Source organism: Vicia villosa, linkage group LG2 (assembly GCF_029867415.1).
Source record: "Vicia villosa cultivar HV-30 ecotype Madison, WI linkage group LG2, Vvil1.0, whole genome shotgun sequence".
NCBI lineage: Eukaryota > Viridiplantae > Streptophyta > Magnoliopsida > Fabales > Fabaceae > Vicia > Vicia villosa.
The window spans coordinates 130,757,324-130,828,575 of record NC_081181.1 but is presented as its reverse complement, the minus strand read 5'-3'; the positions used below and the strand labels follow the sequence as shown (position 1 = coordinate 130,828,575).

General features: G+C 33.4%; 7 protein-coding genes across 9 annotated transcripts in view; 5 read left to right on the top strand and 2 right to left on the bottom strand.

Annotated features, from left to right (window-relative positions):
- The window catches only part of LOC131652123 (probable protein phosphatase 2C 80), a 6,923-nt gene extending 2,668 nt beyond the window's left edge, over positions 1 to 4,255 (bottom strand). The window contains exons 1-5 of the mRNA XM_058921901.1: positions 3,901 to 4,255; positions 3,082 to 3,745; positions 2,330 to 2,654; positions 1,599 to 1,748; positions 1 to 1,511 (exon numbers count right to left, since the gene is read on the bottom strand). The exon at positions 1 to 1,511 is cut by the window's left edge and continues 2,668 nt beyond it. Of these exons, the coding sequence (XP_058777884.1) occupies positions 1,215 to 1,511; positions 1,599 to 1,748; positions 2,330 to 2,654; positions 3,082 to 3,647 (1,338 nt within the window). The 5' untranslated portion in view covers positions 3,648 to 3,745; positions 3,901 to 4,255 and the 3' untranslated portion in view covers positions 1 to 1,214. The remainder of the gene's footprint in view (positions 1,512 to 1,598; positions 1,749 to 2,329; positions 2,655 to 3,081; positions 3,746 to 3,900) is intronic.
- A 7,660-nt stretch (positions 4,256 to 11,915) lies between these two features.
- On the bottom strand, positions 11,916 to 18,453 carry LOC131652121 (uncharacterized). The gene is made up of 11 exons (XM_058921899.1): positions 18,288 to 18,453; positions 17,888 to 18,197; positions 17,736 to 17,804; positions 17,548 to 17,655; positions 16,878 to 16,946; positions 15,672 to 15,776; positions 15,350 to 15,397; positions 13,970 to 14,076; positions 13,814 to 13,882; positions 13,427 to 13,478; positions 11,916 to 12,559 (listed from the first exon to the last, which is right to left on the bottom strand). Exons 2-11 carry the CDS (start codon positions 18,164 to 18,166, stop codon positions 12,137 to 12,139), a joined length of 1,329 nt encoding a protein of 442 aa, XP_058777882.1. The 5' UTR covers positions 18,167 to 18,197; positions 18,288 to 18,453; the 3' UTR covers positions 11,916 to 12,136.
- Positions 18,454 to 25,066: 6,613 nt separating this feature from the next.
- Positions 25,067 to 37,650, top strand: LOC131652118 (uncharacterized). The gene is made up of 14 exons (XM_058921895.1): positions 25,067 to 25,219; positions 25,308 to 25,731; positions 25,815 to 25,883; positions 25,962 to 26,069; positions 27,624 to 27,692; positions 28,877 to 28,981; positions 29,263 to 29,310; positions 31,834 to 31,940; positions 32,028 to 32,096; positions 32,626 to 32,677; positions 33,274 to 33,902; positions 35,492 to 35,689; positions 35,763 to 35,883; positions 37,301 to 37,650. The coding sequence occupies exons 2-14, from the start codon at positions 25,336 to 25,338 to the stop codon at positions 37,370 to 37,372; spliced, it is 2,043 nt and encodes a 680-aa protein (XP_058777878.1). The 5' UTR covers positions 25,067 to 25,219; positions 25,308 to 25,335; the 3' UTR covers positions 37,373 to 37,650.
- A 1,284-nt stretch (positions 37,651 to 38,934) lies between these two features.
- Positions 38,935 to 41,340, top strand: LOC131652120 (serine carboxypeptidase-like 49). The gene has a single exon (XM_058921897.1). It carries the CDS (start codon positions 40,081 to 40,083, stop codon positions 41,020 to 41,022), a length of 942 nt encoding a protein of 313 aa, XP_058777880.1. The 5' UTR covers positions 38,935 to 40,080; the 3' UTR covers positions 41,023 to 41,340.
- A 7,235-nt stretch (positions 41,341 to 48,575) lies between these two features.
- Positions 48,576 to 50,206, top strand: LOC131652119 (pentatricopeptide repeat-containing protein At4g38150). The gene is made up of 2 exons (XM_058921896.1): positions 48,576 to 48,732; positions 48,941 to 50,206. The coding sequence occupies exon 2, from the start codon at positions 48,947 to 48,949 to the stop codon at positions 50,060 to 50,062; it is 1,116 nt and encodes a 371-aa protein (XP_058777879.1). The 5' UTR covers positions 48,576 to 48,732; positions 48,941 to 48,946; the 3' UTR covers positions 50,063 to 50,206.
- Positions 50,207 to 57,719: 7,513 nt separating this feature from the next.
- Positions 57,720 to 61,213, top strand: LOC131652114 (probable polyol transporter 3). Of its 3 annotated transcripts, none has more exons than XM_058921890.1 (3): positions 57,720 to 57,876; positions 59,285 to 59,647; positions 59,890 to 61,213. In XM_058921890.1, exons 1-3 carry the CDS (start codon positions 57,759 to 57,761, stop codon positions 60,918 to 60,920), a joined length of 1,512 nt encoding a protein of 503 aa, XP_058777873.1. In that variant the 5' UTR covers positions 57,720 to 57,758; the 3' UTR covers positions 60,921 to 61,213. The 3 variants fall into 3 exon arrangements, with proteins under 3 accessions (XP_058777873.1, XP_058777874.1, XP_058777875.1); XM_058921891.1 differs by having other exon boundaries at positions 57,721 to 57,876; positions 59,140 to 59,647; XM_058921892.1 differs by having other exon boundaries at positions 57,751 to 57,876; positions 59,143 to 59,647.
- A 6,571-nt stretch (positions 61,214 to 67,784) lies between these two features.
- On the top strand, positions 67,785 to 69,261 carry LOC131652115 (uncharacterized). The gene is made up of 3 exons (XM_058921893.1): positions 67,785 to 68,105; positions 68,242 to 68,583; positions 68,740 to 69,261. Exons 1-3 carry the CDS (start codon positions 67,791 to 67,793, stop codon positions 69,217 to 69,219), a joined length of 1,137 nt encoding a protein of 378 aa, XP_058777876.1. The 5' UTR covers positions 67,785 to 67,790; the 3' UTR covers positions 69,220 to 69,261.
- Positions 69,262 to 71,252: the final 1,991 nt, after the last annotated feature.

The following is a 71,252-nucleotide window of genomic DNA, read 5'->3' as shown; positions in this document are numbered from 1 at the left end:
AGTTGAAGGTCTATGTTTATTGGGCAGTATAAATATGTTTTTGTTACAATGTGCTACATAAATAATAGAAATACTGCACTCCATGTGATTATGGTAATTCACTTGAAAGAATAAACTTAAGAGGGTAGTAGTTATAAATTTTAATTTTTTATTCATTTTGACAGAAGGTAATTCTAATAATATCTAAAGTATAGGTAACTTCTATTTAAGTTGCTTCCTCGTGTTATCAAATTTAGTTTCCGGCTATGAAGGCCGGACACGAGCGACCCTATTAATGTAAAAAACATAGGACACGGATAACCCTATTAATGTGAAAAACATAGGACCCTATTAATGTAAAAAAACATAGGACCCTATTAATGTAAAAAACATAGGACATGGATAACCCTATTAATGTAAAAAACATAGGACACGGATACGATTATATATATTTTATATATTAATATAATCATGCAATATATGAGCACAATTTACGAAGAGTTTAAAACGAGAGACAAAACTTATATTTATTTAAACTTACTATTTTCAATCAACAAAAAAAGACATAAATCCACCAAAATAAAATGATACAGATCATATCATAGTCATTTCATATCGAAAAAACCAGTCTCTAAGTCGGACTCAGCCAAAGGCCTCTAAGTTGGACTCATCCAAAGACAAGTTAGCAATTTCAAGAAATCGACTATCGTCACATATTAGTTTCCTCTTGATGAGTTGGGTTTTTTTTTTAATCTTAATTTTTTTGAGTTAGGAGTGCCTTTTATTTGAAACAAGGTGTCGTATTCGTGTTCGTTGTAATTATTATTATTTTTTTCGTTGGACACTTCAAAAACGTATCAGTTACGTGTCGTATGAATATCCGTGTCCGACACGTGTCTGACACGGCAACACGTACGCGTGCCGTATGAGTATCCGTGTACGACACGTGTCGACGCTTCATAAGTTTCAGGTTACGTGAGAGGAGATACCAGACATCACATGTGACAAAATGAAACTGAATATTTATTTTCTTTCTTTAGAGGGTTGCTGTATAGTGCAAACAAGGAATCCGTAAATAATCTCTTTGTATAGGAAAAAATAACGTATTTAACTATTTATGAATGTCTTGGCAAAACTAATGTTTGAAATAAGTGAAAAAAACTTATTGCTACCGAGGTATAGCTCCACAGCAGCCATATAAACAAAATGAGGCAAAAATAAAATTGGCAAGAATATCACTCACTAGCTGAGCTGGATATGTAAGAAACAACAACTGTTATATCATCAAGTTTACCACCATAATATCGGTGTCCAGCCTCGAGAGCAGCAGTTGAAAACGGCGAGTGCCTTTTTTTGTCGAGTGCTCGTTCTTGAGCCAATGCTGCTATCTTTTGAGCAGTTGCTTGTGGTTCTAATCCAGCCCTAGTTGAACTTACAACCACACCAACAATATCATTGTTGTACAAGTTGTCAAATAAGCCATCTGTTCCAGCAACAATGATATCTCCTGAGGCAACAGGTATTGTAAAAACCTGCACACAAATTGATAAACTTGTTTTAAAGAAAAGAACAGAATGATCTTCAATTTCCATATCATGATTTTAATGAGTAAATTTTACCTCGCCAGAGCTGGGTAGATCGGATGTATTACCCCTATCCAATTGATATGGGAAGTTGAAGTCGTGTTGTTGAGCAGGAGACTTGAAAATGACGCTTCCACCTCTAATCACAATGAATCCACTGTCGCCCAAATTAATAGCATTTAGTGCCTGAGCGAAGAAACCAACAACAAAGAATGAAAATTAGTCAGACATGTTAATATTCCTTTGATGAAAGGGTAAAACACTAACCAGACGAATACTCAAGAGCTTTGAAACGGGTAAGATAATCTTTCTTCACTTACAGCAGTCTTGAAGATAACAGTTATGTAGCACAAATATTTCAGACTTAAGGCATGTCTAATATTCGACTACTATCAATATAAGACAACACATGTGGTGCGCTTCATTCGATCACTTTTATTTTGATAAACTACTATTGATGTTTATGTGCCAATATAAATATTGTGTCTCGTGTTTGTGCTTCTTAGGAGAGAAGGATCACCAAAACATGAAGATTGAAGAAAAATGCATATCATAAGTCATGGATTCAAGATTATGATTTTTATTAAACCAGGCATATTTAAAAATGTAGAAAATTTCTATGTTGATGAAGATGAGAAGAAAAAAATCCATCCAATGTTCAGTATGCAAGAAAAGTGCTATTAAGTCTATGTTTACCTTCACAATCAAACCGACAAATTTACAAAACTGTTTTGACCGTCAAAAGTATAGAATAAAAAATGTAATACCTCATCAGTAAGAGCAATGATGCAAGCAGTAGATGATCCCATGGACTTTGTATTTGAGTGAGCCTTCTCTAAAACCCTTACTGGATTAAAAGAACCTTTGGGCTCCTCTTGAACTGCTCTTACTGAATTGGATAAAAGTTCCTGGGCAAACAATCCTGCATTAACACCAACGTCTGCCCAGCCACCTACACCATCTGCAACACCAATTGCTTGTTCATCTGAGCAAATAAAATGAGCGTCCTCTCCCCCTGTAGCCGCTTTAGCTGGATGTGGTAGGTAACATGATCCTGATAACATCTTCAATGGTTTGCGATCAAGTGTTGTTCTGAAAGTAATGAGGATAAGTAAATGGAAACTAGGGATCTCACTGAAAAGCCGTGACTAGATGGAAAATAGAAATCATAGTTTTAAATTGTGGCTAGCAACCGCAATTGCAGCCGCGATATAAAGTTTTTGGAGTACCTACAGCCTCATCGCGACCGTAATTGAGGTTGCATTGCAGTAGTCCTCAATTTTCTGCAACATCAAACAATGCAACAAAACCATAACGGCATACTGAAATTTAAAACCTTGTCAAAAACAGTAAGACTCACTTTTGAATATTAATGCAGAATGATCAACCTCCATTTCAAACAGTATAAATTGCAAAACTTTTTACGGTAATGGAATCCATCTTGAAATTATCTTATCTAACAACAGTTCATGCAGAAGCAGAAATTAAAATATAAAGAGCAACAATAAAAATCACATACAAGCTAGACAAAGTAGAGGAATTTTCCAATTGTTCGTCAGGATGACTGTTATCAAATGAGAGATCATGCGCAGCCCCAGCTAAGCAGCAAGCAGAAGAAGAGCTTGATAAATTCTTCAACCACGGTCCATGAAGCAAACCCGAATTCTGAATCCTCCCACTAGAATCAAAACCGGAACGCCCGAAATTTAAAGGACCATACAAAAGTTGCTGTGTTCTTCTCAAACTCACACTAGCTCGCACAAACCCTTTACGAGGTCTTTCTTTAAACGATACACCAGCATGTTTTGTTGTCAAGTCTTGAACACCACCATAACTTGAAATCAAATCATCAACATAAACATCTCCCAACATAGCATTAGAAGATGAAGCCATTAATTTTCTACCAACTTTCTTACTATTCAAGCAACTAGTCGAATTCGATAAAAAAGAAGTTGCACACAACGACGAAAGAGGCAAAACAGGATTATTAAATCTTCCGATTGGTACTCTTTGTTTCCTTGTTATTGTTTCATGAATACCACAGTAAATTGTAGCTTTCAGCTTTGAGATATTACCACATAGCATCTTAATTATTGAACCAATAATCCTAATTCAAAAGTGAAAAAGCACATTCCTTTTTCACACCAATACTCGCTTCAAAACAATTAAACTACACCCAGATTCTGAAAAATTGAAAATTTAACAATTACAATTCAAAGTTAGCAACTATATATGAAAATAAACACAGAGAATAGGTTGTGAATAACAGGGAAATGAAATAGAGTAGAAGATAACGAGAGAGGAAGGAAAAGAAGAAAAATTGAATGAGAATTGATACCAATTGTGAAGGAGATGAATTGAGAGGTTTAGAGAGAGTTTGCGACTGCATCCACACAAACCCTAGAAAGTGGGGATTTGGGGATAGAGTTTTTGAGAGAGTTTCAATTAAAAATTATATATAAAATTCCTATTTGTCCGCGTTTGGTATTTTAAAATTTATATTTATTAGGATTTTGATTTGTCTTTTTATTTTTATATACTTATAAGATAAGATATTTTGGACCTTTTTTGTTTTAGAAACTATTGGGTTTATTCTCTGAGTGCTTTGGTTGTGTGCATCATTGTATGTGTGTAATGATAACTGTGGTGTCTTCTATTTTGGTAATTTTTGTTTTTTTCATTTTATATCAAAAGATATATCAAACAATGATGTAATTTTAATGTTTCTTTCCATAATAATGTTGTAGGTTATTTATACTCTTCATTTACTCTCTTTTTTTAATGGGAAAGAACTTTTCATTTACTCTTGAAACATTTTAATGTTTAAACGTATTTATTAAATTAAATTATTTTTCAAAAGACTCTTCAAATAAATATGAGGTAAGATTAAGTCTATTTATTAATTTTTTTAATATATCGGGCGACGAGCCTTCACATCTTTCGAGTTTCTCCGCTTCTTCAAGCAAATTATATTTGCCTTTGGTTAAGTATTCAATAATGGGTCATCAAATTTTTTCTACTTTCAATCATCATAATTCCATGGTGTTTCTGGAATTACTATTCTATTAAGATTCGACTTCTTGGTAGTGGCGAACTTCACAAACAGGTTAGAACAAACATTTTCCTGAGGATATGTTTACAATATTTTGCCAACAAAGGCTTGTTTGTCTGATAATCACCCTTCACTTGGTTAGTCACTAGTTGAGAATCACTTTTGGCCCTAAGTGAGTAACGCTTACCTCCCGAGCTAACTTCATATTTGTTATAAGTGCTTCGTATTTCGCTCGATTACTACTCATTTGGAAGTTGAAACATAAAGAATGTTCCAAGATTACTTCATTATGCCCTTCGAGGATGATGTCCGTTTCACTTTCTTTCATGTTAGAAGACCCGTCCATCGTTAAGAATTAAAGGCAAGGGGATTCTGCCTCAACCGGATAGCTAAACTCGACTAGGAAATCCACCAAGGCTTGGGACTTAATATTTCTTTTAGGTTATAAATATATGCCATACTCTGAAAGCTCCACCGACTATGAGACCATCCTTCCAGGTAGGTCAAACTTTTTGAGTGCTTATTTGACCGGATAATTTGTCTTGATGATGATCTGATGTCTCAAGAAATAAGGTCTTAGTTTCCTCGTTGTAATGACGACCGCCATAGATGATTGGTTTATCTTTTAGTAGCGTAACTCAACCTTTTAAAAACTTTGTTGAAGAGCAGATCGCCTTCTCTCCATCTAGCCCTCCTGAACATGGATTAAGCTTAGGAATTTTTTTTTAGTGACAGATAGATAGAGAACTAAAGGTACTTCTTCCTTGGGGCGGTGAAAATGGGATAAGATAATAGGAAATTCTTTAACTCTTAAAAAACCTTCTCACAATCTTTTGTCCATTGAAAGCCTTTTGATTTCTTTAACATGGTAAGAAAATGGATGGACTTGTCGCGCGTGTAGGATAGGAATCTAGACATTGTTGCAATCCTCTGAGTCAGTTGATGAACTTATTTCACCTAGGTCGGGCTTCTCATGTCAATGATTGCCTCACATTTATCCATTTTCGCTTTGATTCCCCACCTGGTCATCTTGAAGCCTAAAAACTTTCTTGTTTACACCCCAAATGAACACTCATTTAAGGTTAGGCGCATGTTGAATCTTATAATTGACATCAGTATCTCCTTAAGATCCACATAATGTCTCCCTTGATTTGGGGTTTTAATCATCATGTCATCATTGTACATCTCAAAGTTCCGACCCATCTGGTCAAAAAAAATCGTGTACACGAGCCTCTGGTATGTCACTTTGGCATTCTTTAATCGGAAAGGTATGACATCGTAAAAGTAGTTACTTCAGTTAGTCATGAAAGTTGTTTTTAGGGCATCATTGAGACTCATCTTAATATGGTTATAACTGGAGTAGCGTTATGAAATTTAATATTTTGAAAACTGACGGGTTGTTGATAAGTTGCTAAATGCTAGGTAGCAGGTAAAGATCTTCAGGGCATACTTTATTGAGACCTGTGAAATCTACACACATTTTCTACTTTCCCGGATTCTTCTTTACCATTACATTATTAGCTAGCCATGTTGGATATTTGATCTCATGGATGAATTTTGCGCTCCAGTAGCTTCTTTACCTATTCGAACACATCTGATCTCTTTTCTTCATTTTCCTTATGCTTTCTCCAGGCAACAGGTTTTACCTCTAACTTGATGGATAGCTGGTGAGAAATGACGCCTAGATCAATAATAAGCATGTATTGGGCGCCCAGGTAAAAAGGTGTATGTTTTCCCCCAATAGTTGTATACTCCTAACTTCTTCGTCCCTTGGAAGCGTCATTATGATCTAGGTAATATGGTATTCCTCAACTCCTATTTGAACAACCTTTAGTTCCTCAGTGGGAGTTAGATTATCTTCTAGAGGGTCTTCATGATGATCTAGGTCAGCATAGTAGATATTGTGTGCGTCTTAGACATGCTCTTTGTTAGTCTTCTTCTTCAACTTTGGATTGTCTCGGTAGCATTGTCTCGCTAATTCCTAGTTTCCCTTGATCACCCCAATTTGTCCGTTTCTCAACAAATACTTCATGGTCAGATACAATGTTGGCATGACCACCTCCGAAGCATCGAAAGTATGTATGTTTATGATGACTTTGTAGGGTGAATGAGGGCATTTGTCACCATGTATCGTACTTTTATATTGTCTTTGCACTTTCATCCATTCCAAAAGCGGTCATGTTGGTGACATAACCCACGACTTGAACCTTCTCGCCTGAGAATCTTACTAATAATCCTCTGAACGGTTGGTGGGGTTCGATATCCAGCTTCAATCCTCTGAGCGCTTCACAATAAAGGATATCCATCAAATAGTCGGTATCAATAAAAAATATTTTAACATTTCAATTGTGGATCTAAAGGTTAATCATCGTTGGGTCGTCTTCATGTGGAATTATATCCTAAGCATATATATGAGAGAAACTTACTGTCGGGACTAGGGCTCTTAATTCGATATGAGGAGCACTGGCAATGTGCATTACTTGTTGGACATACTTATTGTTGGACGAGCTAGATGCATCGCCGCCAGCGAATCTTCCTGTTATAGTATTTAGAGTATGGCACGGTGCGCTGTGTTCATATTCTTCTAGCACATTTCAGGCCCTCATGGTCAGAGAGGTTCTTCCCCGGAATTTGTTTAGTGTGATCATCTTCTTTCAGCGCCTCGGCCGCCCTCTTGCTTGTATTTGTGAAGGTGGCATCTCTCGATCAATTTCTCAATCTCCAACTTCAATAGGTCACAATCATCATTATGGTAACTCTGTACTTTATGATACTTGCACCATTTATTGGTCTACATTCCTGTCACATTGCCTTTGGGTAGGTTTGGCTTGGGTAGGATCTTTCTATGGTAGACTTCTTGCAAAATTATCCCACACTTTGTATTCAGCGGGGTGAAACACTCGTATGGCCTTCGATTGAGCTTTAACGCCACGTTTTACCGTGCTGACAGTTAATCTCGATGTTTTTTTTGCCCGTCAATGTCTGACTTTGACACTACCTTTTTCTTACCATCCCTCATCCTTTTTTCTCGATTATTTTCCACGCCTTTAATGTAGCACTCTTCTCGAGTCATGATCTCCTTCATCGTTGAAGCCGACTTCGGGGCTAGGAATTAATTGAAGTATTCAGCCTTGAGGCCATCCTGAAAAGGCCCCAAGAACATTTATTGATTAGGGTGGGTGACTTTGATGGTTTCTTCATTGAAACTGGCCAATGAGCGCGAAAGTGTGGGAAAGGCTGATAACTCTAAAAAATAAGAGAATTTACATTCTTTTTCTACATATTATTAATCTGAATTACCATCTTGTACTAAAATTGATACAAAACCTTGACACTCGCATGAAACTATTTGCGTGTAAAAATGGGCAATGGGATGCCTAAGAATCTATCCTGACAAAAAAATTATTTATAAATTCTGATTACAAGCATAATTATGGTTGAGAATAGGTCAGGTCAGACTTAAGTCTAGCCTAGGATAAAAAATTTAAGGTCTGAGTCTAGTATATGGTCTACTATATGTTTTTTTTTTGTCTAACATGATCTTTTTAAAAGTATGGCTTTACTTGAAAGTCTATTTAAAAGTTTGTTTTACATTAAGGCTTTAAACAATATATTTATCTATTTTTGAATAATAACACAATCTTTTATATACTATTTAGTCTATTTTCTAATAGATATGTATATATAAATCGATCTATAAGTTTTATGGATTTTTTAAATAGCCTAAATTTGACCTATTTAATTAAATAAACTTTTAAAAAAAATTTAAGCCTAATTTTTTTATTAGAAAATATATCAGACTATAAATTTATGTATAGATTTATGTAGGTGGATCTGACCTATTCTCATTTTTACATTTTGATCCTTGTATACTCTATGATGGACAAATAAACCAATAAAATGAAGGGTTAAATATACGATGCCCCCCTGCCACTAGGGCGAGTTTTGATTTTGCCCCCCTGAAATTTTTTTTTTGTAAACTGCCCCCTATAAAACACAGATTCTGTTTTCAGAAGCCCCTATCCTCTGTTTGGCTGACTGGACGTGGGGATCTGGCTGACTTGGCATTTGAAGTCCTTGTTTGGCTGACTGGACTTGCTTACTTCTTGTATAAGATGTTTAATAAGCAAAAATCAATTAAAATTTTTGCAACAACCAAGGATCGAACCCACCTACTATGATATTAATGAGCAACTACTCAACCAACTGAGCTATGCGTTTTCGTTCAAACTAAATATTTTTTATTTGCTTTTCTTATTAATTGTTTAACTGAATAAATACTGAACATATTAATTACTAAATTTTTTATAAACTATTAATATATATACTTTTATATAAAATATATTTATATAAAACTGTACATATAAAATGAAATTTTTTAAAAAAAAAACTGTACATATAAAATGATTTATATAATATATATTAGAATCATTATAAAAAACTGTACATATAAAAAAACTATACATATTAATTTATAATTTTGTTCTATAAAAATATATATATAAATGATTTATAACACAATTAATTTAACACAATTAATTTTTATATATAACGTTTTATATTAATATACTAACTTTTATATATAACGTTTTAATATACTAACTTTTATATGTTAAACGTTTTAATATATATACTTTTATATAAAATATATTTATATTAAAACTGTACATATAAAATGAATTTTTTTAAAAAAAAAAACTGTACATATAAAATGATTTATATAATATATATTAGAATCATTATAAAAAACTGTACATATAAAAAAACTATATATTATAAAACTGTACATAATTTAATATATACTAACAAAATAAATAAACTATACATATTAAAAAAACTGTACATATACTAACAAAATGTACATATAAAAAAACTGTACACAATTAATATATATTAGAATCATTATAAACATATTTATTAAATAATATAATATTAATTTTATTAAATAATACTATGAAATAATACATTAACGTTTTTTTCAAAAACATTAATATATAAAATACATTTTTTATAATATATAAAGTACATTAATATATTAATGTTTTATAATATATTAATATTTTTTATAATATATAAAGTACATTTTTAATTATATATTAACGTTTTTTTATAATATATTAATGTTTTTAATATGTATAATTATTGTTTAGTTTTTTTTAATTATTAATTATTGTTCAGTTTTTTAACTATTAATTATTGTTAGTTTATATTTATATATTATATAAAATATTAATTAGGGTTAGTTTATAAAAATGATAGGTAAAACGTAAGTAATATATATTAAATTGATTTTGAAACGAAAAAAGTCAATAAAACGAAATGGTTTAGCTGGCTGGAGATGTTGGTTGGTAACCTTCAACTACCAGGTTCGAATCCTGGCTTTGACATAATTTTTGAATGTTTTTTGCCTTTAAAACATAGTATATAAGTCCAGTCAGCCAAACAAGGGATTCAAATGCCCAGTCAGCCAAATCCCCCACGTCCAGTCAGCCAAACAAGGGATAGGGGCTTCTGAAAACAGAATCTGTGTTTTATAGGGGGCAGTTTACAAAAAAAAAACTTCAGGGGGGCAAAATCAAAATTCGCCCTAGTGGCAGGGGGGCATCGTATATTTAACCCTAAAATGAACAATTGCATGTTTTGCTTGTCTAAAAATACTTATAAGTAAATAACAAATGTTTCAATTAAAACTTCTCCATATCACATTGTCTAACAAATACCTCACGGGTCACCACAATATATATTTTATTTTAATTAACCATTGTCTTAATTTGAGAGACAAAATTCTTATTTTAAATATAAATTTTTTTCTTTCTCCATCTTACGTTTCCTTTTTTTTCTTCTTCTTTTTGTATGATTATTTAATACAATTAAATTTATATGATTATTTGTTCATTTTATCATTAAGTAAATTATTTTAAATTTTGCATTTGTATCTAAATACATTTTATATCGCATCAAATAATTTTTTATTTCTCACGGGACATTATCAACGCAATATCTATTTTATTTTAATCAACAATTACCTTTATTTTTATTTGAAAGAAAAAATTTATTTTCAAAAGTTAAAATTTCATTTTTTTTTCATCCCATATGTTTTTTTTATACGGTTATTTATACAATTAAATTTATATAATTATTATTAATTTATAATTAAATAACTTAATTTAAATTACATGTGTCTAAATATATTTTATATAATAGTATCAAATTTATTCATTAGGAACACGGCACATGGATATCTTAACAGTTATCATTAAATTGTATAAGCAGTAACTAACTGCTTCGTATCTACTATAGGAAGTAGGAAACTGATGTAGGAAATTAGAATAATAAATATATGCCTGATGAAAAAAGAGATGAAGATATTGGGTTATTTGGAGACTTGGTTTGGGAGAATTTTTCAAGCACCTAAGATTCTGACACTCCCGTAATTTTTAATAATATAAAAAATATTCTTCTTAAAATATAATTAAAAAAGAGCAAACAAAAATTTGATAGTGCAAATGAAAAATACGGTATGCATAAAAAAATTTTGATAGTATTCTAAAATTCAGATATGTTTGATAATTTTGAGATTTTTTGAAAATTTTAATAGTTCATTTTTTATTTAAAAAACGAAATTAAAACTATTGTATTTTTCAAAAAGATAGGTAAAAAGTTGTAGATTTTTTAAAAATCTAATAGTATATTTGAAAATTTTGATAAAATTCATAGATTTTTTGAAAAATTCAATAAAAATTCAGATTTTTTAAAAATTTTAGTAAAAATTCATCGATTTTTGAAAAATCTAATAGTGTATTTGAAAAATTCAGATAAAAATTCATAGATTTTTGAAAATTCTAATAGTGTTTTTAAAAATATGATAAAAACTCTTGAAATTTCTCAAAAATCCAATAAAAAATCATAGATCCCCAAAAATCCAACAAAAACTCACAAAATTCTCTAAACATCCGGTAATAATTCAGAATTTTCCAAAAATCCGGAGAATGCAACATTTTTATAAAACGTAAAAAATCACAAAGACTATTATCATAAAAGCACTACAATTGGGGGCTATCTAAGTTTAAATATGGGGTGGTAGAAAAATTCTTGGTTTGGTTAGGAGAGACTAGACTATCAAATTCATAAGGCACTCTAATTCTCTATATCCTTCTCTTTTTAATTTCGAAATTATGTGAGTAATTTTTGTTGTAAGTAACTGCTGAAAGTTTTATGAGTAATTTTTGTTGTAAGTAACTGCTGAAAGTTTTATTTGTAAGAGCAGAATTATATTCAGTAAATTGATCTATAACATGTCAGTTCTATAATAGAACATCCAGGTTCTACATTTAATTGAGTTTCAGTCTAGGACAGAAGCAGGTTTGAAATGGCTGAATTCTTTTGGTGGAAGAAAAAGCATTAAAAGAACTATATTAAATTTCTAGTTGCTCCATGTAAATACAAAACATATTGATAGATACAAAGATAACTATTGAAACATGAAAGTTGCAGCGCAATATGGATTAACCTACACAGTTTGTTAGCGCCTTCTGTTACCAACAATAGCAAATACCTCTTGTTCCAAAATCTTATAAACTTCTTCTTGTTGTTTAACAATATTTGGAAATTTTTTTATAAAGGACTCATCCGGAAGCTCTTTGAACTTCCAATACTTGTCTTTTAGATCAGAGTTTTCCAAAGCAAATTGCATCAGAAAGGGTCTCACACGTCCACCGAGGCTTCTCAAATCATCCGTCAAAACTTTCAAACTCTTGTGAAACATTAAGATGACATAATTCCGTGCCAGCAATTGTTTACCGTCCTCAGGATACAGCAATCTACCTTTTGGAACCCAGTATCCCTGCAGCAATTGTGCATGTTGCTGCAGAAAACTCAGCAGTTTGTCGTCAGAGTATTCAGGAGCAAAGTGCTTGATATCACTAAAACGATGAAGCGGAGGGCCCTATGATAAAGATATTTGTTAGATATGTTAAGAAAAAAATACATGATAGACGGAATATTACTCTATTCGATTGTGAGGACATTACAAAATGAATTTAATTCAAATACACTTTCATTGTAAGGAGTTTTAACACTGACAATCAATCATAATTGTTAGATCATTACAAATGTTTGACTTTTATCATAATCACTCTTAAAGTTATACGCATGAATAGTTGTGATGTGCGGACAGTCTAAAACTTTTTACATTGGTGGTGCATGAAAATTAAACTCTCACAAAATACCAAAATTAGAAGTTTCTCTCTTTCTCTCTCCCTCCTTGATATTGCCATAACATGAGCATAAAACTTAGAGAGACATGAAAACGAAAAACCTTTTAATAAGTAATTTAAAACAAAAACTATCACCAACATAATTATTCTTATACATAAATTGTTAAAAATAAATAAATAACAATGACACGTTGCCCATAAACCTAGTTTCGGCTTACAAAATACAAATGTCTTTTGAACAGAGAACAGAAGTTTCAGTTTTTGGTATCTACTCAGGCACATCTTAATGATATTTTCTGAGAAATGTGCTAATACTAGCTTACCAGTGAAAACACACACATACAGAATGCATAGTTGAATCAGAGATGTAGAATATATGCCAAGTGAGAATATATATATATATATATATATATATATATATATATATATATATATATATATATATATATATATATATATATATATATATATATATATATATATTTGGATGCAATCAACAATAGACAAGCACAAATAGCAAGATGCAGAATGTTGTTGGCTATAAATGCCCCTTTTAAACAATAAGATATCTAGGTCAGACTAAGAATGCTACAAACCTCAATAAGCAATGTCTCAAGACGTTTTTCCACCGGCAATGATAGAAGAAACCTGAGCAAAATCAATGTAGCAACATAAGAAAAATAGAGACCAGATCAAGGAGGGGAATAATACAACAAAAAAGAACAGAGAGATGGACCCAATTGCAAGTACAACAGAAAGATGACAAATTTTTAATAACTAGGATAGGATGCATAGATACGGGTACAGTACCGTGTACCCCCAAAATAACTTTCTTTAAATAATATAACATTAGAGCAAAAATGTTCAAGTCACAACAAAAATCCTCACAATAAAAATTTTAAAAGTCAAACACTAAGTTTGGTTACAAGAACAAAACTCAAATGCACAAATAATATTATATCAATATGTGAGAAAGACATTACCTTTTAGAAGGACCTTTAGCTAGAGTTTTGCTGCTCACTCCAGGACAAAGTGTAGCAATGTAGTCATACCTTGAACCATTCAAACATTCACATGCATGATAAATTAACATATTCATATAAAGAGAGTACAACGTAATAAAAAGGACATATTCTTACGTGTTCATTTCAAAGTTTATGGGAGAACTTTCGTGTGCCACCATTTGCTGAAAATATCTAGACGGGATATCACTCTTGCAACCATGGTACTTAAGAGGAACCCAACACTGCACACGATAGAGATAAAGACTAATTAAAAGAAGGAAAATAAGAAGTTAAAACAAAAGAGTTCCTATTTGCTTTTGTAAAATATTTCCAATTTTCATTTTCTAAAAGTCATATTCATTTTAAATTGCTTAAAAGGAGATGGAAGACTCCTTTAGTGAACAATTGTGATAGAGAGAAGATGGAAGACATGCTACGAAGAATGCATTTTCAGAAACTGAAAACAATATTGACATTTTCGAAGTTTCTGAAAATGCTAGATCAGCTTTACAAAAACGGTAATAGAAAATGGTGAGAAAAATAGTGGATTGATATTCTCTTATGTTTATAATATGAAGTAAATATGAAATCTGGAAACATGAGAAATAAACAGAGCGTAAAATTCTAAGCAAACAAAATCACCATTGAAAATTCAAGGCTAATAATGGAAGAGGAATGCTAGGGACACTCACTTTTCAACACTCTCAAACACTTATTTTCTTATTGGTTGAAACATGTGTGAGTCCCTCATTTTGGAAATAGGTCCCACATAAAGTGATGGGACCCATCATGCTGCATTTTAATTTCAAATGAGAGAATAGCTGAGTTTGGTAGTATATATCTCCCTTGTTCTTATAGACTAAAATTAAAGTGTTTCTTCTCCAATCATCTGACATTTGTTTTGATCTCATAATTTCGTTCAAGAGTTTGGTGAGCCACTCAATACCTACTACACTCGATAAAGTTAAACAAGGTCCCACTCTTAATCATCATCTTGTGTAAATATTTTGAGTTATTCACATCATCCAGCTCATGTCTCAACCCCTTCTTCCGTTGTCGGCCCACCTAATATTCCAGTTGACTTACATACTACTCTCAATAAAGGTAAATGTTCCACTCTTGATCATCATCTCATTTACAACATTTTTAGTTGCCGTCAGTTACATTATTCCCTCGATGTCTTCGTTCTTTATCATCAGATACCATTCCTAAGAATATTTATATTTAGGAAGCACTATCTTATCTAGAATGAATGACAAACAATCATTGATGAGATGTTCGCCTTATTTTAATAATACATAATTAGTGTTCTGCCTTCTGGAAAATCTATAGGTGGGTGTTTTGTTTGGAAGTTTGGAGGAAAAGAAATGGGAGAGGAAAAGGAAGACTACTAGTAAACATATCCAGTTCAGAAATAACATTAAATACCATGATCACTTAAAACTATAGCATAACATAATTATGACCAACATCGCCTAGATGTAAATTACATTGATGTTTTAACAACTGTTATACCTGATCATCGTCACTCTTTTGCTCAGTTGAAGAACCCATTGGCTTATTCTGCAACAAAGAAACAAAATCAATTAGCTAATTGGATGCCCAGTATGTGTTGATAGATTGTAGATAAACAACAACAAAAGTCATTTCCCCAGGTTGGGTCGGCTCCGCAAATCAATCTAAGGCATAATATCACAGCATTCAATAGGCTTGAAGAAAACAACAACTTGCTAGATAATTTCAAGATTAACTAAATGCCAATGCGCCTGCAAAAATTACAACTCCTGAAGCTTATATTTGTGCAGTCTTTTCTAGTTAGTTGACACAAACACAATACCTGCTTCTTTGACGGAGCAGCATCCTTCTTTTCTGAGCCACCAGAATCAAGATAATGTCGTGATGGTCGGAGCTGCACAACTGCATGAACTGGATGAAGATGCAACTGCAACCAAGACAGAGGCAGTTAACCTAACAAACTTTCCCATGCTAAAAATCAAAGGAAGTATCACTGTGATGTAATTCATAAATCTCTCATGTTATCAAAAGAAACAAAAAGTCAAAAATCACAAAATTGAAGATAATTACAGTGGGTCTGAACTCTGAAATATTCTAAACAAGCTGCTTGAGTATCAGTGGTAAAACCCATGAAACCCTCAAGTTATCAGAATGTCAGAAGAGAAAAGTAGACATGAGACATAAATGAATCACAAAGTTGCGGATAACAGACATATGATGCTCTTAGTTCTGAAGTATTTTAAAGGCTACATGTAATTATAAATAAGTCGATAAGCGAATGTAAGTCAAGCTAGTTGGGTTGTTTGTGTGAGAATCTAACACATATAACCTATTTTCTTTCGAAGACGACTTTCCATTGTTTTCTTTCTACTTTTTATTTTATGTTTTGAGGAGTTGTTTCTTGTAGGACAAATATCAAAGAATGCTCACTCTCCCCATAAACCTAAAGTGCTCCTTTAGGCTCAGAGCTCCTTCGATTCAAATATAGATACTCTCTTAATTGATAATTGTATATTAATCATCAAAATTCAAACGCCTCTGAGCATTAACATTAAACGCTATTTACAGGCTCAATAAAGCGAACAGCCTAATATATATTCCTGATCTAAGTCTGAATAAGATAATCCAAACTATACTAAACAATCCCAAATTGAAAACAGAAAATCGCATAATAAGGCATGATTGTCTTTCAAGCTTCCTCATTTTGCCCATTTTCATAACTCACTGAAACATACCTAGAGACACACTTATAGCTGGATTAGGATTTCAATGAGGTTTTCATTAAGGAAAATATTAATTAATTGCTCCTTCTTCAGCTAAACAGCTGAACAGATATAACTAATCCTCACAAGCATTTTTCTAAAACTCGCCTTTTCCAAATTTAGTTATTGAAGAATTAAATGTTCAATAAGTAGTATAACAGTCATCCACATTCCACATGATGAGGGCATACATAACACAATGTATCAGATAATATACCACTTTGAAACAAAACTAGACGTTACAGAATAAAATAAGACACAAGTACCTTATCTCCCATAAGAAGCCCAACAGCACAGCCATTTACAGGAGGTGGCTTCCACGTAGTTGATAGAGTCTGCAGAGAATTAAAAATATAGTAGCAAATCACAAGTTACAGTATGTAATACTTTTCTGAGACTACTTCATAGATAAAGCACACAACTGTGCGCATTCAACTCTGAATCATGTATATCAAAAGCCTGTCCAGCAATTCAATGAACGAAGAGAAGGAGAGTATTTAGAAATATAATGAAAAATTAGAAACAAAGAATACACAACAACATCAATAACAGCAGGGCAAGTGTGCAACTAAGCATTACCCCACTAGGGGATTAATGACATGAATCAAAGTTTGAACAATGTATTGGGGTCTATAAAATTAGCAATGTTGATTGTCGAGCATTAGTTATTTGCCATGCAAGATTTTCAACAAAAACATTATTTTTCTCCTCTACTTGTTTGCACTATTTCAAGAAACAATATACATTTTCAGAGCAAAGCAGCATGTTTGCTGCTTGTGAATGGTAAGTTTTCCACCGGATGTAAAATTTCAGTGCACATGATCCAATCAAACACATAATACAAATCAAATTTAACAATTGAATCGCAACAAAAAAATATAGGTAAAGAAAACATCATCCTAAACCTATGCACATTGTACAAGATAGTGAAATTACCTCCTTTGTGTATTTGAGTTTGTCGGAAAAATCACTATCAATGTTACTTGACTCCAAATCAACAGATAAATCGACCTCAACTTCTGAACTTTCAGGTTTCAATCTAACCTACACAATCAAAAACACAATAATTAGTCAACATAATTAACAAATATTATTCAAAAAAATGAAAAAGTTAAGAAACTCGCCTCTTCACATAGCTCATCAAGTTCATATGGACGCCAAGAAGGTCTCAAAGGAAACTGCATAACATACAACTAAACAACAACCAAAATATAAATCAGACAACCGATTTAAAAGTGTGTAATCCATTATACAACATTCATAAGCAGTAACAAACCTTAGTGCCACCATTGATAGAAGGTGAGAAGTATACATCAATTTCGCGAACAACTACGTCCTCTCCTCCGTCCTCCTCCATTGGATTGGCATGTGTTAAATCCTCTTGAATATCAGCCTCGGTCATTTCTATATCCATGGAATCCAATTTCGCTTCACATTGTTCAGATTTGGGAACGAGTACCTGTTCAGTTTTAGGGTTGAGTTTGGAAGCTTTTGGCGCGAATCTTGAGACTCGTGAAGTGGCTTTGATCGGCGCTTCTACGTCGTCGAAATCCATAACAAACCTTTTTATGCTAGTGGTTCTTTTACTGATGAGAAAACAAGTGAGTGTTCAATTCGAGAAGAGAATATGACGGTAAACGAGAGTGGAAAAATTTAGGAGAAACTAAATGGCGTACCTGATCGCAAGGTTAGGGCATACTGACGGTGATAGCCGGTAATGGATTAAGGATAGATGGCAGTTTTATACACAGCGAGAAACAAGGCGGAATAACGGCATGCTGAGTTTGGGCTTTGCGCTGGAGTACTCTGTCTGGTTAAATTCAGCGGGAAAAAAAATAAGAATCAATTAAATATAGCTTTTTTTTAGAATTTTTTTTTTATAGGCAATGTTAATTTATATTAAAACTGAGTATAAGGAGTACTCAAACCCATTAGACCACCAAAAAAGCAATCAAGATCTTACAAATTGATGAAATTTAAAGGAGTTTGAAATCAATTATAAATAGAAGAACACCTTCGACCTCCCGAACCGATCGCTTGCCAAATCCACGAAACCACTTTAATACTTGACACGACATCCACTAGAACACAAGCCTCTTCCTTGAAGAGAAGGTTGTCTCTTGTGTTCTATATAATCCAAATCGTTGCCAACCATATTAAACAAGTTTTCTTCTTCTTAATTTTTCCCTTAAGAGCTTGTAGAAATTGTTCCAAATGTTGAATTCCTGCCCAATTGGCCTGCACCTGAATATCTAACCACATGCATATATTGCTCCTGACATTTTTGGAAAAGGAACATAAAAATAACAAATGGTTTAGATCTTCCAACTTTACACCGAAAAATACACACAATTTGTCTTGATCATTATGAATTATACCTCTCTTTGCCGATTGTGCTTTTGAAGGCAATCTATCTAGTACCACTCTCCACCCAAACACCTTAAGTTTTGATGAAATTTCTGTTCTCCTGTTCAGGGCAAGTAAGTCATTCGAATCCACAACCTCTACAGCTTGTCTGTCGCGAAGAGAAGAATAACAACTTTTTACGGAGAAAACTCCATCAGCATTTGACTACCATTTGAGAGAGTCGCACATCGCGCCCATTGAGTTAACATTTGCCAAGAGTTCCACTAACTCCAAAGCTTCCAGCGTTACTACTGGATTTTCCAGCAAAACATCTCATGGAATGTCAAAGTCCCATTGCCAAACCTCTTCCTGTCAGTACCCCATCTCACATATCATTCCGTTAGGACGCCGCGACAAATTGAACAGAGAGGGAAACAATTATCTCACAGTAGAACCCCCAGCCATCTTCCATACAAAAATGGGATACCATTTCCCTTTCCCAATACAAAATTGATGTTACCTGCAAAACAATCAAATACATTAGTTTTGAGCGAACTAGCCGCACATAAATACTTCCACCACAAACATAATAGACTCATAGGCCATAATGTTGGGAATTGCCAGGAAAGTTAGCAAGATGTGGACAAGGAAATCATAGGCAGGAAAGTATAAAAGTCTATGTTGAGAAACAAAATGAAGAGAAAAACAATAGTCCATTAGAAAAGAATTACGCCTCTCTAGTTAATGAATGGACCTATAGGAACCTTTATTCCTCTTAGTACAAAATTGGATCATCGGGTTGAAAGATCTTCAAAGGACTTTCCCCTTACTTAGGTGCTTCAGTATGATAAAGAGGTTCCTCCAAAGGTCTTGGTTGTTTTCTCTGCTCATCAAAGGGATGTCTCTAATGGATTGCTTGCAATGCAAGATACATCTTTGACTTAAGGAAACTTAGTTGAAAATCTTAATAAGGATGATGCTCTAGCATCTAATGGCTCAAAATTTGTTGATGCAACACAAATGAAAAATGAGTTAGATGATCATGCATAAAACACACATCCAAAAAATGTCAACTCTGACATGGAATTTCTTAAGCAATCATGGGCTAGTATGGCCGAGGAATTAAATAAGAATGATGATATAAACCATAATTTCCAACTGGCGTTCTCAAATCAATCTAATAAAAAGACAAGATCAATGCAAAAGCCTAAAAAGACTATATTAAAAAGACTATACCAAGCACCAGAACAGGGTGTTGAGATATTAGATATAATTCAAGTTAAATAATTTAAGCTCAAATATAATTGAGTTTGTTAGCCTTCTTAGGGTACAAGTTAATTGTATATAAATAGACATAGTTTGTAATTCATTTTGTAAATTCAATTCAATAATATTAATTCTTATTTTTCTTATTCTCTCTATTATTCTCTCCTCATTAAAAGTGTCTGACGCACTAACAAATTGGTTTCTAGAGCTTTCGGTTCGTGTTTTTGATTGTGTTTTCAAGAACTTCACGTTAGTGGTCGTGTTTTCTGAGAACGTGAATCAATCGCTACAAAGATGAATGGTACCAACGGAATTCCGAATTCTCTTCCAATTCTTGACAGCAAAAATTGGAATAGATGGAGCAAGCAGATGAAGTCCTTGTGTTGATTTTCATGAAACCCTAGAAGTGGTCGAAAACGGCGTTCCTGAGCTTGTTTGGAATGCAACCGACGTGCAGAAAAAATGCACACCTGAAGGCGAAGAAGAAAGATTGCAAGGCTGCATATTGTATTCAATCGGCAGTAGATTCGACGAATTTCAGCAAGATCTTTCATGCTGATCGGCGAAGAAGGCATGAATATTCTTGTCAAGTACTGTGAAGAATGTGAGAAAGTCAAAGTTGTCAAATTGCAAACTTTGCCACGACAGTATGAATTACTGCAGATGGGAGAAGATGAAAAGATTGTAGGATATGTTTCAAATGTGCAGAATCTCGTCCATCTCATGAAGGACTCTGGTGAAACCATAACTGATAATATGATAGTTGAGAAAGCAACGCGTACATTGATCTCTCACTTTGATCACGTTATCATAGTTATTTAAGAATCCAACAATCTTGAAAACCTAAAATTAGAAGATTTGGTTAGTTCGTTGGAGGCGCATGAGATTAGGATTATCGAAAGGAAATGGGTTAAAGATTCGATATAAGCAGTGCAGGCTAAGGCATAGAAGAAGGGTGGTGGTTCTAACAAATTCAAAGGTAAAATCGACAAGACTAGGGCAAGAAGTCTTGGTCGAATCCTAACAAGAGTAAGGTTGATGATAGGGTTTTTGAATCCTCAAAAAGAGGAGGAGGAATCTACCAGAAAGACAAATAAGATAAGAAAAGGTGTGCAGTGTTATAACTGTCAAAAGTGGGGTCACTTAACTAAGAATTGTTGGTACATGAAAGACAAGGGATTGACAAAAGGCAAGGACAAATGAGTGAATATTACTATACTTATGTTACTTATTAAAGGACAAAATTGTCACTTCAAATCAATATTTTAAAAATCGAACCGGAGAATGAAGCAGCAAAGTGTGCGGATCAAGGTTCAATCGATTAAACCATGGTCGAATCACATATTAAATTTAAACTAAAAATTAAATAAATATATTATTAAACATCATTTATCCCACGTCCACAAACACTACATTATTGTTTATCCTTCTATTTGCATTTACATTGTCTTATGTATTCCAATTTTATTTTTTAACTTCCATCGATATAATTTTAATTGTTTGTTATAATCAATTTTTTAGATTAAAAAAAAACAAGAGAAGTAAAACATACAAATTAAATTTGATTTTGTGAACCATCTAGTTCAACAAAATCGATCTCGATTATATGATTATTTCAATTTTGGGTTAAATATACAAACCCCTTGTAATGTTAGCGAGATTAGGTTTTAGCCCCTGTAAAAAAAAAATTGATCCCCCCTTAACTTATGTAGATTCCTTCACCAGAGCCCCTATTTGCCACTCGTGGATCCAGATTCTCCCTTATTTTCCAATGTGGAATTTTTGTTCTAAATTTGTACACCATGGCATTTCCAACGTGTCTCCCAGGGTTCCTTTTCACGTTAGAGCCTCCATTTTTAGGGTTCCTCTTTCCCTTTCCTTCGCCGCATCGTCCCCCTTCGCCACCTACCATTTTTGTCGCCCAGTTTTAATACAGAACGCAAATCATCATCTGTTGGAAATTCGGTTGGACGATTTCTGCCCACTCGTGGTTGTAACGAGGCAATGAAGATGTTTGTATCAAACACCATTGATAACCCTAAACGAAAATACTGGAAATGCAAAAACTCTTTGGTAAGTGTTCGTATCAACTTCTTATTTTGTAGTTATTTCTTCTTTTGTTTTATTCAAATTTATGTGATAACAATTTATGCAGACTGGTTATGGTATGATCTTGTGGGATGATGAGCTGGGTGAATTCAAGAGGACTGGGTTGATTCAATGCAGATGCTATAAAATGACGAAAGATGTTCTGAAGGAAATTTTGACGGAGACTGTTAATGATAATTGGGGAGTACACACAAGTTATGAGAAGACAATGAGATTGAACAAAAAACTTGCAATGGAGAAGAAGAGGAGCTATAACATGATGGTTGCACTTGCTATATCTTGGATGTTTTTTTCACTAATTTATAAGTATATGTAATTTAGGTTAAGGAAGTGTATCTTGTTTATAGTTGAATAAGATTGTGTAATTTAGGTGTATCTTGTTTGATCAGTTTGAATGGAAAGTGTTTCTTGTTTTGGTTGAATAGAAAGTATGTTGTTTAAATTTCTTTATATTCAATTGAAATCATTGTTTAGGATTACTTGGGTGTATCTTGTTTTGACAACATCAAACGAAGGAAACATATACAGCTATATAAGTTCAAACAACATCGAATGAAGGAAAAATAGATAACATTGCACTAAATATTATAGGTCTATTACGTAAGATACTATTCCACTACATGTCATAGGTATGTTCCAACATAATCAAGTCAAAGACATAAGATTCCATTACATAGAGATGCCATTACATGTTAGAGGTCATCACAAAAAAAAGAGGTTGCCACAAAATAAGTTACACAAACACAAAATAAGAAGTTTCTGGCAGTTACACAAAATAAAACACATGAGCACTACTTAATCAATTTTTGATCTTTTTATTCTTCCATTTCTTCAAAGACTTAGTGGACACTCCCAGGGTAGAGTCATGAGCACTTGATGTTTCTGCAAACCCTGTTATGGTAATTGGTTGGTCAACTGAACCTGGACCTGTAATAGGCTTCTTGAACCAGTTCAATTTAACTCTTTCACTCCTACTTATTTTTAATCCATGGGGAGGTTTGTTTGCCTTCCTTTTTTTGGGCTGAGGTTGACTTGTGTCTACAACACATGGCTGAGTTTGACTCTGCACAACTTCTTCATGAATGTTATCAGTCTGCTCATTAGTTGGCTCCACATTTTGAACATTAGTTGGCTCCACATTTTAAACATTTGTTGGCTGAGACTGTGCATCAGTTGGCTCCTCTGCAACTATGGCCTTCTTCCGAGCTTTTACCTTTCTCTACACAACAGTCATAATAAATTAGACATTGAATAGACATAGAAATCAACCTTAAATAGACATTACAAATCTTACCTTTCTTTTGAGTGCAGCAGGGTCCCGAGTGAGACTCATGCATGTCAAAACATTATGTCCAAACTGATCACATTTAGTACATTTGTATGCAACCCCAGGTCTTCTTTTCCTAGCACATTCCTCACCATTTCTCAAATCCTCACCTTTCTAACATAAGCATCTTCTTCACATTTCTTGTTAGGCATTGTCAAAAGTCCTGAAACTACCCCCTCTTCTCTTATTGACAAGGTTACATCAATCCCTTCAAATCCATCTAAAAGTGTAGTGGATCTTTCGTCTTCACTATCATCCAAACCTTCAACCACTTGATCTCTTAATTCATCTACATCAGTCACTCAATTCACACAAGCAGGTTCCCTAACATGCATTTCTATGTTTTCAACACCATGTTCTATAAATAAGTCTCCATCAATACCCATTAAACAGAAATATGAAGCAAAATCATAGCAGCAGTCATAGTTTCTAATCGAAAAAAACCCTCTTGTATTTCCAAAATCTTTGTCCATACCCTATAGCTCCCTTTCCTGTACCCAACGTATTCACTAACTTGTCAACAATGTCCATTGTCCAGTTTTCTATGTGTAACCCAGACACAATTGAATCAACCCCCTCTATAGATTATCTCATCACTGTTTAACCTAATAAACTCACCCCATGGTGAAAAATCACGTTAAAGTGTTGCACATCGTGCGTTTAAACATTCAAATAAAAAAACCCTAACAGAAGAAAAGCGAAGAAGATGGTGGGGATGAAGAAGATGAAGTCATTCACGAAGAAGAAGAACTTGATTTCCATTTACCTCAGACATCGTTGCCATCGTTGCCTTTGTTACGCCGTCGTCTCTTACACAGAGCAGTCGTCACTAGCTACAGCTGCCGTCGTCCAAGTTACTAACAATGGATTCTGATTTTGGAAAACTAACCCTAATTTTTACAAGGGGTTAAAAAAGAATGAATTTAACCTATGCCAACGTGTCATCTCATTTTTTACATTCCATGCCACATATTACAATTCCTAATTCCACATATACATTTTCATTTAATTAAATAAAATCTGACTGAACAAGTGGCAGCTGGGGGTGTTTTCACATGGAATCTACGCAAGTTAGGGAGTCATAAAAAAAAAACTTTGCCAGGGGTTAAAATCAAATCTCGCTAATATTATATGAGATTTATGTATTTAACCCTTCAATTTTTTACCGTCAAAACTGTTTTATCTCAATTTTATAAAACTAGAAATTTGTTGATCTAAACCGAACCGAATTATAGACTATTTGTTGATCTAAACCGAACTGAATTATAAACTACGGTTCAACATTGAGCTTGTTCAACCGGATGATTCGATCTAGTTTTTAAAACATTGCCAACTTGGATGCCAAGGAAAAATTAAAAAAAAAACTATATTTATTTGATTCTTATATTTATTTTTCGCTCAGTTGAACCAAACCAGTAGTATATTACAGCGCCGGGCGAAGCCCAAACTCAGCAAGCCGTTATTCCGCCTTGTTTCTCGCTGTGTACAAGCGTAAAACTGCCTTCTACCCTTAAACCTTAACCAGTTATCACCGTCAGCACGCCTTAACCTTGCGATCAGGTACGCTATTTAATTTCTCCTAATTTTTCTACTCTTTTTGCCGCCATATTCTCTTCTCATATCGAACACTATCTTGTTTTGTTATCAGTTAAAGAATCCCTAGCATAAAGTCTGTTATGGATTTCGACGACATAGAAGCGCCGATCAAAGCCACTTCTCGCGTCTCAAGATTCGCGCCAAAAGCTTCCAAACTCAAACCTAAAACCGAACCACCACTCGTTCCCAAATCCGAACCACCCTCATTCCCCTCCACCAAAGTTGAGCCACCAGAAATTGACTCAACTGCCAAACCTAATGGCACCAAAACTGCCGCGCCGACTAATGGCACTGTCAAAATTGACGCTGAATCGAAGCCGGAAGCAAAATTGGATTCCATGGATGTAGAAATGGCAGAGGCTGAAGTTCAAGAGGATTCAACACATGCCAATCCAATGGAGGAAGACGAAGAGGAGGACCCTGTTGTTCGCGAAATTGATGTATACTTCTCACCTTCCATCAATGGCGGCACTAAGGTTTGTTACTGCTTATGCATGTTGTATAATGGATTGCACACTTTTACATCAGTAGTCTGATTTATATTTTGGTTGTTTTTTAGTTGTATGTTATGCAATTTCCTTTGAGACCTTCTTGGCGACCTTACGAATTCGATGAACGATGTGAAGAGGTGAGTTTATTCTTATTATTATTTTTGAATAATTTTTGTTAATTATGTTGACTAATTATTGTGTTTTTGATTGTGTAGGTTAGATTGAAACCTGAAAGTTCAGAAGTAGAGGTCGATTTATCTGTTGATTTGGAGTCAAGTAACATTGATAGTGATTTTTCCGAAAAACTCAAATACACGAAGGAGGTATTTTCACTATCTAGTACAATGTGCTATAAAAGCTAACTCACTAATTGCTGCCAAGATAAACAAGATGGCGTTTGTGTTTACATGTTGTATGTTTTAATAATTAAATAACTGTAATTGACAAAGAAGGCTCCATGTTCATTGGCATTGCACTTAGGGGTCAATAACTGTATTTCTTTTGTGTATTTTGATGAGAGTGATTGCAGGCGTCTTGTTGACTAACTCAGTGAATTATGCTCCAGATAATATATGCATCTTTGAAAAAGGTCTTACTTTTGCTAGCTTTTGTAAAAATATGATATGGGTTGTAGCATTTGAGAAAGAAGAAGAGATGATATGGGATGTAGCACCAGCAAAAGAAGAAGACACCAACTTAAATCTTGAATTATTGATTAAGATTAGGATTATTTCATCATTTTGAAATTCTACTATTAATTAGGATTTTCTGATTAGGATTTCTCTATCTCTTTAATTTGATAAGATCGTGCATGACAAAATCCCTTTCTATGAAAATTTGCTCTATCTCTTTTAACTTGATAAGATCCTGCATAACATGATCCTTTCCTGTGAAAGTTTGATTAAGATATCTTAATTACCTGTTGCCTTTATATGGGTAGTTTGATGATGGAATAAACAAGCAAGAAATCTAGTTTTAGGAAAATTTGTGTTTGTCAAGGAGGACTCTCACGGATAACTCTACTTCTCACTCTTACCATAGGTTGAAAGAAAGATACCACCATGTCTAGACCTGTAATTGATCCCACAAGATGGTTCTTAAAAGAATATTTAACACTTAAAAAAAGGCGAGACCCTAGATCAGAATTAGGCCATTAGCATAAATTATTTACTACAATTGACATACTTTTTAACCAGTTGACAAGTATGTTAGTTGTAGTGCGTCATCATTTACTTTCTGTTTCTGAGCATAGGTTTAGGACGATGTTTTCTTAACCTATATATATATATTTTTTATTGCGATTCAATTGTCAAATTTGATGTGTATTATGTGTTTGATTGAATGTACGATGAAATTTTAGGTCTGGTGGAAAACTTACTCCATTCACAAGCAGCAAATATGCTGCTTTGCTCTGAAAAAGCATATTGTTTCTTGAAATATTGCAAACAAGTAGAGGAGAAAAATTGATTTTTTGTTTTTAAAAAGCTTGCATGGAAAATTACTAATGCTCGACAATCAGCATATGTACATGAAACTGTGTCAAATCTTTATGACTTGAATTAATGATACAACTGTGCTAATTTTACAGACCCCAATACATTGTTCAAACTTTGATTCATGTCGTTAATCCCATCTAGTGTGGTAATGCTCGGTTGCACACTTACCCTGTTGTTGTTGTGTATTGTTTGTTTCTAATTTTTCATTATATTTTCTAAATATTCTCCTTCTCTTCTTTATTGAATTGCTGGACAGACTTTTGATCTATATGATTCAGAGTTCAACGCAAACAGTTGTGTGCTCTATCTATGAAGTTGTCTCAGAAAAGTATTATATATTGTAACTTATGTATTTGCTACTATATTTTTTATTCTCTCCAGACTCTATCAACTACATGGAAACCAGCTCCAGCTAATGGCTGTGCCGTTGGGCTTCTTATGGGAGATAAGGTATTTGTGTCTCATTCTAGTCTGTAATGTCTATTTTTGTTCCAAAGTGGTATATCATCTGATCATTGTGTTAGGCGTGCCATCATCATGTGGAAGACTGTTATACTATTTATTGAACATTTAATTCTTCAATAACTAATTTGGAACATGCGAGAGTTTTGGAAAAATGCTTGTGAGAATTGGTTATATCTTATTCAGATTTTTAGCTGAAGGAGCAATTAATTAATATTATCCTTAATGAAAAGCTCATTGAAATGGCAATCCAGCTATAAGTGTGTCTCTAGGTATGTTTTAGTGAGTTCTGAAAATGGGGAAAATGTGAAAATGGGGAAAATGAGGAAGATTGAATTACAATCATGCCTTGAAATCAACCTCCTCTGGAGATGTAGATTCTTTTAGGATTTTTAATTTCATGATTTAGGTTTTCAATTTGGGATTATTTTATCGTTATTATGGTGTTTATCTATTTTAGTATAGTTTGGATTATCTTATTCAGGCTTAAATCAGGAATACGTATTGCGCTGTTCGCTTTATTGAGCCTGTAAATAGACGTTTAAATGTTCAGAGGCATTTGAATTTTGATGATTAATATACAATTATCAATTAAGAGAGTATCTATATTTGAATCAAAGGAGCCCTGAGCTTAAAGGAGCACTTTAGGTTTATGGAGAGAGTGAGCATTCTTTGATATTTGTCCTACAAGAAACAACTCCTCAAAACATAAAATAAAAAGTAGAAAGAAAACAATGGAAAGTCGTCTTAGAAGGAAAATAGGTTATATGTGTTAGATTCTCACACAAACAATCCAACTAGCTTGACTTACTTTCGCTTATCGACTTATTTATAATTATATGTAGCCTTTAAAATACTTCAGGACTGAGAGCATCATATGTCTGTTATCTGCAATTTCGTGATTCATTTATGTCTCATGTCTACTTTTCTCTTCTGACATTCTGATAACTTGAGGGTTTCATGGTTTTACCATTGTGATACTCAAGTAGCTTGTTTAGAATATTTCAGAGTTCAGAGTTCAGACCCACTGTAATTATCTTCAATTTTGTGATTTTTGACTTCTTATTTCTTTTGATAACATGAGAGATTTATGAATTACATCACAGTGATACTTCCTTTGATTTTTAGTATGGGAAAGTTTGTAAGATTGACTGCCTCTGTCTTGGTTGCAGTTGCACCTTCACCCAGTTCATGCAGTTGTGCAGCTCCGACCATCACGACATTATCTTGATTCTGGTGGCTCAGAAAAGAAGGATGCTGCTCCGTCAAAGAAGCAGGTATTGTGTTTGTTACAACTTACAACTGACTAGAAAAGACTGCACAAATATAAGCTTCAGGAATTGTTATTTTTGCTGGCTGGCATTGACATTTTGTTAATCTTGAAATTATCTATCAACTTGTTTTTTTTCAAGCCTATCGAATGCTGTGATATTATGCCTTCGATTGATTCGCGGAGCCGACCCAACTTCGGGAAAAGGCTTTTGTTGTTGTTTATCTACAATCTGTCAACACATATTGGGCATCCAATTATCTAATTGATTTTGTTTCTTTGTTGCAGAATAAACAGATGAATTCTTCAACTGAGCAAAAGAGTGACGATGATCAGGTATAACAGTGGTTAAAACATCAATGTAACATCTAGCCATTTTTGGTCATAATGGGATTATGCTATATTTATAAATGATCAATGTATTTAATATTATTTCTGAACTGGATATGTTTACTAGCAGTCTTCCTTTTCCTCTTCCTCTCTCCCCCGTCCCTTTTCCTCCAAACTTCTAAGCAAAGCACCCACCTGTAGACTTTCCAGAAGGCAGAACACTGATTATGTATTATTAAAATAAGAGGAACATGTCATCAATCATTTCTTGTCATCATCCTATGTAAGATAGTTCTTCCTAAATATTCTTAAGAATGATATCTGATGATAAAGCAGAAACGACGACATTGTGGGAATAATATAACTGTAGGTAGCTAAAAAAGGTTGTAAACGAGATAATGATCAAGAGTGGAACATTTACCTATATTGAGAGTAGTAGGTAGTCAACTGGAATGTTAGGTGGGTCGACAATGGGAGAAGGGGTTGAAACGTGAGTTGGATGATGTGAATAACTCCAAAATTGTACACAAAATGATGATTAAGAGTGGAACATTTAACTTTATTGAGTGTAGTAGATATTGAGTGGCTCACCAAACTCTTTAACGAAATTATGAGGTCAAAGCGAATGCTGGATGATTGGAAAAGAAACACGATAGTTCCAATCTATATGAACAAGTGAGATAAACAAAATTGTGCAAATTTTAAGAAAATTAAATTTATAACTCATATCATAAAATTATGGGAAAAAGTGATTGAACGGAGACTAAGAAAAGAGGCTCAAATTACTTATAATCAATCTGGTTTTATGCTTGGGAGGTCGACCATAAAAGCTATCTATTTACTACGACATGTGATAGAGCAGTATCAAGTGGATTAACAAGACTTGCACTTAATTCTTACTGACTTAGTTAACTTAGAGAAGACGTATGATAGAGTGCCTAGAGAGATTTTGTAGAAAGTCATAGAAAAGAAATGAGTTAGGATTGCCTATATTCGAGCTAACCAAGATATGTATGAGGAGGTATCTACTGGTGTGCGGGCAGAGTGTGGAGAGACGGGCGATTTTCGCATAACAGTTGTATTGCACTAAGGTTCTATATCTAAAACCCTATCTTTTTACTTTATTTTTTGATGTACTCATGGAACACATCCAAAAACTAGCACCGAGGACGAGGTGTATGCTTTTTACAGATGATATAAACCTATTTGGAGAGTTGAAGGAGGGTTTAAATGAGAGAGGTTAGAGATTTAGAGACGGGCCTTCTATATATAAACCTAAAGAAGAAAAAAGAAGAGAAAAGAAAGAAAGAAGAGGAAAAGAAGACTTAAAAAAAAAGAGTAACAAAGAAAAGAAATAAGAAAGAAGAGAAAAGAAAGAAAGAAGAAGATAAGAAATAAGAGAAAGTAAAGAAGAAGAAAGAAGAACCGAGAAAAGAAATAAAAACCAACTTGACAAAAGGGGATTGCAGGCGGCGGCGCTAAGAAACGAAATAGACAGAGGCGGCGACGCTGAGAAACGAAGCAGGAGGAGACGGCACGGGGAAGAAGATTGTGAGAAGAAAACTCTAAAAACTGAAGCGAAAGAGTGTGAGAAAATCAAATCCTCTTTTTTGCGTTTTTAGTTAGGGCAAATTGGAAAAATTCCACAAAACTCCTCCGAAGTTTATTTATTTTGAGGGTATATTTGGGTTTTAGCATTCAAAATAATTCAAACCCGCTCGGATTGGGTCCCATGGGTTTTTCCTTTCACATTAAGAAGGTTTTTCGATGTTAGAAGTTCTTAGTACATTCTTCTTGCCTTACATTTTGTTTTCTTATTGCCCGTCCTAATTAACTCAGAGAGGACAAAATGTTTTGGTATTTGTATTCCCAACGGCTTCTAATGCTTAGAAATCCTATTTTAGTTTGATAGGTCCTGTTAAAACTTCAAGGTCATGACAAACTAAAAATGATGGTTGAAAATAGTCATTATGGTGCTATCTTCTAAGAAATATTTACATTTACCACCTCTAATGAAGACTAATATTAATAAATACTTCCTATTGGATGATACTAATTATCTTACATTAAATAAATATTGTTTTCAATGCTACAATTGGAAACTTGGTGAAAATGCTTCCATGTCACATTATTTATTGAATTATTTGCTTGTCTTCTCAAATATATTATATAATAGTTGTAAATTGTAATGAATGGAAGAGAATATCGATCCACTATTTTTCTCACCGTTTTCATTTACAGTTTTTTTTTTTAATTTTTAAAACAGATCTAGCATTTTCAAAACTTTCGACAATGTCAAATATTGTGCAGTTTCTGAAAATGCATGCTTCGAAGCATGTCTTCCATCTTCTCTCTATCACAATTGTTCACTACAGGAGTCTTCCATCTCCTTTTAAGCAATTTAAAACAAATATAACTTCTAGAAAATGAAAATTAGAAATATTTTACAAAAGCAAAAGGGAGCTCTTTTGTTTTTACTTTATTTTTTCCCTCCTTCTTTTAATGTCTTTATCTCTATATCTTGTGCAGTGTTGGCTTCCTCTTAAGTACCATGGTTGCAAGAGTGATATCTCATCTAGATATTTTCAGCAAATGGTGGCACAAGAAAGTTCTCCCATAAACTTTGAAATGAACACGTAAGAATATGTTCTTTTATTATGTTGTACTCTCATTTATATGAATAAATTAATTGATCATGCTTGTGAATGTTTGAATGGTTAAAGGTATGACTACATTGCTACACTTTGCCCTCGAGTGAGCAGCAACACTCTAGCCAAAGGTCCTTCTAAAAGGTAATGTCTTCCTTTATTTTGAAGCAGACATCTTTATTTTTAGCCCCTAGTTCTGAATCTGAAGAATGGGTACTTGTTAAACACGGTGAAGTACCCACACCGGGTATGTACGTAGTACTTTTTGGTATTTCATTTTTCCATATTATTTCGTTGCAAGTGAAATTTGCGGCTTTCTCGCATATTGATATAATATTATTTGTGCATTTGAGTTTTGTTGTTGTGGCCAAACTTAGTATTTGACTTTTTAAACTTTTATTGTGATGTTTTTGCTGTGAATTGAACAATTTAGCTCTCTCATGTTATATTATTAAAAAAAAGCTTTTTTGAGGGTTACTCTTACCTCGTACACGGTACTGTACCCGTATCTGTGCATCCTATCCTAGTTCTTATTAAAAATTTGCCATCTTTCTGTTGTACTTACAAATACACCCATCTCTCTATTCTTTTTTGTTGTATTCTTCCTCTTCTTGATTTGGTCTCGTCAATAATATATTTATTTTTCTTATAATGCTATATTGATTTTGTTCAGGTTTCTTCTATCATTGCCGGTGGAAAAACGTCTTGAGACATTGCTTATTGAGGTTTGTAGCATCCTTAATTGACCTTGATCTCTTATTGTTGAGAAAGAGCGTTTATAGCCAACAACATTCTGAAGCTTCTGTTTTCTGTTCAAAAGGCATTTGCATTTTGTTAGGCTGATACAAGGTTTATGGGCAACATATCGGTGTTATTTATTTATTTTTAACAATTTATGTTTTAGAATAATTATGTTGGTGATAGTTTTTGTTTAAAATTATTTATTGAAGGGTTTTTTGTTTCCATGTATCTTTAAGTTTTATTCTCATGTTATGGCAATATCAAGAGGGAGGGAGAAACTTCTAATTTTGGTATTTTGTAAGAGTTTAATTTTCATGCACCACATATGTAAAATTTTTTAGACTGTGTCAACACATCACAACTATTCATGCATGACTTTAACGGAGGTTATGATAAAAGTCAAACATTTGTAATGATCTAACAATTATGATTGATTGACAGTGTAAAAACACTTTACAATGAACGTGTATTTGAGTTAAATTCATTTTGTAATATTTGTAATATCCTCACAATTGAATAGAGTAATATTCCGTTTATCATGTATTTTTCTGTACACATCTAACAAAACTCTTTATCATAGGGCGCTCCGCTTCATCGTTTTAGTGCTATCAAGCACTTTGCTCCTGAATACTCTGACGACGAACTACTGAGTTTTCTGCAGCAACATGCACAATTGCTGCGGGGATACTGGATTCCAAGAGGTAAATTGCTTTATCCTAATGGCGGTCTAGAATTGCTGGCACGAAATTATGTCATCGTGATGTTTCACAAGAGTTTGAAATATTTGGCCGATGATTTGAGAAGACTTGGTAAACTTGCTAATCTCGTGAAATCCTTTCTGATGCAATTTGCTTCGGAAAAATTTGATCTAAAAGACAAAGTTATGTATTGGAAGTTCAAAGAGCTTCCAAATGAGTCCTTTATAAAAGAATTTCCAAGTATTGTTAAACAACAAGATGAAGTTTTTAAGCTTTTGGAACAAGAGGTATCTGCTGTTGTTGATAATGCCGGAAAACACAGATCAAATAAAGTTGCTGTAACAAACAGTGGTGTCACTGTCAACAGTGCTCTTGTTACATCAACAAACCCTGATCCACTGGTAACAGTTTTGGGGGAATTGCCTCCTAGGGAGACAGCCATGTCAAGTGAAACTCGTCGTGCTCTGCCAGTGGCCCTCAAGAAACTTTTCCAGACTCATAAAGTTTGCAGGTATGGTTTCCCATTTTGAAATGGTCCATTCGTCAGTTTTGGAGGCCCAAATATTGTAGGTTAATCCATATTGTATGAGAAATTAACCTGTCAACCCCTCACTTATATCACACTTATATCTGACACCCCTCCAAAGTGCATGAAAAGAGCAAAATAACCTTGTTTAAAGTTTTCAACAAAAAATTTGAAATCTCCTGGGCGATACCGGAAATTTCAAACACATACCGGAAAATTAGAAATTTCTGGGAGATTTTACCAGAAATTTTGAAATTTCCGGGAGATTTTATCAGCAATTTCGAAATTTCCAGAATTTTACTAGAAATTTGGCAACTTACCGGAAATTTTGTATATACCGAAAATTTCAATATTATATCGGAAATTTTGTTCGGAAAAAATTGTTCCCATTTCATCAAGGGCATTTTTGGAATAATGAAAAATGGGGGGTGCCAGTTATAATTTGGGGGTTGACAAGTAAAATTCTCATATTGTATTTATATGGACCAACTAGAAATTTAACATAGTTCTTTTAATGCTTTTTCTTCCATCAAAAGAATTCTGCTATTTCAAAATTGAAGTATGATAGAACTGGTATGATATAGATCAATTTACTGAATATGATTCTGTTATTGTTAATAAAACTTCCAGCAGTAACTTACAACAAAGGTTACTCAATTTAGAAATTAAAAAGAGAAGCATATAGAGAATAAGAGTGCCCTATGAATGCGATAGCCTAGTCTCTTCTAACCAAACCAAGTCCCCAAATAACCCAATACTTTCCTTTTCCTTTGAGCCTATATTTATTATTCTAACTTCCTACACCAGTTTCTTACTTCCTACAGTAATTACAATTTACAAAGTAGTTACTGTTCACACAACATTTAATAATAATAACACTGCCATTTGGATTGAGGGTTGTTTTAACTTTGAAAAAATGAATTTTTTCTTTATATTTTCAAATATGATTTCTACAAAAATATTTTTAAAAATTTAGAAGTTTTTTTAAATTTGCATTATAAATTGAAAGAATAATTTTGATATCCTATAACATAAATATACATTATTGTAGATTAAAACATAGTCAAAATCACAATTTTTCAAAACATGTATTTCAAAAATGATTTTTATGAAAAACTATTTGAAATAGTTTTAAATTTTATTGAATTTTTGAAAATTTGATATTAAAAAAGAGTTATAGTTAAAAGATGAAATACCTGAAATTTTGACAAAAAAAAGTGCCCATCCATCCAATTCTTGGAATATCAATTGGAAACGGCCAATATAAATAAAAGCAATTTTTGTTTAGTTTTATTTTTTTTAAACAAAAGTACGTAACACTGTAAAAATCATTTAAAAAAAATGGTAAAATAAACAGGCCCTGAATCTCATTCAGAATGGGATGGGTGGATAATGCCAATCTAGTGAATTTATAATTCTTGGTCTGGGTAACGATAATTACATAGGGAAACAATCTCTACTAGCTGCTTCTTTATTTAAAATTTAAATTTAATTTGGACATGCTGATGCTCTATATTTTTAATTTTCATGCTCGGGTGACTGTTCTCTCATTTAACTTTTATTTATATTGGCAGCTTCCAATTGATATTCCAAGAATTGCGTGGATTGGCACTTGCCCAAACAATGCTTCCAAAGGGTGGTTCTAAAATTGCTGTGGATGCAGCTCATAGTCTTGATGTTCCACAAGACGAGCTGAAGGCTGTATTGGCTGATGTTGCATGCGATATTAATGGTTGTTATGTGTTAAAATCATCACAAGACGAGCCATTCAGGTTCTCTCTCTCTCTAAATATATATGTGTTTTTTTTTGACAATACTTGTGATAATATTGTTCCTTCCTTGCAGAGATGTTGTAATCGAGATGCTTCGTGGAGTTGGACCCAATGGCAAGCTAAAGAAGGCTGAGATAATGGAAGCTGCTAAGAAAAAACTCGGTAGGGAGATCCCTAACAGTGAATATTCCAAGGTTAGTGTTCTTCTTGTCTAACAACTAGATTTTTTTTAAGGTATCTTGATACTTTTGAAGTTATAGGATATTATAGTTATTGGTAATATTTGTGGTCTCAATGATTTTAAAGCATGCACTTGAGTAGCATGGTTATAACGTTATAATTTTTTTAAAAACAAGTCACTGGCGCGTATGAAGCCAACAATAATGTGTGTTTGTATATGCTTTCTCTAGTTCACTTTGGTTGGTGACTTCTTTTCTTTAGTACTGACACATCCGATCGAAAGTGTGTCCGGAAGCTTTTTTTCTTTATGACTAATTCATAACAGTAGAAGTTTGTATACCTATTCATGGAAATGATGTTAGGGAAGTTTAGATATACAAAGAACCATGCACAACCATAGTGCCTTCTCTCTAGAATGCCTTGGCCGGTGGCAACTTTTGAAGCACCGGCGCTTCTGCTCAAAAGCGTGTCTGGTGTCCAGTACATGCCAGAGCTTGACACCAACATTTGTGATAACAAACACTTGTGATAACAATCAATTGTCATTTCTTCAAATTACGTGTCCATGTCAGTGCTCGTAATGCTTTATTTTCTATAACTTATAACTTACTCCGTCCGTTCCTTTTTGTCATACCAAGCAAATTAATAAATTGTTACCTTTCAAATAATAATTATTCTTTTATTTATAATACCCTTAACTATTTATTATTCATTTGGTTTTGTTCTTTCAGTAATAAATGATTAGTGGTAATTTTGACAAAACCGTAATTAATACTATATTAAACTTTGAAAACAACCATTAAAAAGAAACAAATTCTTCAATAAAGTGATATTTAAAAAGAAACAAAGGGAGTATTAGTTAACAGTGGAAGATTGTGTGTTTGAACTTGATCAATTGACTTAAGGATTTTTTTGGGAGTTTGGAGGGGAAAGGAGGGGAAGACTTTAAAAAAAAGGGAAGGATTGAGGAAAAAGAATAGAATGATTTAGGGAGAGTTTGGGAAGATTTATTTTTATTCACTAACCAAAATTTCTCTAATTCGGGAAACTAAAAAGCTGTATTGGAGGAGAGGTTTAGAGGGTTTTGGAGGGTTTAAGACAAATTGTTCAACTATAATTTTTGTTCAACTATACAAAAAAATTGTTCCAAAAAATATTATAGATTTCTCAATATATATTTTTTTAAAAATCATTTTTTGAAGTCCTCTATTTCCCTTCTCTCCAAACTCCCAAAAAAAGTCTAAAGTAAAACAAAATGTGCAAAAATTCATATCAAGTGAAGTGTCTCATAAATTATCTTAACACAGTAAAACACAAATACCTGTTTCAAATCATTCATCAATTATATCATTTTTCTCTCTTTTCTATCAAGAAATATTGCTTACAATGCTAATGATTGTTTTGTTTTTCTTGTTCTAAACAAATTATCAGGCAATAAATGAACTATGCGTCTCAAAAAATTCTCACTGGGTCTTGAAAAGCGGCGATGGTAGCAAGCAATGATTCAAAGGCCAGCTGATTGGTTCAGCAGAATTTTCATTATCCTACGAAGCACATTTTCCCCCTTTTTATTAACCAACTGATCTAACGTTTATTGGTGATAGACTTCATACTGCTCAAATATACCTTAGGAACTGGATATATAAATTTTTTTCAGAATATTTTTGATCCATGATGACAGTCCTTATAATTTCATAAAGTTTAGCTTGCATTGACGAACAAGATTTTGTTTCCTTTTTCCAACGACTTTGATACATGGAAAGTGATGGCGTTTAAATTTATCATGCATGCTCAGTAGATTTCTGTTTAATATGAGTCAACTGATAATAGTTATGTGGGTCTCAATTTTTGCTTAGATTGATTTATTTTCATAGGTAGTTTTTTTTAGCCTGATGAGATTTTATTCTTCTAAAAGAGTATTTTACATGCTTTTCCAAACACGTTCTGTCCCTCAATCTAACGCAACGTCCTTTGTTGCCTACCTACTCTTTGAATCAATTTTGATAGCATCTAATGTCATATCTGATAGCATCTAACCAGAACCAAATATACTTTGACCATATATAAGATGGAAGTATCTTTTTCGTTTATTCTTTTATAGTCTAGTTCCTTCAAGACATGCCATTGAGGACCCAAATGCTACTGAGCGACGTTATCAAGTCAATTTCTTTTCCCATCTTTATTGTGTGAGACGTATCTCTGAAATTCTAAAATATCCTTGAGTTTTAAGGTACTAAATTTTATTTTTTGTCAAAATTTAGTTTAGAGATACACATTTGAATATTTCAGAGGTTAATTTGTAAATACATCTCCAAAGTCACATTACTTCCTATGTAAATCAAACAGCCACTCCATTTTTATCAGAAAATAGTTCAGTTCCCCCTATACCTTTGGCCTGCTGATGCTTTGATCTCCCTCGCAGCGAGCGGATGCGGTTAGGATTTCACGGCCGAGTTTCATTAGTGAACTAAGAAGGAAACACAAGAAATGGTCAATTTTAGAGATGCGTCTTTGAAAAAGTTTAGTTTTTTATTTCAATGGCAGCAACATCTTCTACACTTGTCCTAATCATCTAAAAATTATCCAAATGTTCCTGTATATTATCTATTTTGAAGGCTAATACTATCTAATGCCGTAAAAGTTATCTATTTTACCTAATACATAAATTAAAATTCAAAATAATGTTGATGAGATGCAAAATATTGAATGTAGTAGGTAGAGTGAGTTGAGATTGGTAAGATAGAAGTAGATATTCTTATGTTAATTGAAAAGAAGACTGGAACAATGTTGCTCATGAGCTCCAATATGGAAGAAATTTTTTCTGAAAATGAAAAAGGAGAAGATGGAGAGTCTGGCCCGAGGTTTAAATACATTTACCAAATTTGGAGATGCATCTTCGAATGAATTTTTTGAATTTAAAAAAAAAGGTTAATTCAGAGATGATTCTACAAATATACCCTAAAACACCTTCGCCTATATTCGTAGATACATCTCTAAATTCAATTTAGATAAAATGAAAAAATTGTGTGTTTGGAGATGTATCTTTGAAAATTTGAGGCATTTTTAACATTTCGCGGGGGCCTGAGAGAAGGTAACAGAGTGCAAAAAGAATTCCCTGTTATCAATTATAATTAGTTTTATATTGGTTGTTTAGACACTACATTTGAGGATATTAACAACGGAGTCTATAGATCCAATTTCAAAACCTGTTGAGGAGGATGTAGAAGAAGCATCGTATTTGTACATAAAACAAGTGTCGCAAACAAAAGTGATGACAAAAGAGGATGAAGAAATAGAGTCCCTGAAGAGCACTCACCACCGGAAAAACCATCAAGTTTCGATCACACAACTCAACTCACATCAGCCTTTGATTCTTCATCAATGTTCATGGCCGAGGCTCCCTTCTAGGTAAATGCGTTTCGGGATGAGGCAGATTTTTCAATTCAACCAAAACCTCCAGATTGAAGCTTTTCAAAAACGACTCTGAAATTCCAAGATGCAACCCGATCACGGTCTGATTCCCTCTTTTTGAAGGGGTTTAGAAGAACGAGAATGGGGAAGTTAGGGAGGAAAGCGGCTCCAATCAGTTTCAGGAACCAAAGAAAGTTAAAATACAAGTTGAAAAAAAAGCTTCAAAATATGATAGTTACGATGGTAAAAAAATTCAAGAGAGTGATGGTATGACAAATCCTTCAAACACTGTTGTTGAAGAAATTCTACCCATTTCACTTGTTGTTGTGTTCAGTGATAATGAAAAGAGGTCGAACAGATTGAAAGAAAAGTCTCTAAGGTTTTCTCCTTCTGGCGGATCATTTCAACAATATTTAGAAATGATAGATTTTGAATCTTCATTACGTCTCATGGTCGAGCCTCAATTCAACGATGGACTGTTTCATGATGATGTTAATTTTGCGATTCCGCCGAAACCACCAGATCAGATTGTTGCTGGGTTTTTGCGTTGTGGAGAAAGTGAATTCCACAGGTACACCAACAATTTGTTCTCAACTTTCGCCTACAAACTGTTTGTTAAAATACCCCTAACACCCACTTATGTGAACACCTTTATGTTAAAAGAATTGGAAGTAATTTTGACTGAAAGCTTGCATAACAACATCACTGAATTTAGAGTTGCTTGGTCCTTGATTGGTCTCTATTTCATTAAGAGTTTCAGTCCCTTTAAGGCATTGCCCTAATACTTGAATCCACCTCAAATGCTTGCACTTCCTACTGGTCAACCGTGGTCGTCCTTAACTGGTTGCAGCAGTGAATTGGCAGTGTTTTATGAAAATGGCCCTTTCGAAATTGCCGACAACATGTCCCTTACATGGAACGAATATGATTGGGACAAGGAAATTTTTGCTGCACATCCTGAATATGCTACATGTGATATTTTTTTAACGGGTGAATCATATGATGGGCATTATGTTCTGGTTTTTACTGCTCGTGTCCACAAGGGAAACAAAGCTAAAGAAGGAATTCATATAAACTTGAAGGGATTTTCCATTGTTAATGGGTTCACTGATTTCAGAATTCATTATAAAGCTTATGCAGATTATGCACTTGACATGCGCATAATTGAACAACCTGACTATGACAGCATCAACAAAGTGTTGGTTCTAGCCTACGAATTGACAATCAAACTATGCGGTACAGATGGAAAAATCTCATGCACAACTTCATATTTTGTTTGTAATACTATATTCATTCCCATCATGTCACATGCTAGACATATCAATTACTACGACATCAGAAAGAAGTGTGGAGGGATTCTTTGCTATGACTTTTCGAACAAGGAAAAGTTCCTGAACCAAGGATCTGTTCGGGATGCACTAGGGGTTGGAGATATTGATTTTGTGTCTTGCAGCTCTATAGTTTTTCAGGCTATGCTAGTGGATTGGTTGCGAAACCTTGACGTTGGTATTCCTGCGTTGTTGCCCTTCTTGAAGGCTGTTTGTCAGAGTAAGAAATCTTGGCTAGCTCGGCACACCAACATTGACCACTCTGACACAATGCAAACCTATGTATTCATTATCCTAATATTTTCCGGCATTATTCTGCTACCGGTTCTTCTACTTGTTGCTTTAACAGATGGTGGTGGGAAGAACAAACAGTTAGGAAAACAACTTTCAATGAACTTGGCGAGTTATCAATGAAAATAAATGAGTCTTTATTTTTATTTCCTTTATTTTATCTTCTTCATAGTTTAGATTTTTCAGTTTTTAGTAGTCTTGTTAGGGTTCTAGATTTAGCATCCTATCAATTGGTGCTTTCATTTTCGATCTCACTTCCGCCTAAAATCATGACAATCTTATTGTTTGATGGGGAAGAAGATGCATATTGGTGGATTCTTTGTTTTGAGAAATTTTTCAAGGAGCATGAAACACCCAAATCATTGAAGGTTTTGAAACCTTAGTGAAAAATAAAAAATACACATAGAATTCGAAAATGTATTTTCGAACATTCCATTCAACACTCCATCTATTTGTAAGTGAGCACACTTATCTAATATGGAAATGCGTATCTGTAACAAATGCGGAAGTATACCTCCGGATAGAATTTAGTCAAATATGCGCCAAACCTCTTACTTTCTCATTTTTAGAAAAAGCACACCAAAATCTCTTCTCAAGTCACTTCTCTCATACCCCAAGTTTTTTTAATCAAGCTAAGTGTTTTCCTACCCCACTGAATTCAAGTAGTTTGTCAATCAACTACACTTTTTGTAAGGTTTTTTTAATACGCCACAAGTGTACCACAACACCAAAGTAATATAAAAAGTTTTATCGATTCCACATAAACCAAATTTTTTAAACATTGAACTCTATTTAATTTATGTTTAGTTAAAGTGATCAAATTTTTAGTTTAGAAATAGTAAAATTTTAAATAATATTTATGATTAAAAGTAGGACCTAAGGTCCTTGATTCCTATCTATAAGAGATCCAAATAAGTTTATGAACCCAATACAAAAAGCAAACAATTTTTTAGAAAAATATATTTATTTTTACAATATCTACTTTCGTCAGCGTATTGTCCTATCTTAAATAAATAACCTACCCACTTTCATCAGTGTAGTGCAAGATGGTGAATCATATTGATATAGTTGGGAGACTTGATCAGGTAAAGATTGAAGGACAGAAAAACACTTAGAAAGGGGGGGGGGGGGGTTTGAATAAGTGTAGTCTAAAAACTTGAACGATAAAAACAATTTGCACAGTTATTTTTATCCTGGTTCGTTGTTAACTAAACTACTCCAGTCCACCCCCACGGAGTGATTTACCTCACCTGAGGATTTAATCCACTAATCGCAACAGATTACAATGGTTTTCCACTTAGTCCGCGACTAAGTCTTCTAGCGTATCCTGATCACAACCTGATCACTCCAGGAACAAATGCTTAGACACAAGCTAAGACTTTCTTAGAGTATCCTGACCACCACGTGATCACTCTAATTACAACTGCTTATACACAAGCTAAGACTTCCTAGAGTATCCTGATCAACACTTGATCACTCTAGTTACTTACAAATTAATGTAATCAATCCTAAGAGTATTACAATGCTTCTGAAAATCTATAATCACAACAGTGATATTTCTCTTAAAGTTTAAGCTTAATCTCACTAATATATTACAACAGCAATGTAGTGAGCTTTGATGAAGATGAAGTTTCTGAGCTTTGAGTTGAACAGCGTTTCAGCAAGTTTTTCAGAATAAGTTCGTTCAGAATTGATAACCTTGCTTCTCATCAGAACTTCATATTTATAGGCACTGGAGAAGATGACCGTTGGGAGCATTTAATGCTTTGCGTATTCCGTACAACATTGCATTTAATGTTTCACTCTTTTGTCAACTACCTCGAGCCTTGTTCACGCTGTGTCTACTGACGTTGCCTTTAATAGCTTCTAACGTTCCTTTTGTCAGTCAGCGTAGCCTGCCACTTGTACTTGCTTCTGATCTGATGTTTGTGTATACGACGTTTGAATATCATCAGAGTCAAACAGCTTGGTGCATAGCATCTTCTTGTCTTCTGACCTTGAAGTGCTTCTGAGCGTGATACCATGAGAACTTCAGTGCTTCTGCTTCTGAACTCAAGTTCTTCTGATGCTTCCATAGACCCATGTTCTGATTCTGCTTTGACCATCTTCTGATGTCTTGCCAGACCATGTTCTGATGTTGCATGCTGAACCTTCTGAGACAAAGCTTCTGAGCGCTGATTTGTGCACACTCTTTATATATATTTCCTGAAAAGGAAATTGCAATGTATTAGAGTACCACATTATCTCACACAAAATTCATATCCTTGTTATCATCAAAACTAAGAATATTGATCAGAACAAATCTTGTTCTAACAAAGATCAAGGGAAGAGACATTGCAAGGGTCAACAACAAACTTAGGGTTTGTAGGTTTGAGTTGCTTCAATTCTCTTTTAACAACAATATGTTTACATAGTAAGAAATTATCTCAATTTCAAATTGAAATTGGGGGGCAGATGTATCTGTAACAAGGACGATCAATGAACTGTTTAAACAACTCCTTGTGTCATCTCTCTTTCTCTATCTATCTCTTTATTTCTCTTGCACTTAAATTTTCATTAACAAATTGTTATCTAAACGCGACACTTCCGCTAGCAAAAGTTTAAACTCTTTTCTAAAACCTTAAAAATTGAAATTTTGAATTAGGGGATCTAGTCACCCCTCTAGATAAGGTCTCATCGTGTAAGAAACTGTTGCTCCCTCTACCGTTGTTTTGATACGTTATGATCACCTTCTTCGTGTTCAAGTTCCCTTCCTTAATTTTTATATTTTTTTTACTTTTTTTGTTTCTTCTTTTTCAACAAAATTCCTTCTAGTAATGTTAAAAAATAGTTTTGATGTGTGTTTGAGGTGTGAAACATATTAATTGATGTGTGTTTTGTTGTGTTCTATTTGCTAAGCTTTCAAATCTCTTTCAAATCTTTTGATGTCAATTGTCAACTTTTATATTTGATAATGAACTAATTTTATGATGCAATGGAAATCATATCACTGTTTCGTATGGATTAAGAGCAACTTGTAATTTTTTAAAATAAAAATAGAGCATAAAATAAATTACGTGAAATGTATTACTTAAAAAAATAATAGCATATAATACACTGATGAATATAATGTTTGAAAAAAACATTGTAAATCGATCAAACGAACCAAACCAAACTGAACCAAATCGGTTAGTTTTGTTCGATTCTATTTTGAAAAATGTTAAAAATTGAATGGAGATATCATAAATTCAGACATTTTTTTAATCAAAAGTCGATCCAAACCGAACTGATTACACTCCAAGTATTAGACGTTGAACCCTATTCAACCTTAAGTTTGACCTCTGAGTTTGAACTTTGAAGTAGTGTTCTCAAGCATTGCAATAAAACTCGTATTCGTGGGTATCCGCCGAACTCGCCCCGAAGTTGACGGAGAAATATGGAGACGGATTTGAGTTTTCCCCGATTACAAAGTATAGAGACGAGTCGGGTAATAGAGACACTATTATCCACTCTGAACTCGTCCTGTTTATTTCAATATGTACATCATTATTTATTTTTGATAATTTAGAATATTAAATATATGATCAATGTTTTGATATTTTGATTTGTATTTATTATTCAAAATATTTGAAATGTAAGTATGTAATTTTTTGAAATTATTTTATTTTATTATTTATAAGGTAATTCTATTTTGAAAAAAATAAGTATTTTTTGTTAAAAAAATTATTTTCACTAAATAAATGATAGCGGAGCAAAGATATCTGAATCCAACCCGAATCCGTTTGGTATGTTTGAATTTTAATTCTCCATTTCCATTTAGATTTAGGGTGGGGAACAAAAATTATTTAAGGATTTAAATTTAGATTTAGAAGAGGTAATTAGGGGTGTTATAGGATCTTCAAAACCGAGAACTAGATCGAGAACCAGACCAGTAGAGCCGGACCAATGGACCGACCAAAATAAGCATTGGACCGGTACTGGATAAAAAATTTATCCGTTGCCTGAAGCAAGAACCGAACCGTTTATCCAACGAATACCCGGTAGTTTTTCCTATTTAAAGTTATTTTTATTCATTTTGTCAAATTTTCTCTCTCACTCCCTTTCCGTCACTCTCTCTCTCTCTCTCTCTCTCTCTCTCTCTCTCTCTCTCTCTCTCTCCCCCACTTCCTCATTCATCCATCTCCTTTCATAACCCTATGGTCCCTATCTAATTTTACGTTGTTGTTTGTTATTACTTAGTGTTTCTTTGTTAGAAACTTTGATTCTTAGGTTGAATCGTTGAACTTGAAGCCATTCCTGTAATATATTATAAAATTCCTTTCTTTTTATTTCTGTATTTGTATGTGTATTTATTTTTGCTTGCATGTTTCTATATTACTGAGATTATATGTTTGCTTGCATGTTTGATACACAATGTTTCAATTTGACCTAAATGGAAGAGTTCAGTGAGTTTGATCTAGATTTTGCCCTAATTTTTGTTGCGATAACAATAATTCTTTTGATGCGATTTGAGATTGTTTTGTGTTGTTGAGGGTTTTGAATTTTGATTTTGACCTAGGGTTTTTGAGTAATTAATTTGAACATGATTTTGATTTGATTCAATTATTCTTATCGAAGAGGCTGAATACTTGAATGTGATTTTGATTTGATTCTTAGTAAATACTTTGGATTCTTTTATATTGCTGAGGTTGTCTTTGACCTGTGATTAATTTTGTTGCTGAGATTGTTGTATTGTTTGATTGATATTTTATTTTATGCCATGTCTTTTCAAGATTCTTCACTGACTCCTCCTCAAATCATGGCTGATCTTGCATAAGACGCCAACGAGAAGCTATCCACGTACTTGCATAAGACGCCGTCTCTTGCTCGTCCAGATCCGCATCATCACAGGCATAACTCCTAGGAGGAAGACCGTAATGCCCCCTCCACCAGAAGAAAGGGAACATGCTACAGAGCTTGGTCCTAACCTCACAGTGCTCATCCCGCTCGGGCCTCCCCTCCTCGTCACGGATCATCACCATCTGAGCCAACGAAGTATACGCCGCCTGGCTTTGTAGACGGACGATGAAGTACTGATCTTTGAAATCCTTCACCGAATCGATGTAGATCTTGAAAAGCTTATGGTCAGCATTCTTGAAGGAGACCCAACTAAATCGCCCACCGACTAATTGCCTCTGAACTCGGAAGCAACGGCCGAACAGGGCAGTAGTAGCCCCGATTCCCAGATAATCACAAACAATTTCGAACGCGCGCATGAAGGCGAAGGCAGCAGGGCAACCTGAAAACTGGTGAAAGGAAGACGGAACCCTAGCTCCCTGAACACGTACTCGTACATCGCAAAACTATCCCCGGCGAAACGAGAGCAGATCCGATCATTTTTAGACGGACATCCGACTTGGAAATTCAGAGGGTCGCTGGGCCCCCTATCTTCAACCTCCCTGAAGGCCCCGTTCAGAGATTCGGTTTATCGACAAACCACGGTCAGAGGCTCGTCGGCCACCCAGTCGACACTACTCTCACAATCATATTCGAAGAGCGGGGTCGGCTGAACCCCCTCCTCGGCACCAGAACTGGGGGAACCCTCCTGTTCTTCCCCTTCCTCTATAGCCGCGAGATGAGAGCTGTCAACCTCGATCACCTCAACATCTGAACTGCTCGCAGTTGTCTCTCACGAACTAGCCCACGAGCTAGATTCCGATTCCGACGACGAACTAGATCCTGAATGGGAGTCACCTGCATGGAGAAGGAAAAAGTGAATCCGACAGTTCATCAAATTCACCCTTCCACCGTAACACAAGTGAAAGGGTAGAGCAGCAGGCGCTGAAGCCCCCGGCTAAACCCCTCGTCAGAGATGCACTTGGTTTCTAGCCGAGGACTCACCCCATTAAACTTAGCAAAAATCAAACAAAACATACGCGCTCGAGTCCTATGCAGCATGATCGACGCAATCCTTAAACGCGCCGAACATATTTATGAAGAAGCCGAGGGAAAGCACGAATTCGCCGGCCAAACCCATGGGTTTGACGAGCCAAGTCATGAAGGCACCGGGCGGTGACGGAAAAATCAACTATACTACTAACCTCTCTCGGGCATCGCTTGAATAACCCGAGGAGAAGGTTATGGCCTTTGAATCTCACGAGGAGAAACTGCCGACCTAGACGATAAAACGGCAGAAACACCCTATAAATGCCCTAAAAACAAAGAAAGATGCGAAATCTGGAGTTAGACGTCAATCGTACTTGATAGCGACATGTTTCCAACAGATTTGAGCGCAATCCTTCAAGTAAATATTGTCAAGCGATGGAAGCCTGGGAAAATCAACGCTGGAGCCGAGCACGTAAGCGAAGAACAAAAAAGCCCAAATGGGAGGGTTTGTCCCCTTTTATAGAAGAAACGCTCGGAATATGAAACGTCGCGTCGGCTGATACAGCCTCCCCTAGGCGCCGCCATCTACCCCTAGGCAATCATTACTCAATGCCACGTCAGCGAGTGAGAGTCACGCGCGATCTCTCATCTCCCACCGCGAACAGCTCCATCCGAGCGCGACTGAGAGACGAGGAACAACTGGACACGGGCCGACCACTGGCGAAGTCAAAGCTCCTTACTCGGAACTCCGACTTAGGGGGCTCCTGTTCTGGACTGGGCCAAGATTCGACCCAATCTACTTTCGGCCCACTTAGCCTTAGAGGCCCAAACCACTCCATGCCCCATGAAGAGCAGTAGAATGCTCGTCTTCACCGTGCCCGGCATAATGCTCCCCGCGAGATGTCTGACGCCCGGCATGGATGCTCCCCGCGAGCATCCTCTCTGCCGAGGACCCTGCTCCTCGTAGGGTTCCTTCATATTCAACCCCCCGAGTAACGCGGAGTCCACGTGGTCCCTAAAAGACTGTGTCTCTCGTAAACTTCGGAGCGGTTAACCAGGACAGAGGGCACTCACGCACCTCCGATATTTCCGCCTAGGAAACCTGGCAGTCTCCTAATTGGGCCTGGACATCCAACCCAAATAGCGAGATCATGGCCCAGCGCTGGGGGCTATAAATACACTCTTTCACTAGAGGGTCAGGTATTCAATTCTTTCTAACCTTTAGCTTGTACTTGCACTCCTTTGCTCGTCTTCTTACTTTGGCATCGGAGTACCTTGCAGGTACACCCCCCTTTTTCCTCACAAAGATCCATCAACCGAGCAGGCATTGACGATCCTTCTGATCAGGTACGATCAATTATTATATTAAAAGTGAATATATTTTAAGAAAAATTGGAACTCTGAAAATATTTAAAAAATTCAATTATTTCGGGTGGACCGGGTATCCATCAAATTAAAATCGGCCTGGTCTCAGTTCCACATGACTTTCACCCAATAATTCGGTCTGGTTTCGGTTTACCTGACCGATCCGGTCCAACTTCAATTTTTTTTTTTACCATCACTGTTATGGTCCGGTCTCGATTTACCCGATAAGTAACTCCGTCCGACTCTCGGGACCCTTGATATCCGAATCGATCTGAACTGATAACAACCCTAGAGATAATAACCGTCTCCGACCCCATCTGTAATGGTTGTCATGTGTAGTTTGACCAATTCAATGTCCTTCCATTTTAGTTAGCTTGCCTAAAACACATTTTAACAATAAAATTTCTTTCGTTAAAAAGTAAAACAAAGTTCCCTCTTTTATACCAAAAAAAAATAAAAATTCTTAGAAGAAATTCCCCTCTTAAAAAAACCCAAAATAACAAAGCTGAGGACTCCATCAAATAAAAACCCTTTGCTTTCGAAGTTCCACCGAACTGAACTGCCCGTAAAACCCTAAACCCCACCGGATAACGCAACCGGACTTCTTCCCGGCCGTCAATCACAGTAAGGAACTCGTTCATCTTGTCCTCTTTTACTTCCCATTTTCAAACGCGATTCTGCCAACATCACTTCATTTTGTTTTACTCGTTAATTTGTTAATTGATTATTCCACATTCGGTTTTTTCTCACTATTGTTCCTTTTTCAATTCCGTTAGTTATATTCATTTATTCTTTTGATTTTGTGATAAACTATTGATTTTATGATGAACAGGTTAACATGCCTTCATTCTTAGGGCTTAGGGTTCGTAAGATTGAACGGTTAATTTCCCTTTTGAATTCCAAACAATGTTTGCCACCGTGGATTATTACTGCCCGGCATTTTAGCTTCGGTGATGACCGCGGTGGCACCGTCAAACAACCGTCAGTGGGAGAATCTGATGATGAGTTTTCTCGAGACACGAGTTTTAATGATAATGGTAGCAATAGAAATGAAGAAGGATTTGGTACTGGACAACGTAGGGTTTTGAGAGGTCAGAGGCCAATAAATCAGCCTCCTTCGAATTCTCAAGAATCGAATCGAGGTGCCCGTCGTCCGAGATTCGATGGAAATCGTGGCAATAAATCTTCTCAAATTGATCTTGGTTTTCAGGGTAGAAATGTGGCTGAAACTGGTAGAGATGCAGGTCAATTAGGAGATAGTTTTCTCGATAAATTCAAGCTTGATTTTGATGATAAGTTAGGGAATCCGTCAGAGGTTGAAGCAAGCAGCCAATCTGGAGAAGTGACAAATTCGTCAAGTTCCAGTCAACCAGCGGTAGATTCTATGCCTCAAGATGCTGATGAGATCTTCAAGAAGATGAAGGAAACTGGTCTTATCCCTAATGCGGTGGCTATGCTTGATGGTTTATGTAAAGATGGTAATGTTCAAGAAGCTTTGAAGCTTTTCGGTTTGATGCGGGAAAAGGGAACGATTCCGGAGATTGTCATTTACACAGCTGTAGTGGAGGGATACACTAAGGCCCATAAGGTTGATGATGCTATAAGGATTTTCAGGAAAATGCAGAGTAACAGCATTACTCCAAATGCATTTAGTTACACGGTCCTTATACAAGGACTCTACAAATGTAGCAGACTACAGGATGCTTTTGAATTTTGCTTGGAGATGTTAGAGAGGGGTCATTCACTAAATGTGACAACTTTTGTTGGCTTGGTAGATGGTTTCTGCAAGGAAAATGGAGTTGAAGAAGCAAAAGGTGTTGTCAAGACATTAACAGAAAAGGGTTTTGCTTTTGATGAGAAAGCTGTCAGGGAGTTTTTGGACAAGAAAGCGCCGTTCTCACCCTCCATTTGGGAGGCCGTCTTTGGTAAGAAAGCCCCTCAGAGACCATTTTAAATATATTTTTAGACTATGTAAGTTCATTGTCTTGATTCTTGTATTCTTTTCTAGACTTTGTTTTGTTCTTGTGTAATGATGTATGATTACTACAGGGACCACCTATTAAAATTTTCTAAAGAGAGTTCGAGTTGTTTGCTGTTTTTTTTAAAAGCAAACGTTAGTATATTTGTTGTTAGGTTAGTAATTTCTCTTTCAGCGTGATACAAGTCCAATTTTTGTTTTTAAATGTATTACTCCCAAATTATTTAGTGTTTCTTAGTACACAGCATGAACTATAATGACTGTCTTTAGAACTTTGAAACTTCTACTCATAACTTTTGGCTTGGTTCAAGTTCTTCACAAATACACAGAGTTTGGGAAAAATGCAGATCAAACTGAATTAGTTACCAAAACCAACCTGATCTTTTTTACATTGGATTGATTTGGGTTTGTCAGCTCTACTCAATCCTGCTGCAGCCACTCACAGTATGAAACAGTTTATTAAGTTCGTCGGGTTTATGGTTAAGTTGTTATGACTGTTGTCTTAGCAGTTAGGTATATAATCCAATTGTGCATACTATTTAGAGTAATACAATTCACTAATTTGTTCTCCAAATCTATGATATTTTTCTCTTCCCCAAATTCACAAATGCACTTGCCAGAATTTATGCTTTTGAGGTTATGGGACTATCTATGACAGTCATTGAGTTCCTTTTTCTGCTCAAACAATTTAGTAGCGCAAAACAAAGCAATGCTCCCTTATATTTCCAAGATCTAGTCGTTTGAGGGAAAAATGACAAGCAATGGTCTCAAAAGCTACGTAATTTTTTGAACAAGTGAAGGCTAATTACATTCTGTTCATTTAACTGGTTCTTCTACTAGGAGTAAGTTCATGGACTAGAAGCTAGGATATCAGCAAAATAATTAAAAAATATTAAAAAAACTGTCTTGCTATCTTGGTTGAAAGCATAGTGTGCCAATTCCTCTCGACCAAAATCTCAAGTAACTTTGATTTAAGATATAAGAATTATTGCTGTGAATTGTAGTCATGGAAGCTTACCTAGTGTGTGTTAGAACTTTTGTTGAACAGCAATGTATGGACGAAGAAGGTACCTAGTGTGTGTGAGAACTTGTGTTGAACAACAATGTGTGGATGAAGAGGATAAAGATATTTATCATTGCACTTGATTTTAAAACGTGTGTTGAGTGAGAATTATCTTTGTTCTTAGATAATAGGGGATTTCTTATGTAATATTTATTATTTTTCCATCAATAGTACAATGTCCATTTTATGTAGTTTTGGTTGGGGAATTCAACCCCACACCTATAAAATTCAATTTGGCAACCCTACACTTGGGATGATTTGTCCAAAATATCATTTGAAAGAAAAATGAAATTGTAAAAGTAAAATTAAATATTTTAAAAACATATTGCAAGATTTCGGATTTTTGAGGAATTTATCGAATATTCACATGTGTTTTTTTTTTTTTTTTGTGTTTGATTAAATTTTACTGGATTTTCTTCATAATCATGAAAAATTCGATATAGGTGCATACATTTTATGCATTTATATCAGATTTTTAAAAGATCGAAATTTTAGTTTTTTTACAGCATTTTTCAAAATTCTCACTAGGAGTGATTACATTTTGAATTTTGAATTTTAATTGTTTGATATTGTTTACTTGCGAAATTTAATGCTCCTTGTAGCAATATTTTTGTAGAAAATGTGTTACCCGCAGATTTTTCTATCGATTTTATTTTTAGAATTTCTCGGGGAACATTGTCATAGGGACCTTGTTTTAAAATATCAGTTGAAAAATCATAGATTTTTTCTTTACCCACCTCCCTATGGGGGTCACCCCCAGCGAAAATCCCATTTTACCCCTGCTTCGGAAATGCATTTTCTAAATATTTTTTTTTCTAAATTTTTTCAGACTTCGGAAGTGCATTTCCGAAAAAATCCCAAAAATTGGGATTTTGATTAATTCGGAGATGCATCTCCGAAAAAACAAAAAAAAATCTAAAAATTCCAAAAATTAATTTTAGGATATGAATTAATTTATATATTATAAATTTGGTATAATTTATGAGTAATAAATAATAATAATTATATATTTTGATATAATTTATTAGTTATGAATAATAATTATTATATATTTCTATTCTGATTCATATTTTAAAATTTAAAATAATTTTAAATAAAAAAATTAAAATAATTTCACTTACAAAATGAGTTATAATTTTTTATTTATATATTTATAATAATCATTATGTATTTACAAAAAAAATTAAAAAAATGAGTGTTTTAATTTATGTATTTATATAATAATTATAATAATTATTATATATTTATAAAAATTATTATATATTTATATATTTATATAATAATTATTATATATTAATTATAAATATATTTATATATTTATATAATAATTATAAAAATTAAAAAATTGAGTGTTTTAATTTATAATAATTATTATATATTTATATATTTATATATTAATTATTATATATTTATATATTATATATTTATATATTTCACTTACAAAATTAATAATTATTATTATATATTTATATATTTCTATTCTGATTCATAATTAAAAATGAGATAATTTTTTATTTAGTTTAAAAAAATTAAAAAAAGATTTTGTCTTAATTTTATTTAATGAATAAATTTTATATTTAATTCTATATAATTCAAAATTTACTTATGGAATTAAAATGTTTTTGATTTATATAAGTTAGTAAAATAATTTTTAACTTTCAAATAGTTTAGGATGTTTTGATTCACCTTGATTTTATTGATTCACCTTTATTTTATTGATTCACCTTGATTTTATACCTATTAATTGTATTGATTCACCTTGATTTTAATTTTTTTAATAATTATTAATTATTTCGGAAGTGTATATCCGAAACATTCCAAGACCAATTTGGTCTTGGAATATTTCGGAAGTTCATTTCCGAATTCCTCCAACGGGGGTGCGTTCGGAGATGAACTTCCGAAACACCACATTTTCTGAAAAGTAACTTTATTTCGGAGATGCATCTCCGAAATCAATATTTTATATTAAAAAAAACACGTTTTCGGAAGTTCATTTCCGAAAACACCTTTTTTAACAAAAAAACGTACCTTTTCGAAAATGAACTTCCGAAACAAGGGTAGTGTGGTAAATTCACCGGGGGTGGGCAAGAAAGTTAGGAGGTGGGTGAAGAAATTTTCAAAATCATATGCCATAAGATATTTTGAAAATATGATAATATATGTAGGGTGACATCGAATTTTTAAAAATCTAGCTATAGACATTTTTTATTTATTTTTTAATTGTTTGATTTTATTTTACTTGCAGAATTTATTGTGAATTGTAACAAAATTTCTATAAAAAAATGTTATTTGTGAATATATCTGTCGATTTTTTAATGGCAAATAAAAATTTGATAAAAAACCAAACTTTTCTCTATTCAAATTGGAAATTTCTTTAGCCACCTCCCTATGGGGGTCACGCCCAGCAAAAATCCCAAAATGCCCCTGCTTCAGAAATGAACTTCCGAAGCGTTTTTTTTTTTTAAAATTTTTTTCCATAATTCGGAAGTGCATCTCCGAAAACACCTCATGGGGGGTGTCTTCGGAGATGAACTTCCGAAAAGCATATTCAAACAGAAAAACCAGTAAGCAGCGGCAATAGAGTTAGCCAGAAGAGAAGGCAGAGTTGAGGAACATCTCATCTTCATGCTCAATATGTAGATTCTTGGATTCCATTAGAAAATCAGTTTCTTCGCTTTTAAAATCAATATGTAGATTCTTGGATTTCATCGCCGCGAACACTATCCATCTTCTGGATTATAAACATAGAACTTTGACTTTCCCAGCGCACCCCTTTGTTTGATTTTTTTGTAATGACGTCCCCTGATGATAATGATAAACTATAGCTTACATTGATTGGCTCCTTTATCTCGCGGAAACTCAAGTTGACAAAACTTTGAACAACTTCATGTCTCTTACTTTGTTCCATTTTCAGGCTACAACACGCAAGAAAACCAAGAATAAGCTTAACCACCCCCCTTAAGTTGAGAATATTATTTGGATCAACATGCTCGAGTTCAACATCATCATTCACAACAGATATTCTTCTTTGGATAGTGACTCAGAGATATTTCTAGCACCAACTTTTCTGTAAATATCAGATAGTTTACTCTTGAACAATGGTGTCATGTTATGCTTAGGATACCATACAAAAACTTTCTCGCTCTCAAAAAGCTTCTTCATATGAAGGTTATCTGGAATAAAAACATCTTCCTTATCGGCCAGAAGTATATCATTATTTCCTGATGTCGTAGGTAGTTTCTTCAAACTGTCAGCTCGAGTACCGCTCGCCATCGCTTAACGACGAGGGAGGGTTGATGATCACACCTTTTGAGATCAAGAACGACGAAGATTTAGCGGTTATGTGGACAACGTTCGACCGATTTTCTTCGAAAGGCCCGATCGAGTTGGACGCCAAACTTCAAAGATCGGCGGACGACGTTATCAAAATGTTGACTCATCCCCACCTACCCGTGTTCAACAATATGTAACTTTAATTTTCAGTAATATTATCGTTGTAATCTTCTCCCGATTAAATAAAGCGAATCGTTGTTGTTTTTCATTTTTCTTCTGTCCAGACATAAATTCGGAGGTTCATTTCCGAATTCCATCATGGGGGGTGAGTTCGGAGATGAACTTCCGAAACACCACATTTTCTGAAAATGTAACTTTATTTCGGAGATGCATCTCCGAAATCAATATTTTATATTAAAAAAAATACGTTTTCGGAAGTTCATTTCCGAAAACACCTTTTTTTCAAAAAAAAGTACCGTTTCGGAAATGAACTTCCGAAACAAGGGGTAATGTTGTAAATTCACCAGGGGTGGGCAAAAAGGTTAGGAGGTGGGTGAAGAAATTCTCTTCAAATTTACGTCTTTCTACCATATTTTGAGTTATAACTACCAATTATTCTTTGTTTTACTTAATTCTTTGGGAGCAATTTTTATTTGAAAACTTTAAAAATTCGAAGCTGAAAATTATGGAAGGGGCATTATTGTCATTTTAAAATTACGGATGAAAATTATTGACAATATAGAAAGATCTTGAGTTGCACATTTTTAAACAAGAAGATAGAAATGATAAACCGACACTCAAATCACTTTCCATTTGTTAATCAGCAAGTGACGTCTTTCGTCACGCCTCCAACGTTGTTTCCTTCAGAATGACGTGATCAGAGCTGCGTCAGAACTCATCATATTCCTAAATTTCTCTTATGCATAATTCTTTATAAATTTTAGAACATCTTTCTTCATTGCATTACAACTCTATTTATAGAGTTTTCTCAATTGCATAATGTTCTCCATTTGATCTTAGGTCTTTACAATGATCCATTAACTTAATCCCATATAATAAATTAAATTATGTTTCTTTATGTTGTACTATGATAATACACTGTACATGGGAGACAACATGACATTGTGGCAGTGCTGCAGCAGGAGCAACAACAACATGTCTTGACAACTTTTTAGAATGTCTTGTAGCATTTCATTCTTATCTATTTATTTTCTCCAACTTAACGCTATTTTCTTTTAAAATCTCTGCCACGTCAGCATTAACACTTAAGTTGAGGACCCATACTAGAATATTCTGGCCCGAGCCCTACTGGATGGTGTTCAAGGATTTCTGGTGTGACATAACTCGTCACAAGAGCCAATTCAACACAAGCACAAAACACATAAAATTTACCAAATAGAGCATCTAATGTGCTTTATCCTAAATTAACTAAAGTAACATAAAACATAAATAAATGATATTACTCACGCTCTAATCTATCATAAAATTCAAGTCTAAGAGACTTAAATATCTCACACAAAATGAGTTATCAACAATCAATCAATAATTGATTTGACAAACCATCATATGAGCCATGGTAGGAGCAAACATATAGAAAGAAGATATCATTTTTTTAGTGACCAAGTTGGTAAAGAGGGGTTGAGAATTGAGTATTGCAAAATTGATTTGTAGTTGGCAAATATCTTGACAAAACCCATAAAGAATGTAAGATTTGAAGACCTCAAAGAGTTAATCTGAATGAGGAGCTTAAAGAATCTGAATTAGGAAGGATATTATATTTTCTCAATATAATTATTGGTGACGGTTTAAAAGTGTCGCACTTGTAATTTAAAACACATGCAAATTTTCACAACTTGACATTTAAGTTTGTTAGTTGATTTTAGGCTTTACCAACTATTAAAAGGCCTATCCTCATTTGTAATCCATTCCATTCTAATAACCTACTCCTCTCTCTCTCTCTCTCTCTCTCTCTCTCTCTCTCTCTCTCTCTCTCTCTCTCTCTTACATTTTCTCTAAATTTCCTCAATTGAAAATTAACTTGAAAGACAAGTTACCCAATATTGCCCGCTTAGGAAAAAGTCACATGTTGCTAGGAAATAAAGGAAACAACTGTGAAGGGCTCTATATTCAAAATAGAGAATACCTCATAGATGTAATGCAGTAGACTTGAGGTCGGTCGAAATACAAAATATGCGAATTCTCCTAATAGATGGTCCACAATTGATAAACACCTACAAATTATGTGAAACTCCAATGACAACCTACAAGATTTATCAGTAATTGAAATTCATGATTTAATCGTTTAAATAAGTTAATCAATGACTTGAATGACACAAGTTTTAAAAAAATTGATATAGAAACCTCATAATGCTTATAATAATAAGCAATTATTATTACTACTATTTTAAAATACTCATGAATAGTATGTATCTACTATATACAAAAAATTTCAAACTTTGAGTAGTAGCATGTATTATTACATTTAGTAATAGTTAAAATCTTAGCACTCTAAATAACACTCCTTAGTATATGTAAACGCACACGCAAAGTTTCTAAGAAAAACAATATACTCTTAGTCTCCTCTATCTCTCTATATTCAGTTTTTCTTAACAATAACTTAATTTATAATTCATTTATTTTCTCTATCTTTGTTAATAGCAATCAAATCATCATCTTACACATAAAAACAATGTTTATCATGAACTTTATTTCTAAGGAGTGATATTGGTCCTTATAAGATAGAACTCACCTCTAAAATTTCTTATTATTTGCGCAATTTTATTGGATTCTTAAGTCATATGTTTGTGGCAAATCGAACGGTATGAGAGACTATCCATAAATGACATATCATCAAAGAAGGAAGATGTCAAGTCATTGTTGTAAACATTTTTTATGTGTTTATATTTTAGATATTTAATTTTTAAATATTTAAACTCCATCAATACTTAAACACGTAAGAGTATAAGACAAATATTTTATATTCGTTTGAAATATAACTATAATGTAATTCAATTAGTTTTTACTAAATGAACGGTAAATAGAGTTTGCATACAATAACTTCAAAGGTTAATTTCTAAAGTTTATTAAACAACTTAGATTTTAGAGGCTTTATGTGGAAATGAAAAAAATAAAAAATTACTATATTATAAAATTTCTTTCAAGTAGAGTAAGAGACAAATTCTTTATATAAGTGAAACAACACTTGCTCATTTCAACAATAAAAAATATTTTAAATTTAAATAAATTAATGAAAACTACTTCATTAATAATTTACAAGTTACAAAAGTGTCCCTCTCTTTTATATATAAAGGAAATCACTAAAATTATGTTCTTATTATGGATTCAAAAATGTCTATGGAAAAAGAAACAAATGGGAATGGAAATTCTTTTCTCAACAAGCATGCTTGTGCTTGCGTTTTGGCTGCTACTATTATCTCTGCAATATTTGGTTACAGTGAGTGACTTTCTATTTCTTTTTTGTTTTATTTAATCTATTATATTGTGTATTTGGAGGAATAAATTCAAGTAGACTTATGGAACAATCAATTTGAAGGATTATTTATGAATTATGCTTAACTTTATATTTAATTTAACAATTTAATGATTAAAACTTCACTTTTAAAAATAAAAAGTGAAAGATTTGAACTCGCATGTGTGTAATCTAAGGTAGAAATCGGTTGAGTTTTTACTATAAATTTAATTTAGTAAAAAAGTTTAAAACTTAGATCATACCTATTACATGTTATAGGTTTGTTTTAATATCAGTCTATGTTTTGTATCCTTGTTAATTATTTTATATTTAATAAATATAAAATTAATTATTTTATATTAATATTTTTAAGTAGACTAATAAATTAAAAATAAGATTGTACTTAATTTTGATACTTAACATGATATTTTGAATATTATATGACTTAGATATTCTATTTTATTTTATACATATATATATATATATATATATATATATATATATATATATATATATATATATATATAATATATATATATATATATATAATATATATATATATAATATATATATATATATATATATATATATATATATATATATATATATATATATATATATATGGTATTTTAGCTATAGTTTATAATAATATAATTAACTTAATAATAATAATAATAATAAAGTATATTCATAATTTTTAAGTAAGCAAATTAGACCCAATTTTTTTTATGGCAGCCTTATTTATGATTGTATATATAATTATTTTTTTAATCTAGTGGGTGTCCTGTTTAAAGTTATAGACTTATATCCAACACAAAAATTGTTAGCATTTAGCATGATTCGAACTCAGGATTTTGAGAGGAGCACACTCTCAAGACTCAAATTTGCACCACTAGACCAACTCTTAAAAAAATAAAAAATAATTACAAAATAAAAAAAATTTGTGATCAATTTGAAAAGTGATCATATAACTAAACAAAAGAGTGAAGGACTAAAAAAAAACAAAATCTTCTACTATCACTTCTATATAAATGGGTTTTCAGATCAGTTGAAAAAGGGTTCTTAAATCGGTTAGATTTCTCAGGTAACTTAGAGCGTTATAGTAAGTAGGACACTTGGACCTTTTACAAAATAGTTAGTAACAAACAAACCTTGAAAAATCAAGTTATGTACGGTAACTTAAAGCAACAAAATCAACTACATTTATCAATCTCTAATATTTGCTACAATGACTCATATTATGTACAGAAGACGTAAATCTTACCACTCAGCTGACACCTCATGGACGTGTACAAAGGGAGTAATACAAATTAATCAACATGGAATTATTAGCTTATGAATTTTTCATAAACTAGTTAAAAAAAACGAACTAACAAACATTATAATTTTTCAGTTACAGGAGTAATGGCTGGAGCACTCTTATTCATAAAGGAAGAACTTGAAATCACTGACATGCAAGTGCAACTTCTAGCAGGAATCTTAAACATTTGTGCATTACCTGCATGCATGGTAGCTGGAAGAACTTCCGATTACATAGGTCGCCGATACACCATCATTTTATCCGCGATAATCTTCTTCTTAGGCTCAATCTTAATGGGCTATGGATCAAATTTTCCAATCTTAATGATTGGAAGATGCATTGCAGGATTCGGTGTAGGGTTTGCACTTATTATAACACCAGTTTATAGTGCAGAAATTTCATCTCCTTCTTATAGAGGCTTTCTAACTTCTCTCCCAGATGTTTCCATCAACACAGGTACCTTCTCTATTTCTATACATAAATATTCGTATAATGTGAGAATATTTATGATTCAGACGAAAAAAACTAGACTAGTCTTTTTTTTTTTTTCTGGCACGAAGTACCTGATAGTTCAGTCGATGACTAATCTCTGCGTAGGAATCTGGAGAGACAAAATTTAATACTATTGTTATGTTAATATTTTTTTTCCTTCGCCAGGATTTAAACCTCGGTCGTTTAACTCCTTCAACTCAACGCAGGTTTCTTATTTGGTTATGTCTCAAATTATTTCCTTGGAAAATTGTCTTTAAGACTTGGATGGAGAATAATGCTAGCAATTCCTGCAATTCCTTCACTTGGATTGATAATTCTAATGTTGAAACTAGTAGAATCTCCGAGATGGTTAGTCTTGCAAGGACGTTTAGATGATGCTAGAAAAGTTCTTTTACTAATCTCCAATTCAAAAGAGGAAGCTGAACAAAGGTTGAAGGAAATAAAAGCCGCTGTTGGAATCGATGAAAATTGCATGCAAAGCATTGTTCATGTTCCACAGAAAACTCGAAATGGTGGAGGAGCTTTAAAGGAAATGTTTCATAAGCCTTCACCACATGTGTATAAGATACTATTTGCAGCTATTGGTGTTCATGTGTTTCAACAAATTTGCGGAATTGAAGGTATTTTGTTATATAGTCCAAGAGTTTTTGAGAGAGTAGGAATCACTGAAAAGAGTACACTTCTTTTAGCGACGGTTGGGATCGGAATAAGCCAAACATTATTCACATTGTTATCAAGTTTGTTGTTGGATAGAATTGGGAGAAGGACACTATTGTTGTTTAGTTCAGGAGGTGTGGTTGTGACTTGGTTAGGGTTGAGTATTTCTTCAGCTATAGTTGAAAGTTCTAAAGTAGGAGAAGAACCATTATGGGCTATTGTTTTTATTGTTGTTGTTATGTACATTTTGGTGGCTTTTGTTGCAATTGGAATTGGACCTGTGACATGGGTTTATAGCTCTGAGATATTTCCACTAAGGTTGAGAGCACAAGGTTTAGGGGTTTGTGTGGCTGTGAATAGAGTTATGAATGTGGCAGTGGTTACAAGTTTTATTTCAATTTATAAGACCATAACATTGGGGGGCACTTTCTTTATGCTTGTGGGGATTAATGCTTTGGCTTGGTGGTTTTACTATTCTTTCTTGCCTGAAACCAAAGGAAGATCATTGGAAGATATGGAAGCTATCTTTGGGAAAGAATCTAAGAGTGAGGTGCAAATGAAGCAACAATGCATAGTTTGAGATAAAGACTCTTTTTTAAGTTTGAAATAAATATATAAGGTAGGAGGATGTCGCATTTTAGGTATGAGGAAATCGGTCGCCCTAGTATGAGGCAGGAAAAACATTTGACCTCGATGAGATCGTAATACATTTACCTCGATTTAAATTGACTAATGCGAACTTGATCATGTAATATGTCATGTACAAACCTAATTGAAGGCTCTTTGTATCTAGCTTATCTTTAAAGAGAATAAGTGCAAACAATGTTACAATTAGTTTAATTTAAATTAATTAAATTGTGGCTCATCTTCTTATCTAAGGCCTTGATCATGTTGGTGGATTAGGCCTAATCCAAAAGTCTAGATTCCATATACTCGGTCCTATTTCAAGTATCGAACAAGAGTGAATGAATACACGAATGATCCTTGAAGATTTAAAGTTAACAACATTCATCTGCAACCCTCCAAGAAAAATGTATTCATCCTTAGGTAAAATGTTCTTTTCAAATCTCTACTTCATTGATGGAATAATCTATTTCGAAGTAAGAAAACACAAGATATCCCGACCTTTGGAAGATTTTGCGAATATTTTGGATTTTCCCCATGATGAACCTCTTTTTAAGCCAAACAAACAAGGGGACAACTTCAAATACAAGACTGATGCATCCTCATTTCTAATTAATCCAAAGTTCTAGTACTTACTTCATTCAATATAGGATTTGTGCGTCGGGACATTCGTCTGATTTATTATGTAACAAATCACATACTCTTTCATAGAAAAGCACCTTTAGTCACTTAACTAAGTCTAATGTTGCAATTGTATGGATGATTGCAAACAAAATTGAAACAAGTTGGACAAGTGAAGTAGTCAAGTGATACAATACATGTTAAAAAGAAATAGGAAAGGAATATGTTTACCATATGGCGACCTGGTCATAAAAATCCTAGAACACGCCACTTTCAATCATAAAGGAGAAGATTACGAGGAAGAAGTAACAAAAATAGGAGAAGCAACACTAGGAATGAAAATGTATAAGATTATTGATGTAAAAAAAAAAAATTCTCCAAAGGAAAGTAAAGAAGTGTGGATGAACAAGAACAAGAAGCACCCATGAATCTAGAATATTTTGACAATGACATCCCCGAAGTACCCCCTGTTGAAGATTTACTTAAGGACATAATCAAGAGACTAAAGAGGACAAATGAGAAGATCAACTTCTTGGCTTTTCACTTCGCCTAACACTTAAGGAATCTACCTCCATTGGTGTTCATCGTTGATGATGAGGATAGTGAAGAATAGTTTCACTTATGTTTCTCTTAGCTTTTAAGTGTGTTTTAAATTTCCGTCTTTCTCGCATTTTTTTATTCTCACAATTTTTTGTTTTTTGTAATTTGAATTCTAGTCTTTTGAATTTATAAAATAACATTTTTCTCTTTTTAGTAATATGTTTGACTAAGGGTGCGTTTGATTTGCAAAAGGGTAAGTATTGGACAGAACAGTACAATACAAACCTTAATAGTACTGGAAAACTTGTCTGGTACATGTTTGACGACAATGGACAGGACAAAGAAAATAAAGTAACACTCCTCTTTCTTTCAAACCTTGAATAAATCTCACACACACACACACACCGGTGTGTGTGTGTGTGTGTGTGTGTGTGTGTATATATATATATATATATATATATATATATATATATATATATATATATATATAGAGAGAGAGAGAGAGAGAGAGAGTGTGTATTTTTTAATCAAAAATGAAAGGTTACTTCGTATTTTTAATAACTTGTACTAGGGACAAAATAGTATTTTTATATTTTAAATATTAATAGAGGATGAGAGATAGAGTTTTTTAAATAGAAAATAAATGGGTATTTTTGTATTTTAAATAATTTGTACTAGAGACAAAATGATATTTTTTTTTTATATTTTAAATATTACTAGAGGAGGATGAGAGTGAGTGAGTGAGAAAGAGAGAAAATATAAGGGTATTTTTGTATTTTAAATAATTTGTAATATGGTTAAAATGGTATTTTTGTATTTTAATATTGTAGATATTAATAGAGGAGAGAGAGAGAGAGAGAGAGAGAGAGAGAGAGAGAGAGAGAGAGAGAGAGAGAGAGAGAGAGAGAGAGAGAGAGAGAGAGAGAGAGAGAGAGAGAGAGAGAGAGAGAGAGAGAGGTATTTTTTTATATTTTAAATATTACTAGAGGAGGATGAGAGTTAGTGACTGAGAAAGAGAGAAAATATAAGGGTATTTTTGTATTTTAAATAATTTCTAATAGAGTTAAAAATGTATTTTTGTATTTTCATAATGTAAATATTAATAGAGGAGAGAGAGACACGAAGAGCAGAGAGAGGAAGAAAGATATATATATATATATATATATATATATATATATATATATATATATATATATATCACTTGTACTAGAGTATTTTTGCATTATAAATCACTTGTACTAGGGACAAAAAGTTGTCACTTGGTTTTTGTCCAGTCCTTAAAGTGGTTAGGTTTTTTATCATAAACCCTAGAGTCTTTAGATCAATTCAGAAAGATGGCTACGTTTTGATGATGATAATACTTAAATTGGTTTTAATGATAACAACACATGAAGTAAAACAATTACTAAAGCTAGCTCAAGTAGTCAAATATGCACTATGTGGTTAATCAAGCTATCTTTCTGAATTGATCCAAAGACTCTATGGTTTATGATCACCAAAGATATCTTTACAACTCTCTAATAATGGTGAATAACTTGAAGACATCTCAAATCTCATACAATAGAATATTCAAGGGAAGTACTTATATATATATATATATATATTACAAAGGAACTTAAAAGCTTTAGAGTGTGAAAGAGATGAAGTGTGAAAACTCTATTGATCGTGTTCGTGTGAGTGATCATTGTATTGTAAAGACACAAGGGTGTTTCTAGAAGTAGTAAGACTAAATCACACGCGCGCACACTCAAACACACACACAAATATTTTTGAAGTGTCTCCTTTTTTATTAAAATCATCAAAGATGTTTTTGGAGCCTAGCCAGTTGACTCGAAAATTGTTTAATTGATTAGAAGACTTTTTATTACTATCTAATTGATTAGATACTTGCCCTAATCGATTGTGATTATGTCTTAATGACTGGCAACGATTCTCTATTAAAGCCTTCTAATTTGGGCAACAATAACTGATTATTGCAAGTACCTTATCAATTATGTAATCGTTTAGGTCATTTATTTGACCTATGAATTGTTTCTAAAATTACATTATTACTTTTCTTATAAATAAAGAGGCTCTCAACCATTTCAAACAATCTAAAAAATGTAAAACACATAATTTTTCCTATATCAAACTCTCCCTAAATCATTTCTACTTTTTCAAATATTTTATCCATAATGCTTTGAGAGTGTTATTGAGCTTAAATGAGAAATTTGTTCTGGGTGAGAGCTTTAGTGTAAACTTACCAAGAGTAATTTTTATCTTAATTAAATCATTCTTCATTAGGAAGTGGATATTTTGGGTTGAGATAAACCAGTGTAAAAGCTCTTTTGGGGATTAGAATAAGTCTTTGTTGTTTGTGAGATCCGCCATTGAAGAAAAGCTCCCTTTTGGGTTCATGAAGAATTAACAAAGAAAAATCTTTACAACGTATACTCAGTTTATGAGATTAGCATGGTATACAAATTCAATCAATTTCTGAGTTCTGCATGTATAAAAGCTCAATAGGTTCAAGATCATCTTGGTAAGAATCCCAATTCAATTTGTGGTTAACTTGTGAAAAATTCGGTTCAATATGGAGGATAGTCATCTCAAAACTCCATTTTGATTCGAGATCAGCATGAGCAAAAACTCAATTTGGCTTAGAGACTAACCGCTCAAAGCTCTGTTCGTTATTTGGCGTGAAGACTAACTGCTTCAATACATGGTTCATTATTTGGTTAAAAGTTATCCTGAAACTTCATTTTCTTTTATAACGGGGTTCCTGGGCTTAACCTTCTAAAAGCTCTTAAGCATTATCGGATACTTTTAAGATCAATTCTTAGGGAGAGGAGTATGTCACTTTTTTACGACTAAATCTCTATAAGTTATTGGTGTCGTTCTCTCTTCCCTGAACTCTTTTATTTTCCTCTTAATTTCTTTATATTGTTTTTCCGTTGCATATTCAAACATTCTCTTATAAAATATTTTCAAACTCTAATTTAAAAAATGATTTTTTTAACTATCATTTTTTAAACCTCCACAGTTCACCCCCGCCGCCGCCTTGTATATGGAGTCACATGTTCAACAACGATAGAGTTTTAATCCGTGTACTTCTCTAGTTCTAGAGATAATAATCATATAATGGCATCTAGATTATTATCTAGGGTCATTTAAGAAAGTTAGGAAATGGTTTATGTTATATTTAAATGCAAGTGGATTGAGAGTAACACTCGTGTACAAATTGATGAATCAGGATTTACACAGGTTGACCTTCATAAGGGAAACGAACCTTTGATCATGACATCTCAAGTAAAACAAGTTTTTATTTCACCGCCCCTTCTAACAATAAATGTTCAATTGTTTTCCAAAGAAAACACATTCCTTCTAGTGATGAAAATCTAGATTTAACTCTTGATAATTCTAGGACCCCCTTCTTTCTCAACACACATACCTACCTCATATGAAGAAAATAATTCAGATGATGTGTATGTTATTTGTTATGATCATTAAGAAGGGATATGGAAGAACTAACAAGTAAATGTTTTTTATATTTATCCATAATTTATTGTTATTTTTTATTCTAAATATTTATAGTTATTGTTCTAACACTTTTTACATATGTTCAACTTATAGGTGTTTAAGGAGCAAAACCGACCATTCATAGAAGAAGATTTATATGATGTATGTTTGTTCGTGGCAACTTGATTCCTTGTATTTTAAGAGTTTAATTTAACCATTGATATGTTTGTCTTTAAAAAGAACGAATATGTATAGCCACTCTTGACATATTTGTTTATTCTACCTGATGTAAATATGTATAATTTTTGTTTTGGTACATAATATGTGTCATTATAGTTTTGATGTAAATATGTTTAGTTTTGACTTTGTAGCCATTAAATATATGCTACAAAATGTGTTATTTAGATTATGTTTAAAAAAACATGTTATAAAAAAATATGTAAAATTAAAATAAAAAAATACAAGGAATTTATCCATATATAGTGAATTTTTAAGGAATTATGACTTGTCCTGATATCTCAACATATCAAGAATAAATAAAACTGAGAAAGCACTTGGACGTTGGTGGAAGAGCCAATGCAAAAGAACATGAAGTCATATGCGTATAAAGAGGAAGAAAAGATGTGATGATTTATTGTTCCTTTGATCAGCTATGATAATAAATTATTAGATGATTATGTAAAACACGTTAGCACTTATGCCGTTATGTGCAGGAGAGAAATTAAACTGTTATTTCTATTATCATTCCTTTAATTATTTTTATAATTTTTTAAAATATTCCTTAATATAGTAATACCTCAAAAATGACCAAATTACATATGTTAAGGAATTTAATTTTGAAATAATACTTTTTTCTCCATAAACCCTTTTCACATTCTCTTCCTCTCACATGCTCTTTCTCTTTTTTCCGCTCTCATCTTCATCTTCTTCATATTCTCATCCCTTTTACGATTTGATATTGATTATATGAGTTTGTCAACTTGTGATAGTATAAATGTATTACCTTTTATTTTTTTTGTGTTTTGTGTACTACCTCCGGTCTCATTTAAAAGAAAAAAAATAGATACATTAAATAAATAATGTATTTGGACAAAATGTTGTCCAGATACATTATTTATTTAATATATCTAAAAAGTGAATTTTTTCTTATAAATAGGACCAGAGGGAGTATTATTGAGTTTTTGTATCATAAATATATAAATGAATTGAGAGAGGCGTGACAAATATGATTTTGACTTTATTCTTTTATCAAATTTAATCACATATCAATGAATATGAGAGAGAGAGAGAGAGAGAGAGAGAGAGAGAGAGAGAGAGAGAGAGAGAGAGAGAGAGAGAGAGAGAGAGAGAGAGAGAGGAGAGAGAGAGAGAGAGAGAGAGAGAGAGAGAGAGAGAGAGAGAGAGAGAGAGAGAGAGAGAGAGAGAGAGAGAGAGAGAGAGAGAGAGAGAGTAAATTGTATAAACGAGAAAAATAATTTTGATTAATTTTTAAATAAAGTTGGGTGTAACCAAATGTTTTATGGCTCTTCTAGAAAAAAATGTAGCATTTACATGTCTAGTGGGTATATAATGGTGATGTTCTTACTCTATAATCTATAGAGATAAGGTTTAAATATCATCGAAGACAATATAATATATTGCTTCGCTGGATAAATTTAAAAATAAATTAATATCATACATATATCTTGATGTCATTGAGAACTATCGATCACTTTACTAAGTAGTGTTATAAAATTTCATGTTATATAAGAGAAAGTTTTAAATTGGTTACAACTATTTAAGCATGTTATTTATATACATGCATGTATTTTTTTTATATCAAAAGAGATTTAGAATATAAATTATAATTAATGGAATAATGCATAGATGAAAACTCGAGTTAATTAGAAAGAACATAGATTAAATCTTTAAATAGAAACTTGAACAAAAACAATGAAACATAACAAACTACAATTTGTGCCCATACAACACCTATAAACAAGGAGAGTCTTCTAATTAATCACATCCTCTCATTTTTAACACATTAATTAAAGATGATTTAGTTTTTTACTCTAACCTCTTGTTTACTTTTTCTCTCTCCATTTCTCCACTTGTCTCACATCTTCAATCAATTTTATCCTTGTACATTATCTCGTCTCTATCTTTGTCTATATCTCACACTAATGAAATGAAACAAGCAATTGCAAAGTCATCATTAAGGAGGCTGTGTCCAAACATAGATAAAGAAGATGGATTGGAAACTGTTCTTGAAATACCTATACCTGAAGAAATGTTTTCAAACATGGGAAGTACTGTAACATTAAGGTGGCAAAATATGTTAACATGGATGAAGGCTCAAACTGAAGATAGATTGTCTTCTCCTACTGTTACCGCACGTTTAAATGAGCTTCGTTTTTTGCTTTACCTTGTTGGATCTCCTCTTATACCTCTTCAAGTTCAATTAGGTCATTCCATTCATCGTCCCGTCAGAGATTGCTCAATTGTACGTAACATCACATACACGTACATACATATATGCATCCATGTTTTCTTTATTTATTATCATGTATTATTATAATATGAGAGAACAACAACATAAATAACATCTTAAGATAACATGTTATTTTATTATGTGATAGGAAGCATCAACGGCAAAGTATATAGTACAACAATATATAGCAGCAACGGGAGGACAAGCAGCATTGAATGGTGTGGAAAGTATGTGTGTAATGGGACAAGTTAAAATTACTGCATCGGATTTTCATCATACTAGTGAAACCATTGAGGTGAAAAAAACCTCTGAAGAAAATGGAGGATTTGTTTTATGGCAAAAAGATCCAGATTTGTGGTGTTTAGAGCTTGTTGTCTCAGGTTGCAAAGTTTCTTGTGGTAGCAATGGTAAGCTTTCATGGCGTCATTCTTCTAACCAACAAACACCTATTGCAAAAGGTGCTCCTAGACCTCTTCGTCGCTTCCTTCAGGTACATATATTACTATCCCTGACTATATTTGTAAGACAAAATTTAATTTTTAGATTCATTAAATAATCAATTTATTTGGTTCAATATTTATTAACTGCATGCATGCTTGCGTATTAAAAATTTTTTAATCATCTAAATTAAATTCTTTCTTTGTAGGGATTGGATCCAAGGGCTACTGCTAATTTATTTTTAGATGCTGCATGTATAGGAGAGAAAATAATCAACGATGAAGAATGTTTCATTCTAAAACTAGAAACAAGTCCAGCGATTCGTGAGGCTCAAAGTGGACCAAATTTTGAAGTCATTCATCATACAATATGGGGTTATTTTAGCCAAAGATCGGGTCTCTTAGTTCAATTTGAAGATTCTAGATTACTAACAATGAGAACCAAAGATGATACTGACATTTTTTGGGAAACAAGTTTAGAATCAGTAATTGATGATTATAAATATGTAGATGGAATAAATGTATCACATAGTGGCATAACTCGTGTTACTGTTTCTAGATATGGAGAACAATCAGCAAATCATAAAAGAGAATTAGAAGAAAGGTGGAAGATTGAAGAGGTAGATTTTAATATTTGGGGTTTGACTGCTGAAAGCTTTTTGCCTCCATCAAACTTAGGAAAGACATGAAAATACTTTGTAATTGAATCACATTATGTATTTTTTGCAAGAGATAAAAAGAAGTAATAAGTATCATATTATGTTTTGTAATGACAAGTACGAAGCTAATGTTCATATAACAGTGGAGTGTAATGCAGTAAGGGTATCGATTTTTGAAATGTTCATGCATAATTGTGTTTTCTAAACATATTTATTTTGTAAAACAAAATAAAAATAGCATTTAATTTGTCCTTCAAATTTTGATTATTATCTATCTTAATTTATGGAGAAAGTTGTTTGTTTTAGTAGTAAAAGGAAAGATGTATATTCGACCTTACGGTTGAATGTGTCAAATACTCATGGAATTTTTTTAAGTGTATACTTATAATATTAGAATGACTATATTTTCATTACAATAATTTATATTTACTATGCAAACAAAATTAGAGGTGAATGAAAGGGTGGTTGAAGAACTAGTAGCATTGAAATAAAATTCAACCGTTAAAGAGAGAAATACAGATAATGGGTTGAAGAAATCTTGTATAACATTGATAGGCGTGTTTACAATGATTTCTAGTAAACAACTGTTAGTCCTCCAAATTAAATACTTTGGTAACTTGTCGGATCGACTAGTTTGATCCAAGGACATGTGTCTAAGTTTTTTATGATTATGCTTACAATTGAACTCACGTTTCGACACAATTGCTTCTCTCATGAATATACCAAAGTTTATTCTTGAAGACAATAAATGATAAGAATGTAAAGTAAAACAATTCGACTGTTGAAAGAAAATGACTGAAAATGATAAAGGCTTCGACTGAAAAATAAAAGAAATATAAATAGTATGTAAAAGACTTTGTATTGATAATAATAAATGACTTTTGTTAAGTGTCAAATTGTAGTTATTTTGTGTATGTAAATAGTGGCACTTATCGACGCTTTTTGTTAATACCGTTTGAATAATTCCCCGTTTTTGTGTAATTACGTTTACTTTAAGAATACTTGTATTTTCATACACTTTTATACCGTTTGACAGTTTTGTTGTATTTTTGTAGGTATTCTTGCGTTTTCGGAGCCTTGAGGAATAAAGTGTTGAAGACACGGCTGCGAGAGCAAAGAGGGAATAATTTTGCTGCTCTAGTGCAGCGCGCTACGCGCGCTCTTTGAGGTTGAAGAACAAAAGCTAGCAGAAGATTGGGCGCGTCGCGCGATTTTTAGGGCGCTTCGCGTGTTAGGGAGGTTTGGTACATAAGTGAGGGCGCGTCGTACGCTGTGCGTAAATAAGTTTTGTATAAGTAGCTTAGAACAAATTTTTCTAGGTTTTTTATCATCTCTTCTTTGACAAGTTGAGCTCTGATCCATTTTTGGTAGTTTAGAGGTTTAGGAAACACCATTGGATGCTACATCATGTGGATTGATCATGGATTTATCTCGATTTCATTGTAACGGTGGGAGTTTCCGATTCATCTTCTTTCTTCCCTATGTTTCATTCTAATGGTGGGGTTTGTATGTATGTTTTTCCTCTCTTTTATGTACATTTGTCGATCTTGGGATCGTTTATATATTTGCTTTACAAATCATCATTGTTGTTGTTCTTGATCTTTTTGCTTAAATGCTCTGGATTTGTGTTGTTGCAGACATGGACACCATAGATCTTGATTAGGAATGATAACTGTTAGTTTCTAGATTGCATAAATGGATTTAGGACTAATAATCGTAATGGGTATCGAGTCTAATGCCTCTGTGTTGTTTGTGTCAGTGGAGAAATCATTGATGTGAATAGTACGGTTGAGCTTCCGTCGGTGTTGCAGACATGGACACCGATGTGGCATCTCGAATGATGCCCAGTGATTTTGATGCGTATTGTGAGTGTCGAGCGATAAGATCTTCAGATTTAAGTATTAGACGGGTAGAGCGAAATGCAATTCCATAACTATTTCTCTTAGGCTATTGAGATTGTTTATCTGCTTTTATTTACTTTTCCAGCATTTACCTTTCCGCACCCAAATCATGAAACTTAGAACGCGAGATAGTCGAACGGCAGTTCTTCTTACCAATCTCTG

Coding starts and splice junctions, on each gene's coding strand:
- LOC131652119 (XM_058921896.1), top strand. CDS start 48,947: ATGCCTTCATTCTTAGGGCTTAGGGTTCGTAAGATTGAACGGTTAATT.
- LOC131652115 (XM_058921893.1), top strand. CDS start 67,791: ATGAAACAAGCAATTGCAAAGTCATCATTAAGGAGGCTGTGTCCAAAC. Junction 68,106..68,241: donor CCGTCAGAGATTGCTCAATT/GTACGTAACATC, acceptor ATTATGTGATAG/GAAGCATCAACGGCAAAGTA. Junction 68,584..68,739: donor CTCTTCGTCGCTTCCTTCAG/GTACATATATTA, acceptor CTTTCTTTGTAG/GGATTGGATCCAAGGGCTAC.
- LOC131652121 (XM_058921899.1), bottom strand. CDS start 18,166: ATGGATTTCGACGACGTAGAAGCGCCGATCAAAGCCACTTCACGAGTC. Junction 15,777..16,877: donor GGCTTCTTATGGGAGATAAG/GTACTTGTGTCT, acceptor TCTTGGTTGCAG/TTGCATCTTCATCCAGTTCA. Junction 13,479..13,813: donor GCTAAAGGTCCTTCTAAAAG/GTAATGTCTTTC, acceptor GATTTTGCTCAG/GTTTCTTCTATCATTGCCGG.
- LOC131652120 (XM_058921897.1), top strand. CDS start 40,081: ATGCTTGCACTTCCTACTGGTCAACCGTGGTCGTCCTTAACTGGTTGC.
- LOC131652114 (XM_058921890.1), top strand. CDS start 57,759: ATGGATTCAAAAATGTCTATGGAAAAAGAAACAAATGGGAATGGAAAT. Junction 57,877..59,284: donor CTCTGCAATATTTGGTTACA/GTGAGTGACTTT, acceptor ATAATTTTTCAG/TTACAGGAGTAATGGCTGGA. Junction 59,648..59,889: donor AGATGTTTCCATCAACACAG/GTACCTTCTCTA, acceptor AACTCAACGCAG/GTTTCTTATTTGGTTATGTC.
- LOC131652118 (XM_058921895.1), top strand. CDS start 25,336: ATGGATTTCGACGACATAGAAGCGCCGATCAAAGCCACTTCTCGCGTC. Junction 29,311..31,833: donor AAAAGAGTGACGATGATCAG/GTATAACAGTGG, acceptor TATCTTGTGCAG/TGTTGGCTTCCTCTTAAGTA. Junction 31,941..32,027: donor ATAAACTTTGAAATGAACAC/GTAAGAATATGT, acceptor GAATGGTTAAAG/GTATGACTACATTGCTACAC.